The sequence below is a fragment of the Trichosurus vulpecula genome, chromosome 5 (genome assembly GCF_011100635.1).
Source record: "Trichosurus vulpecula isolate mTriVul1 chromosome 5, mTriVul1.pri, whole genome shotgun sequence".
Lineage (NCBI taxonomy): Eukaryota > Metazoa > Chordata > Mammalia > Diprotodontia > Phalangeridae > Trichosurus > Trichosurus vulpecula.
Genome location: NC_050577.1, coordinates 275,604,357 through 275,676,445, shown reverse-complemented (window position 1 = coordinate 275,676,445; position 72,089 = coordinate 275,604,357). Strand labels below are relative to the sequence as shown.

At 40.4% G+C, this 72,089-nt stretch overlaps 2 protein-coding genes across 3 annotated transcripts; one reads left to right on the top strand and one right to left on the bottom strand.

Moving 5' to 3' along the window:
* The first annotated feature begins 7,303 nt into the window (after nt 1–7,303).
* AQP6 (aquaporin 6) lies at nt 7,304–10,769 on the top strand. The gene is made up of 4 exons (XM_036761330.1): nt 7,304–7,666; nt 9,148–9,306; nt 9,736–9,816; nt 10,575–10,769. Exons 1-4 carry the CDS (start codon nt 7,304–7,306, stop codon nt 10,767–10,769), a joined length of 798 nt encoding a protein of 265 aa, XP_036617225.1.
* Nucleotides 10,770–35,968: 25,199 nt separating this feature from the next.
* On the bottom strand, nt 35,969–60,139 carry RACGAP1 (Rac GTPase activating protein 1). Of its 2 annotated transcripts, none has more exons than XM_036761961.1 (16): nt 60,054–60,139; nt 50,092–50,294; nt 49,101–49,237; nt 48,170–48,239; nt 45,855–45,908; nt 45,093–45,173; nt 44,609–44,726; nt 44,101–44,231; nt 43,307–43,471; nt 42,065–42,160; nt 41,787–41,985; nt 41,280–41,385; nt 40,968–41,100; nt 40,557–40,692; nt 39,991–40,096; nt 35,969–37,098 (listed from the first exon to the last, which is right to left on the bottom strand). In XM_036761961.1, exons 1-16 carry the CDS (start codon nt 60,136–60,138, stop codon nt 37,023–37,025), a joined length of 1,896 nt encoding a protein of 631 aa, XP_036617856.1. In that variant the 5' UTR covers nt 60,139; the 3' UTR covers nt 35,969–37,022. The 2 variants fall into 2 exon arrangements, with proteins under 2 accessions (XP_036617856.1, XP_036617857.1); XM_036761962.1 differs by lacking the exon at nt 60,054–60,139 and adding an exon at nt 51,132–51,185.
* Nucleotides 60,140–72,089: the final 11,950 nt, after the last annotated feature.

Here is a 72,089-nt window from a genome sequence, read left to right as displayed (position 1 = left end):
GCCTTGCCACCAGCAGGGGGTGATGATATACCACTCAGAAGATCACATAGTCTCCTAGATAACATAAACACACACAGATGTCCTCCCGAACTCAAATTCGTCTAAACACATACACACACTTTCCCATGCACGTTTATGCATCAGGTAAAGATTATCCTTAAGGGACACAGATTCAGTGATCAGTGGGGTTTATGCTAGGAAACAACAGAATCTATGAAGTACATCAATGTAGGCTGCAAAAATTTGGCACCTGCAGAATACCTCAAAAGATACCACCGGGTGGTTAGAGCCATACAACAAAAGCTTTCTTAAACTAGCAAATGACAAATTTCTGCACTATAAACTCGAGCCTTAAAATATCAGTTCAACCAACAAATATATAAGCATGGAGCATTTTTAACCTCCTTTACTACCAGCAGCTACCGACACTAACTAGCAGTTAAATCTAGGAGCCCTGGGAGTGGGGCACCTTCTCCCCTCTCTCTCCCCACCCCGACTTTCACCCATCTTCCAGCCCGGCCCCCATAGCCATCATCCAGGCAAGCAACTCCTGTGGAGAAGGGCCCATCAACTGTCAACCAACTGCTATACGCAGAAAAGGCAGCAGAGTTCTCTGAAGGAGAGATGGGAGGCAGAAGGCGCCAGCAAATCAAATTCCTCCACCATCGTAACGACCATCTCCCCCCAGAACCAGATGGAGACAGCCCAGGACCCTGAAGCCAAGAACTTTGGAAAAGCAATGCTTCCAGCCTGGTGCCCACAGACATCACCCTGGGAAGCAACCCCTGTGGAGACACAGCCTGGCCACTACTCCTGAAGGTGCTACAGATTACAGCTAGTGAAGATTCAGAAAACAAAGTTTTTGCCACTAAAGTCTTTAACACCGTCAAATAGTTCCACATCAGAAACAGATATGATTTTATCTGTGGGAATAACATAAAAAAGAGGCATTACCATCTGCTTTGCAGCTGTACCCCAAGAACCATGAGACTGGTCCATCTGACTTCCAGCTGAAACCTATCGTATATATTGTCTTCCCTATTAGAATGTGAGTTCCTTGCAATCAGGAGTTGCCTTACCTTCCTTTGTGTATGCTCAGCACTTAGCACAGTGCTTTGTATACAACAAGTGCTTAATAAATGCCCTTTTCATTTATTCATTCATCTTTGGAAAAAAAAATTAAGTGTTATTGACATGTGTTGTTTTTACATTACAAACAGTTCCAGATTATCCCTACTATTCTGTGCAAGATTTCTGGTAACAGAAATAGAACAATTAAATTAAACTAATAATACAATAGGGGCAGCTAGATGGGTAGATAGATAGACAGACAGACAGATAGATAGATGGACTGGGTCTGGAGCCAGGAAGACTCATCTTTGTGAATTCAAATTCAGCCTCAGATGCTTACTAGCTGTGTGACCCTGTACAAGTCACTTAATCCTGTTTGCCTCAGTTTCCTCATTTGTAAAATGAGCTGGAGAAGGAAATGGCAAACCCCTCCAGTATCTTTGCAATAAAACCCCCAATGGAGTCACAAAGAGTTGTACATGACTGAAACAGCTAAATAACAACAATACGGTGACCTTATCTGAACGCGTATGCAACATTCCGCATCTGTAGCACCTGCCCCTTACTTCTCTGCTTTAGGGTGTTATTTTTTAATTAGCAGAAATCTACTTTTTCTCCCTCCTATCACCCACCCTATTTTAAAAAAGAGAGAGAGAAAGAGAGAAACAAATTTCCTGTAACAAATAGGCATAATCAAGCAAAACAAATTCTCTCTTTGGCTGAATATAAAAATAGAAATATCTCAATCACCTGTCAGGAGGTGGTCATACTCAGTCCTTTAGGATCATTGTATTTTCACAGGTTTAAAAGTTGATTGTCTTTACAATGTTTTATTGTCATATAAATTATTCTCCCGATCTACTCGGTTTTTCCTCATCATTTTATAAGTCTTCAAACTTGTTCAAACTGAAACATTATCACAGACTGAACTTTGGCCTACAATTACCCAGACACAGTATTGATCCATAAAAATTAAGAATAATAACAATAACATTTATTTTTTAAAGCTATTTATTTAGTATTTTATTTTTTCTCAATCACATGTAAAAGCATTTTATAATATTCATTTTTAAAAATTTTGAATTTTAAATTCTCTCCCTTCCCCTGCCCCCACAATGAGAAGGCAAGCAATTTGATATGGTTTATACACTCGTAGTCATGCAAAACATATTTTCATATCAGTCATGTTGTGAAAGAAAACACAGACCAAAAAAAAAAAAACCGAGAAAAATAAAGTAGTCTCCAGACTGACGATGCCCTCACTCCTCATTATATCCTGAAGTATGCACAGACATATATGAAAGAAATACAAGGTCGTTTTAGGAAGGAGGGTAAAGCAACTGAAGGGATGAGGGAAGGCTTAGTGCAGAAGAGGAAGGGGACAAACATTTACTAAGAATCATCATGTGCTAAGGGCTCATCTCATCCTCCCAACAAACCTAGGAGGCAGGCGCTATTATCATCTCCATTCTACAGTTGAGGAAACTGAGGCAAACAGCAGTTAAGTGACTTCCCCAGGATCACACAACTAGTACGGGTTGGAGGTCATATTCGAACTCAGATCTTCCTGACTCCAGGCTTAGCATTCTATCCACTTTGCTACCAGCTGCCTCCTAGGTGATTAGGGGAAGCATTCCAGGCATGGGAAATAGCCAATGTAAAGGCAAGACGATGGGATGTATGGTTGGACCATAGGGTTTGGGGAGGAGAGTAATGAGTATGAAGGGGTCAGGCTGTAGCAACCAGACTTCTTTATAGTTGGTCCCAGATGTAATAGGGAGTCACTAGAATTTATTGAATGTGAGAGAGAAAATGATGGGGTGAGATAGACCTGAACTTTAGGAAAATCAATGTGGGGGTGGGGGACGGCTAGGTGGCACAGTAGGTAGAGCACCGGCCCTGGAGTCAGGAGGATTTGAGTTCAAATCTAGCCTCAGATATTTACTAGCTGTGTAACCCTGGGCAAGTCACTTAACCCCAATTGCCTCCCAAAAAGAAAAAAAAAAGATATCCCTGGCAGCTGGTGATCTAGCTTGGCCAGAAGACCTTTGTGGAGCGGAAATTTACCAACTCTAGAGGCAAGGCATTGCATTCAGGGACAGTTTTAGTTGCCAGGGAGTTTTTCTTGACATCAAGCTTAAATTCACTTCTCTGTTCCTAATTCTATGTGTTGCTCCTAATTTTGTCCCCTCCTCTACATCACAACTCTTCAAATACTTTAACACAGTTGTCATGTCCCATCGGAATCTTCTTTTGTCCAAGCTAGACATGCCTAGGTCTTTCAACTGATTCTCAAGTCATGAACACAAGGCCCTTCACCAACAGTGTGACTCTTAAATCGTTCCTTTTTTTTTTTTGAGGCAATGGGGGTTAAGTGACTTGCCCAGGGTCACACAGCTATTGTCAAGTGTCTAAAGCTGGATTTGAACTCAGGTCGTCCTGACTCCAGGGTCGGTGCTCTATCCGCTGCACCTAGCTGCCTCCTTTAAATCTTTCTTAAACCATGGTGGCTCGAACTGAACATAATATATCAGATGAGGTCAGACAATAACGGAACACAGTGAGATTATTCCCTCCATGTTCCTGGAAGTTATACCCTTCCTAACACAGTCCAAGATTACATAAACTTTTTTGGCTGCCCCATTACGCAGTTGTCTACCGTTGAGCTCTTGCAGTCCTCCGAGATCCTCAGATCCTTTTCAGAACAACTGCTGCCTATCCATGCTGCCTCCATCTTATATTTGTGGAGTGTTTTTTTTTTTGTACCTAAGAGCAAGATTTTACATTTATCCCCATTGATTTTCATCTTAATAGCTCAGAGATAATCACTGAAACCACAGGAACTGTTCATATCCCCCTGTGAGAAAATAGAGAGAAAAGAGAAAGGGGCTCAGAACAGAGGCTTAGAATATACTCATATTTGATGGGTCAATGAATGAATTTTTAAAAGCATTTATTAAGCACTTACTATGCATTAAGCGCTCCTTCCAAGTACCGTTCTAACAATAGAAGATGACATAGATAGGGAAGGGCATTTTGGTCTTGAAAATCGAAAGGATGGTGAATAAGGAGGGTCGATTCAGGAATCTCTTCTAGAAACAATGGCTGAGTTGAATGGAAGATGTTTCCATAACTGGAGAGCAGAGGAGGCTAACAGATGGATAAGAAGGCTGAGGCAGAAGAGAAGAAGGCCTAGAAGTAGAGAGTTAAAAGTAAAGCATGTCTGGGTCAGCCTGAAATAGTGGGTTAGGTGGACAGTCATCAGTCAGAACAGCAGGACCCTAAGGCATGATACAGATGATGAAAAGGATCCATCAAACAGGAAGAGAAGAACCTGGAAAGAGCAGTGTCCCAAAAACCCAGAGGGAAGAGTGTGCAGGAGAGGGGGTTCAACGGTGTCAGATGCTGCAGAGGTCAAGAAGGCTGACGATTTTGATCAAGACTATGATCCAAGACAATTCCAAAGGACCCATGATGAAAAACGCTCTCCCCAGACAGAGAACAGATGAACTCTGAGTGAAGATTGAAGCATACTTTTTTTAACTTTCTTTTTCATGTGCGTGTATGTTTCTTCTGCGACATGGCTAATATGAAAATATGTTTTGCATGCCTTCACATGTATAATTGATCATCATGTTGCTTGCCTTCTCAATAAAGGGAAGGACAGGAGGGAGGGAGAGAATTTGAAACTCAAAATTTGGAAAAAAAATGAACCTTAAATTTTTAAATGTAATTTGGAAATGTTCAACTATATGTATATACATATATATATGTATATACATATGTGTGTGTGTATTTTAAAGAAGGCTAAGGACTGAGAAAAGGCCATTAGATTTAACAATTAAGAAATCATTGGTAACTTTGCAGAAATCAGTCTCCATTGAATGATGAAGTCAGAAGCCAAATTACAGAGAGTGAGAGGAGAGAAAACAGAGACTATAAGAATAGACAGCTTTTTCAAGGAATTTGGCTAGGAAAGCAGAGAGGATAACAGCTAATGGGGAAGTTAGGATCCAGTGAAGAGTTTTTAAAGAGAGGGGAAAAGTCAGAGTGTGCATGTAGGTGCTAAGTGGATATGAAGACTGAAGACTAGATAGAGAGAGATGATGATAGGGGGGGGCAATCTACTGGAGAAGACAGGAGGGGATGAAATCAATACACACACAATTCACAAATATAAGCTTAGACCCATACCAACAGGGCTGCATGCACTCACACAAGCACATATGGGCACACACTCTTTCTCAGAAATTATCAGCACTTATACTAAACAGGTATAAATCATGCTTGCATATTCACTTGTCATGCACACAAATGTGATTAAATATGTTCATATACACACAAGTATGGCTCCATGCAGTTATAAATGCACACAGATTCAGAGATACAAGGACACATGAACCACACACTGTGCATGGCTACCAACAGTCATACATATGCACAAATGACCGGATATATGCCTAAGTGACTCAGGCTCACTCAGGTGCCGCTTGAACATGCATGGCCACACACTTATGCTTCTGTGTGCCCACACACATGTTCTCTCTCTCCCTCCCTTTCTCTCTGTCTCTCTCTCTGCCTGTCTCTCCATATCTCTCTCTTTCCATCTCTCTCTCTCTCTCTCTCTCTCTCTCTCTCTCTCTCACTTTCCCCAGTATTTGGTCTCCACTTTCCTAGGAAGATCTACATGTGAAGGTCAAGAATGAGATCCTCAATTTGCCCTCCTATTATTTCTTCTCTGTCTCCCACTTTTCTGAGCTCTTCTGCTTCAAACTTAATCAGAGAGCTCTTCCATGGGGTAGCTTTCTAGCCATACTGTTTCGTTGTCTTCTCCCAATTCCAAACATAAGCTCAATTCCTCAACCAATCAGGAGAGGAGTCAGGAAATACATCTCTGTGTAGACTCAACAATTGTACAACTAACCAGTCTGGCCAGGGAGAAAGTTAAGCGTGGGCAACAAATAGTGGCATCTTAGCTACCATCCCATGGGTGACAAGTAGGCTCTGGACCTTGCAGAGAGTGCTGGGGCTGGTTAAATACTAGAGGTAATATGAATGGGGACAACTGAGGTGGGATAAAGAGCAGTCAACTGCCCACCTGACCTTTGCAGGAATAGGGCCCCGTCCCATTGCCAGCGGGATAAAACTCCACAATAATCCTGTTTGGACATTGCTGGATGCCAAGAGGAAGAGAGGTTAGGCAGAGCAATGTACTTAATTTGAAATACTCATGACCTTCAATGTCCCCTCCAAACCTCAGTCAGTCAACATAACATTTAATAATCACCTACAATGTGCCAGGCACTCTATTTTAGCTGTGATTTGAAGCAACCCAGGGAAGCCAAGAGTCAGAGATAAGGAACTCCTCTCTCCTCTGTATGTATTCGTAGCACTGTCCCTGGGTAAGTAAATTGACTTCTTCTAAATTTCTCCTTCTATCCAGGCACATTCTTGGGTGAGGCAGGAAAGAAGAATCGAAGAAGGAGAGAGGTGGCTTCAAGGCCTTTCTGGGGCAGCCTCCTGAATCAAATGTCTCTACAACAGCTAAGTGTCTCTACCAACAGTTTTTTACATATAATCCTAGATGCTATCTTCCTGTTCACTCCTACTCCAGTCCTTCACTTCTTCAAGGTTGGCTCAGAAAACATAGTGTTGATTTGCATAATAATTTGCATAGACATTGCATGCTCAGAATTTACTATACTCTTCTACCCATGCCAGGCCTCCACATCTTACCCCTCTCTAGGGGGTAGGACTTTCCTTCCCTGCAGGACCCCAAACCCAGCTGAGTTCAATGAAGTCAAATCTAAGAAAAACTTGAGCTGAGTTTGGTGTCAGTGTTCTGGACCTGACCCGTAATTCTGACAGGCCTCAAGATCAGGAGAGCCTACTGGGGAGTGGCAGTTATACGAATACCACTCTTGACTTCCCACACTTAAAAAGACCAGTCACCCAGATCCCAGCCAGTCTGACCAGAACATTCCACCAAAGGGAGACAGACAGTGAGACACAAAGAACAAGGAAGACAGAAACTAAATCAGAAGCCAAACAGGACAGAGACACAGGAGGAGGAAGAACTAGAGAAACACTGGATGAAGGCAGGAGAGACTTAGAGATACAGTGAAGAGAGTGAGAGATAGGGAGATAAAGAATAGTGTGAGGAGCCTGAGAAAGTGAGACAGAGGTGGGAAAAGGCAAGGGAAGGGGCAGAGACCACCTGTTCAGGGTGAGGATGTTGGTCTGTCGGCTCTGGGCGGCAATTAGCCGGGCCCTGTTTGCTGAGTTTCTGGCAACAGGGCTCTATGTATTCTTTGGTGTGGGCTCAGTCTTGCGCTGGCCCTCAGCAATGCCCTCTGTGCTCCAAGCGGCTATCACTTTCAATCTGGCTACAGCCATGGCCGTACAAGTCACCTGGAAGGTGAGTGGGGCCCATGTCAACCCAGCTGTGACCCTGGCTTTCCTGGTGGGCTCCAATATTTCCCTACCAAGAGCCATAGCCTATGTGGTAGCCCAGCTTGCCGGGGCCATTGCAGGAGCTGCTCTGCTTTATGGAGTCACCCCAGGGGACATTCGAGAAAGCCTCGGAGTGAATGTGGTAGGTACCTCATCAAGGGGATGAGGGGATAAGGAAGAGGGCTATACAAGAGTAAGGGAGCTGAGCAGAAGGAGGCCTAGGGGTGGGGGTGGGTGGGAAAGGAACAGTCCAGGAAGCTTAATGGGGATAAGGGAAGGGGACAAAGATGTGATCATCATTGCCAATCATATAATCATAAGATAAAAGAATTTAAGTTATGGAAGAGATCTTAGAAGTCATCTAACACAAATCCCTCATTTTACAGATAATGAAACTTGAGGCCTAGAGAGGTAAATATTTGTTGAGTGGAATGTTTGTATAAGATCCTAGGCTAAGTGGGCCTTGTGGGAGATATATTGAAGATATGGGGTTAGAGGGTAGGAAAGGAGAGGACTGGAGGTTGGGAGAATTTCTATTAAAGAGAAACACAGAGGAGAATATAAGGGAAGATAAAGGGGACAAAACGACCAGGGATATGGGAGAAAGATTGGGGAGTGTTGGAGACCCTCCCCCATTGTACCAATCAGTCTTGTGCTTTCCCATTCTTCAGATCTTTCCCTCCTGAATCTTTCTCTCCCCTTTCCTCCCTATTTTCCCAGTTCTTGCTAGCACCTGTCTGCCCCAATGTCCCTCACAGTACAAACCTCCCTCCTTTCTTTTCTCCAACCTTCCCAATCTACCTATTGCCCCAAACTCCTTTCTTTTGTTAATTCCCTTTAAGGACCTCTCCAGACTCAAGTCCCCAACTTATCTGGAACCCATTTTCCTTCCTAGACCTGCTCCTTCAAACCCAAACTGGGACCTTTTGGGCCCAGAATAGCCCGTGGTGGCTCAGAGTATATTGGGAGTGGAGTGAATGAAACTTCATACCCACCAGTTTATTAGATCCTCAAAACAAGCCTGTGAGGCAAGCAGAGTCCAGTTCCAAAAAGAATCAACTGTGTAACTTTGAGCAAATCACTCCTTCTCTCTGGTTCTCAGTTACCTTCTCTGTAATGTCACAGTTCCTGGTGGACAGATTAGGGGTGAGGGGAAGTGGTAAACACTAGGGAAGATGGGAAGATGTATCCTGGTGGGTGACTATATTCCACCTTCCCTTGGAAGGACTAAGTCCCATTCAGCTTTAGACCTGCTTTAAGGGTATTATCTCCATTTTAGAGCTGTGGAAACCGAGGCTGAGAGAGAAATTATCTGACTTGTCTAATGTTACATAATGGAATCAGGAACAGAGCTAGGACTAAGCCCTCGGCCTCCTGTCTCCTGTGTCTTTATTTATTCTACTACATCACAGTGCGAAGTGATATATGACTCCTATTTCCTCCCCATACTTGGGTCTCTTGCTTCCCTGAACCCTCAGAGCAACACACGAGATAGTAAGTAATGACAGAAGATAGTAATATCTCATTTGATCCACATATGTACAATGTATACAAATATGGGCATTGACACACAGCTGGGGGAATATGTGTGTGTGCAAGCACCCTGGGCCCCCTGTCCCTCAGGTCCGGGGCAGTGTTTCCTCAGGCCAGGCTGTCGCCGTGGAGTTGGTGCTGACCCTACAGCTGGTGCTCTGTGTCCTGGCTTCCACCGACAGCCGCCAGACCCCAGGCTCTCCTGCTGCCATAATTGGGATCTCTGTGGCTTTGGGCCACCTAATTGGGGTAAGATGATTCACCACTGAAGGGGACAGGGAATGAGGAAGTGGAGAGAGAGAAAGACCCTTCTACCTTGTCTTATACTAGCTTTCCTCAGCTGGGGTTGGGGGTGGGGGGTGAAGATCAGAGAGACAGAGAGCTGGAGAGATCCAGGAAAATCCCATTTAAGCCTTAGGAATAACCCCTTCCACCTCATGCTTATCTCCTGCATTTAGAGTTTCAATAGCTACAATCCCCTCTGCTGCCAAGGAATAGATGATTTGAGTAATGGGATGAGGTCAATAGCATCCATACCATGACTCAGTTGCCCTTTGAAGGAAGGAGGAGAGGGTGTGGGGTGGTGACAAATTTTCCTCAGTCTGGCCTCCTGTGAATGTTATCTTCTCACCCTACCACCCCTCCACTGCCCTCCCCACCACCCTTGTCTTCTTTCAGATCTACTTCACTGGTTGTTCCATGAACCCAGCTCGCTCCTTTGGCCCAGCTGTCATCGTTGGCAAGTTCTCTGTTCATTGGGTGAGGTCCTGGGGCTGGGAGGCAAATGACCCAGAGAGGGCAAGTGGAAGAGGAGCGAGTTCAGCTAGCCCAGGGGTTTAAGAGGAAACTGAAAATGGAAAGGGAGAAACAAAGCACATGAAGGATTTGTCTCACTTCCTTGGTCCTAGAAGGAGAAAGCCAAAGGTTTCCCAACTGAGGCATGCTTTCCTGGTTGGCCAACCCCCAGGCCTTTGGCCTCTGACCTGGGCTGGGCCTGCTAGGAAGTAGACAAGATGAGCCTGTTTTTGTCTCTGATTTATAGCTTCAAACACTTAGCTGTTTCCTTATCCAGCTTCTCCAGCCAGACTGGTTTCTAAACTTAAAGAGGAAGAGCCAGAGACAAATAACCAGATACAGAAACATAGAATAATTCAACTTCTTGGTTGTAGAGTTGGAGTGAGGGATGGAAGAATTAATAGGGAAAATGGCACCTCCAAATTCAACCACTTATTCTTGTGCTCTCTGCCCCTTCCATTCTAAAACTTGAGGGAAGACTCTTCCATCCATATGTTGAAGCTTGGAGAAAGTTCACTAGATTAGGAACTGGGGCACTTGAGTTTTCTACTCTGCGTCTTGGACTCAACAGGGATGTCTCTCCTGTCTGCAGCTATAGGGTTGCTTTAAGATTTCTGGGAACTTAGGAGCAGGTCATCAATAGAGAAGAAGGGAGCTCAGAGCCACCCCCATTCCCTGGATGGCTCACAGGCTCATGGATCCATTTTTCTCTGTGCCCGCAGATCTTCTGGGTAGGACCATTGACAGGAGCTATCCTGGCATCTCTGATCTACAACTTCATCTTGTTCCCAGACACCAAGACTCTGGCTCAGAGGCTAGCCATTTTAACAGGCACCATGGGAGCTGAGGAGGCGGTGCCTCGAAAGAATGACCCAGAGCCCATTTCAGGGGGCACTGAGATACCCAACGTGGTATAGAGGTCTTAAGACCCAGTCTGTACCCTGCAGTGGTGGGTGGAACAGGAGTATGAAGTGTCAGTCAAGAGTGTTTAGGGCCAATGGCAGCATGTCAAATGCAGTGAGCACCTGCCCAAGGAAATCTGGGGCACCTTGGTCGGGGAAAGGGCTTGTGTCCTGCCTTGATGTGGAAGTGAGTTTCAAGGGGGGTTGAGGGAAGAGAGGGAAAAGAAGAGACAAGTTGTCACTAACCCTCCTAGAAAATTCTAGCCAGAATAAAGCTCCATTGTGGGCCTTGGATCGCCTTCATCTCTTAGCTGCTGGGAGAAGCAAGGGAGCCTTGACCACTTACCACTACCACTTGACCTAGAACCCAGGGGGAAGTCCAGACCTTTGAATTAATTCAATATAACAAATTCATGTTAAGCCTTTGCTGTGTACAAGATATATGCTAGTCAGTGGGGAAGTTATAAAGATATATATAAAGATATATAAAATATAGTTCCTACTCTCGAAAAAGTTTAGTAGAAGTGGCACAGTGGATAGAGCACCAGCCCTGAAGTCAGAAGGACCTGAGTTCAAATTTGGCCTCAGACACTTGGCACTTACTAGCTGTTATGCCAGGCAAGTCACTTAATCCTGACTGCCTTGCCCCCCCCCCCCCCCATAGAGGTAACCATCATACGGAATAGAGCAAGACCAAAGTATAGGAAAGGTATTAGGGCTATGTGAGATTCAAGGATAGATCACTTCCCACTTTTGGAAAGGGATCAAGGAAACATTTATGGAAAAGACAGTATTTGAACTGGAGCTCAGAGGACGGGTAGAAATTCAATAGAAATGGCATTTCAGGAATAACATACAAACCACAAAGTTTGGCTGTATAAAAGCCTGGGACCATGTCTGTCTATGGAATAGCAAGTAGTCTAGTTTATCTGGAGCATAGAATATATGTTGTGGCGAATAGTATAAAATCAGGCTAAAAAAGTTGGGTGGCATGAGACTAAGGAGGGCCTTGGATAGCAGAGGAATACTTTGAGCAAAGATGTGGCAAGATTCCTGGGGCAACTATGAATGAATGAAAGAAAAAGAATTTATTAAGGCTTACTTCCTGCTTGGGACAGTGCCTTAGCATTCCTGAAGGGTATAGACACAAAAGCAAGACAATTCTTTGCCCTCAAAGAGCTTATATTCTAAAAGAGGAAAATTATATATAAAGGGAAGGAGTGGCCAGGGAGGGGGTAATTTGGTTTGGGAAAGTAGAGAGATGGTAAGTGTAGTTATAGGGCCATTGTTTGAGTTATTTCCAGGAATGACAATGTTGATTTGATTACTGTTTTCAGAATTGTAGGTGGAAGAGGGGCAGGAAGACTATGGGGGTTTGTTTGGCATGATTGGAGCAATGTGGTGGGGCTGGGGCAAGCCACATATAACAAACTGTACCCAATTAGAAGCCCAGGGCCCCAGGGCCAGAGCTAGAGTGCTAGTCTGAAGCCAGAGGGGATTGGGGGTGGCAGAAAGATAGCAAGAGAGCTATGTACAAAATGGACTGGAAAAGAGAGAGAATGGAGGCCATGGGGAGCAGTTAGGAAGATATTGCCATGATCTAGGCAGTGGCAATCAGAATAGAAACTCATGTTAGATATTTTGGACATAGAATCGACAGGATCTGGTAATGATTAGTTCAGTATATGAGGTAAGAGAAGAAAGTTTCAAAGATGGCCTTGAGGCCAGTGGCAGTATGTCAAAAGCATGAGCCCATGGCCAAGAGAATCTGGGGGAACCCTTGTTCAGGGAGAATGCTTCTATTCTGCCCCAATGTGGAAATGGATTTCAAGGTGGGGGGAGGGAATTTGAGGGAGGGTAGGAAGAAGAGAAGATAGCCTGTCACTGACCTCCCCTAGAAGATTCTAGCCAGAATAAATCTCTTGGGTGATGGGGTACATTGATGAAGGAAGTCAGAAGTAGGTCTGGGTGGGGGCCAGGAAGACAAACTATTTGTGGCACCTTGGGAAAGGTTGTAAAATAGTAGTCCCTCAAGCTTTCACTTGTAATGTGGCTTTATTTGTCACAAAACAAATACTATATGCCATAAAGTAAAATTTGCTGCCGTCAAAAAAATGGCCATTTATAAATATTAAAAAATGTCCTTTCTTGTGCCTACATTGTGTTGTGCTCTTGGTGTCTGCTATATTATCTATCCTTCATTCTAAATCTGTCTCTAACATATTTAGCTTCAGGTCCTTACAGGAGATGTCCAAATAAGCAATTGCAAATCCCAGTCTGGAACTTGGGAGGGAGATCAAGACTGATTGCATAGATCTCTACCCCCTAACACAGACATACCCCTCCCCACTGCCACACACACACATTGAACAGATCTACAAATGTTGGGGAGGAAAGGAAGATCATGAATTGAGAACTGAATATAGAAACATCACTCAGAAGACTGGAAGTAGTAGGTACTTCTGAAAACCCTGATGGAATCACTTTTCCTCCTCTCAGTAGAGATGGAAGACTATGGATTGAGAATGAAACATAGTCAATCCACCAATTTGTTTTGCTTAGCTATATTTGTTATAAGAGTTCTTTTGCAAAGTGGGGAGGACTTGCTGAGAAATGACAAGCAAGAGAAAAAAATTTAACTGCGAGCAAAATAACTTCACTGAATATGGTTATTATTGGGTGTGAATGCAATCATAGTTGGTAATAGGAGCAGAAGGGAGATAGGACTTCTTAATGCAAAGGGTGGGGGTGGGGAGAGAAGATTCCTTCTCTCCCAGCAAGTGGTGGTCTTGACTTCCCTAGGTTCCTGCTCCTTTCTTCACTCCTGACCTTGAGAGGTCCCTGAGAAAGGATTAGTAGACAAATCCATAAACTGTTCTCTAAGGCTCACATCTCATCATTTCTATGGTGCCCATCACCATGGCACCCTGCAACTGGAACACTGGTAGCCAAATCCTCCACTTGGAAAGGGGTGGGGGGGAAATGAGTTACAAAAGGAGTCAAAGGACAGTAATGATGACATAACCACCTAAGTGCCCAGGCACCTAGTACATATTTAAAATTGTAATCCTTATCATTACCAGCAGATAGCTCACAGGCTTTTAAGTGTAAATTTGTACATATCCAGAAATTGCAGTGAAGTAAACAGTAACCTACCTTTCTTTTAGCAGTTAACAAATTGCTAATTTTCACAGGATTCAAGATTAGAAAAGACCAAACGGATGGGTGATTTAACCAAGCTCATTCTCTTCCATTTTTACAGCTCCCAACCCCCAATAGGCCAGAGTTTCCCCTTCCCTTTTACATGGGGAGTGCAGGAGGGAGACACAGTGTGTGAACAACTTCAAAAAAGTCACATATTTTCAGTGGTAGAGTTCCAGTACCCCTTGTTCCTAGCTCAGAATTTTCCTAAGTGGAGCTCCTAGGGGTTGGACCAGAAGAAAAGGGAGGAGGAAGAGGATAGGAAATATGGAAGAGAGAAAAGGGCATGAGGATTAAGTTCAACTTTGTAGAAGAATCCGGAAGGTAAATCAGGCATACAAAAACATCTTCTTAAAATTTTTTTTAAATAAAATTTTATTTAAAGTTTTGAGTTCCAAATTCTATCCCTCCCTTCTCCCCTCCCTGAGATGGTAAGCAACCAGAGATAGGTTGTATATGTGCAATTATGTAAAACATTTCCATATTAGTCATTTTATATGAGAAGATTCGAACAAAAGAAAAAAAATGAAAGTGAAAAATAGCATGCTTCAGTCCATATTCAGATAATATCAGTTCTTTCTCTGGCGGTGAATAATATGCTTCAACATTAGACCTTTGGAATTGTCTTGGATCATTGTGTTGCTGAGAATAGCTAAGTCATTCACAATTCTTCATCAATGTTGCTGTTACTGTGTACGACATTCTCCTGGTTCTGTTAATTTCATTATGCATCAGCTCATGTAAGTCTTTCCAGGTTTTTCCGAAATCATCCTGCTTGTCATTTCTTATAGCACAATAATATTCCATTACAATCATATACCACAGCTTAACACAAAAAAAATCTTAAAGGTAATTGGGGGACTTAATTAATTAATTAATGTGGTAATTAATTCACATGAGGTCAAAAAGATAGCTGTGAATTCCATACTAGAGTTTGGAAGAGTGTGGGAGGTAACAGTAGACATCATGCACTTTTCTCCAGTTCCCAATGGGATCATAGTAATTTTTCCAGTGTTTTTTTTTCTTCAAAGTTTTCTAATTCCACTAAAGAAAGACAAAAGGCAACAGACAAACTACAACAGCATTTAGGCTAGACTCACCCATCCATTCCACCTGCTATAGCTTTTAAGGAAGGATCTGTCGGTGGGATAGGTTATACAGTCTTCCCTGAAGACCAAACTGTCTGCTTGAGCTGTTGGGAGAAATATAGGTCTTTAGGAAGCAGGGGACTGGATGAGACAACTCAAGGTCCCTTCTCATCTTAATAATCCATAACCACTGTTGAAGGAAAAGGACTGATTTAACAAGCATTCCTAGAAGGGTGGTGCCAGGCTCAGAGGACTAAGCTCCGCAGATGTACAGTTCCTTTGTGTGCACTCCCTCCTTTCATCAGGGGAAGTTTTTAATTAATGGTGTGTAATCTGATATGCCCCCTCTCCCTGCTGAGTGTTGCCTTCAATCAGCAGAGCCATCTGCAATTACAATTCATAACTCAACTGGTGAGGGGGAGGGAAAGGGATTGGATTTGGAACGGGTGCCATGCTGATGATTTCTGTAGTACAGGCAAACGACTACAGATTCAGGGCTGAAAGGGATCTCCGAGATCATCTTGCCCAACTCCGTTATTTTACGTATGGGAGCAAACTAAGATCCAGAAAAAAGAAGCAGTTTGGTCCAGATATGGTTCCAGGACCCAATTTTTTCAAGATTGCCAGGCATAAATCCAACTTTAGCCTTCTCTCTCTGGGTATAAAGTGACCATGACTATAGCACAGAGGACATTACAAAGGGAAAAATAGTAGATGTAGCCAAGGCCATGGTGCTCTTGAAATGAGGGGCCTCACCAGAGTCGAGTGAATGAAGAATCAAAGCAACGGTGACTTTACTTACTTTTTTATGGTTTTATTTAGTATTTTATTTTTCCCCAGTTACACATAAAAACAATTTTTAACATTTGTTTTTAAAAACTTTGAGCTGCAAATTTTCTCCCTTCCTTCCTCCCTAGCCTGCTCATTGAGAAGGAAAGCAATTCAATATGGGTTATACATGTGTTTGCATGATTACATGTAAAACATTTCCATAATAGTCATGTTGTGAAAGAAAACAAAGACAAAAGAACTCAAGAAAAATAAAGTAAAAAAAAAAGCACGCTTCAATCTGTTTTCAGATACCATCAGTTCTTTGTCTGGGTGTGGATAACATTCTTCATCGTAAGTCCTTCAGAATTGTCTTGGATCATTGTATTGCTGAGAATAGCCAAGTCATTCACAGTTGATTATCTTACAATATTGCTGTTACTTTGTACACAGTACATTTCACTTTGTATCGGCTCAAGTAAGTCTTTCCAGGTTTTTCTGAGAGCATCCTGCTCATCATTTCTTATACCACAGTAGTATTCCATCATATTCACATATCACAATTTGTTCAACCATTCCCCAGTTGATGGGCATCACCTCAATTCCTAATTTTTTTTTCAATTCCTAATTCTTTACCCCCAGAAAAGAGCTGTTATAAATATTTTTGTACATATGGGTCCTTCTCCTTTTTATCTCTTTTGGGACATGGAACTAGTGGTGGTATTGCTAGGTCAAAGGGTATGTATGATCTTATAGCCCTTTGGGTTTAGTTTCAAACAGCTCTACAGAATGGCTGAATAAGTTCACAACTCCACCAACAATGCATTAATGTCTCATTTTTCCCTCATCCCCTCTAATGTTGGTCATTCATCTTTGCTCTCCTATTAGCCAATCTAATAGGTATGAGGCAGTACCTCAGAATTGTTTTAATTTGCATTTCTCCAATCAATAGTGAGTTAGAATATTTTTTTCCATATTGCTATAGATAGCTTTGATTCCTTCATCTGAAAACTGATCATATCTTTTGATTATTTATCAATTGAGGAATGGCTCTTATTTTTATAAATTCGACTCGGTTCCATATACGTTTGAGAAATGAGGGCTTTATCAGAAAAACTTGCTTCAAAATTTTTTTTTCAGTTCTATTGCTAACTGTATTTCCCTTCATCCTCTCTCTTCCCCCATTTATTCTATTCTCTCTCTCTTTCACCCTGTCCCTTCTCAAAAGTATTTTGCTTCTGACTACCTCCTCCCCCAACCTGCCCTCCCTTCTAACACTGCCCCCCTTATTTTATACCCTTCTCTTCCTAGTTTCCTGTAGGGTAAGATAGATTTCTATACCAGATTGAGTGTATATTATTCTCTCTTTGAGACAATTCTGATGAGAGTAAGGTTCATGTACTCCCCCTCACCTCCCCCTTCTTCCCCTCTATTGTAAAAACTTTTTCTTGCCTCCTTTATGTGAAATAATTTACCCATTCTACCTCTCCCTTTCTCTTTCTCCCAGTACATTCCTCTCTCACCTTTAATTTTATTTTTTAGATATAATCTCTTCATATTCAACCCACACCTATGCCTTTTGTCTATATATACTCCTTCTAATTACCCTAATAATGAGGGAGTTCTTATGAGTTACAAGTATCATCTTACCATGTAGGAATACAAACAGTTTAACCTTATTAAGTCCCTTATGATTTCCCTTTCCTGTTTACCTTTTTATGTTGCTCTTGAGTCTTGCATTCAAAAGTCAAATTTTCTATTCAGCTCTGGTCTTTTCATTAAGAATGCTGAAAAGTCCTTGATCTCATTGAATATCTATTTTTTCCCCTGAAAGAATTGCTGGGTAGGTGATTCTTGGTTGTAATCCTAGCTTCTTTGCTCTCTGGAATTTCATATCCTAAGCCCTCCTGATCCTTTAATGTAGAAGCTGCTAAATCTTGTGTTATCCTGACTGTGGCTCCACAATAATTGAATTGTTTCTTTCTGGATGCTTATGATATTTTCTCCTTGACCTGGGAACTCTGGAATTTGGCTATATTATTTCTGGCAGTTTTCATTTTGGGATTTCTTTCAGGAGGTGATGGGTAGATTCTTTCAATTTCTATTTTACCTTCTGGTTCTAGAATATCAGGGCAATTTTCCTTGATAATTTCTTGAAAGATGATGTCTAGGCTCTTTTTTTTGATTATGGCTTTCAGGTAGTCCAATAATTTTTACATTATCTCTCCTGGATCTAGTTTCCTGGTCTATTATTTTTCCAATGACATATTTCACATTGTCTTCTATTTCTTCATTCTTTTGTTTTTATTGTTTTATTGTTTCTTGATTTCTCATAGAGTCATTAGCTTCCACTTGCTCCATTCTAATTTTTAAGGAATCATTTTCTTCAGTGAAGCTTTTGGGCCTTCTTTTCCATTTGGCCAATTTTGCTTTTTAAGGCATTCTTCTCCTTATGGGCTTTTTGGACCTCTTTTATCATTTGGCCCAGGCTGGTTTTTTTTATTATTAAATTTTATTTTATTTTACCAGAACGCAAATACAAAATAGAGAAAAGAAACAAAAACACATCATAAACTTAAATATTGAAAATTAAATATAAAGTAAGAAAGAAAAAGAGCATGTCGTGTGCATAGCAGAACATAGGAAAGGATTCAAAATATGTAACAATAAATTTTCGTTTCAAGAAAAGCCTGTGTGGTAAATAATACACCTTATGTTGAGAATTGTCCACCTTTTCTTTGCTTCCTTGTGTTTTCTTTTGTTCTCTGCTGTGCACTTTTTTGGGGGGCGGGGGGGAGGCGATAAATGTTTATTTTTTTAAAATTTTTTAATTTTTAAAAATTTTTTTTAAATTTTGCTGTACACTTTTTAACTTTGTTCAAGGTTGTTTTTTAAGGTGTTATTTTCTTCAGTATTCCTTCACCAAGCTGCTAATTTGATTGTCATGATTTTCTCACATCACTCTCATTTCTCTTCCTAATTTTTCCTCTACCTCTGTTACTTGATTTTCAGAATCCTTTTTGAGCTCTTCCCTGGCCTGAGACCAATTCATATTTTTTCTTGGAAGCTTTGGATGTAAGAGCTTTGACTTTGTTGTCTTCTGAGTGTTTTGATCTTCCTTGTCATCATTAGTAACTTTCTATAGTCAGAATGTTTTTTTCTGTAGTTTGCTCATTTCCCCAGCCTATTACTTGACTTTTAACTGTTTGTTAGAGTAGGGCTCTGCTTCTAAGGTGGAGTGCTGTCCCAAGCTTCAAGGGTTTTGTGCAACCGGTTTTAGAGATACTTGTAGGGATCTGTAACTTTTCAGTTCCTCCAAGCTGGTATGATCTAAGAAGAGGTGTTTACTACTCTCCTGGCCTGTGCTCTGGTCTGTGAGTGACCATAAGCACTCTTTTCTCCCCTTTCCACTGTGTCTGCAGGCTCTGCTGTGCTAATGCTCCTCCTCGCCCTGGGACTGCCACTCAAGACTGTGACCCAGATCCAGGTATGGGCAAAGCAACAGAGTCCTGACTCAGTGCCAGCAAAAAGACTCCTGTAATCTCCTTCTGACCAGTTGTTCAGCCGCCTCACTGTCTATGGGCTGAGAGTTCCCAAAGTAGCCACTCCTGCTCCTGATTCAGTGTCTCCCACTGCCTGGTCCTGGTTTGCTGTAGCCGGAGCTGTGCTGGCGTGGCGTGCCAGACCCTTCCTGCTGACCTTCCAAGTTGTCTTGGGCTGGAAATTAATTTCATTCCATCTTTTTGTGGATTCTGCTGCTCTAGAATTTGTTTAGAGTCATTTTTAAAAGGTATTTGGAGGGGTTTGGGGGAGAACTCAGGTGAGTCCCTGCCTTTACTCCATCATCTTGGTTCTGTCTCCAGACAGCTTTATTTTCAAAAGAGAATTGGGATCCAGAATGGCAGTGACAAAAAAGGAGCTATGGTTTCCTGGAGGAGGTAAACCTAAAGGCAGGGATATCCACAGTCTCGCTGCTAGTGAGTAAGCTATAATTCCTTATGATGGTAATACAAAAGAGGTGGGTCAGTTATCATTACCTTTTCTTATTATCCTCAATCTGCTTCAGGGCAGAGGAAGGGACAAGACACTCAAGACATACCCAAATGAGTGCATATTAGTGCAGGGATGATGTAACCACAGCAAGATAGGGTTTGGGAGAATTTCATTGAAGAGGAGACTGTCAGCAGAATTATGGAGAGAAAGAATGGAGTTGAGTTAGAGGTTAGACAAATCACAGTGAGGCCTGGGGCCAAAAGAGCTTGATAAAGCCAAAGACCAGGCTGGGAAAAGCAAAAAAAAATTAAAAAAAAACCCAACTCCCCCAAAATCCCAAGAGTAGAATGCAGATTTGAAAAACTGCAATTTCATAATTGATAACATGCTTTAAAATATAATGTTATCTATGTTTTATTGTTTTTATTTATTTTGTCAAATGTTTTCCAATTACATTTTAATCTGGTTCAAGCTGTACTCAGGAGTATTTGAGACTGCATATTAGCTACTTCTGTTCTAGAGGACCTTCCATCACTTATATGGTTTTAGGGCTGTCAATAGACAAACCTAATTTTAGGAATACCTGGCCTGCCATAGGCAGCACTGGAAAAGAAAAATTAAAACATAGATTACCACTCCCACCCCACCCCCTCATCCCCAATCAAGCTCTGTGGAATGAGAGAATATTGAGTGGACCTAAGACAATGAATTCTAGGCTTTAAACCTTCTACCCTATCCCACAAACCCCTATCAGGAGGGATTCCAGGTCCATGTGGTAGGTGATGCCAATTCTGATGTTCACAATGGGCCTCTGGATGTAAGTCAGTGACTGAGAAAAAGCAAAATCAGGAATAGCAGAGGTATAACCTGGATGACATTTCCAGCAGTCAGTGATCCTCATCACGGGTCAGGGTCATCTGTAGTAAGGTGATGATGTCATTACCCTCTTGGTTTCAGCCTGTTCCATTGCCAGACTGAGAATTGCCCCATGCCTCCACTAACACAAATATTACTCAGCTCACCAGCTAGAGGTCCTATGGGAGTGGGGGCACAGAAGAGGGTAGAATACCAAATCTTTTCCGCTTTGGAAACCTACGCTGAAGGACTGCAATCCCCACCCCTTTCTTTTTTTTTCTTTAGATTAATTTATTTAATTTTAGTTTTCAACATTCACTTCCATAAGCTTTTGAATTTTAAATTTTCTTTGCCTCCCTCCCCTCTCCCCTCCCCAAGATGGCAAGCAATCTGATAAAGGCTCCGCATACACATTTTTATTAAACATATTTTCACATTAGTCGTGTTGTAAAGAAGAATTAGAATGAACAGGAGAAACCATGAGAAAGAAAAAACAAAACAAAAAAAGACAGAGCAAAGTCTACATTCAGACTCCATAGTTCTTTCTCTGGATGTGGATAGCATTTTCCATCATGAGTCTTTTGGAGTTGCATTGCTGAGAAAAGCCAAGTCTATCAAAGTTAGTCATTGCACAATGTGGCTGTTAGTGTACACAGTGTTCTCTTGTTTCTGCTCATTTCACTCAGCATCAGTTCACATAAGTCTTTCCAGATTTTTCTGTAGTCCACCTGCTCATCATTTCTCATAGCACAATAGTATTCCATTTTATTCATATACCACAACTTGTTCAGCCATTCCCCAATTGATGGGCATCCCTCAATTTCCAGTTCTCGGCCACTACAAAAAGAGCTGCTATAAATATTTTTGTACATGCCCCACCCCTTTCTTCTGAACGAGCTGGGTAAACAATTTCATTTTCTGTCTCATGTCAGAAAGCAAGCCACCTCCAAACAATGCAGCACCTTTTGGTCCTCTAACTACTCCCTAGGAAGTTGCCTAATGACCACTGGCAGCAAGGTGGAGGGACTCCATGAGCTCCAAATTATATTAAACAAAAGGTTCCACTGGGCCTACTTTTACCCATCCAAGTGCCCTTTCTGCTGGGTCTCTAATGTATACTCTGCTGGGGCCTGAGCACGCCTCTTCTTCCCCACAGCTGGGTCAATCACTGCCACTACTGAGGGACTGGATATAGTCATCCTGGGCTGCTGAGGGCTAACCTGGCTCCTTGGCATTTCTGACTCTTTGTACCTAAGCCACCACAAGGGCCTGAGCCACAGTCCTCTGAGTCAATTAAGCCTAGAAGGCTGTTTCAATAACTTTTAAGGAAAAATTAACATCGACAGATATTGCTCCTGTCACAAGTCCCTTTCAGATCTAACAGTCTGACAGACCAAAACAAACAAAAAAAAAAGCTCACGCTGGAACTATTTGACTGAACTATAAAAATTAACTGGGCTGACTGGTCAAAGCTGTAAGCAGTAAGAGAGATGCTAGAAGAGGTGGGGAGTTGGGAGGACATGTTCTAGTCCCTCAGATTCCAAAGCTAGAGCAACTCTAGAGAGCCTAGGGAGACCAGGCCAAGTGAGTTGACTTCACTGAGCAGAAAGATGAGCTTAAGCTATAGTTTAGTTCGAGCTCTTAGTAATGAGAAGGAAAAAGCCAGGGGCTAATCAAGATGAAGCAGTGGCTCAAGTCATGCTTGCCTTGGGCTGCAGGGGGTCAGCACAGTAGAGGCTTATAATCACTTCTCAGCAAGAGGCATCTGTGTTGAGGTGCAGTCACAGGCATTTATCAAAAGAACTGGGGGGAGGGGAAAGAATGAGGACTGGTGAGAGTGGGGAGTCCAGCAGCTTTAATTAACAGGCTGTAGTTAACAAGCAGAATAGGAAGGGAATGAAAAATGATGTTTTAGAGCTCCAACTGAATCAGGCGATGGGGAGAGAGACACTGGACTGGGAAAGGAGGACAAGAAGCTCAAATCAATAAGCCCATGTCCTTAGTAAGAGGTGGGGGGGCAGGAAGACTGACCACCTAAGTGGACTTACAGACCTGTGACCTAAGGGAAAAATCCTCTCTTCACTTGTCCATGTCTTCTGAGTAGAACAGGTCAAAGAGCTGAACAGATGTTGACACCAGGCTAGACAGAAAATGCCCCTGCTTTCCTATAGCAGCAGTTGAGATTGCCATTGAGGCTATGAGTTTTCTCTTTTCTCCACAGCTTGAGGAAGGGTCTCTTGCCTGGAGCCTTCTAATCAACAAAGGCCCTTGGACACAACCAAATACAGGACAATAATTTCTTTCAGAAGAGAATAATGGTGGTGATGGTTCATAATAAATAGGCAGTAGGTGAGGCTACAGCCAAAGCAGCAAGTGGGATAGGATAGTGCCCTGATGGCCAGAGCTCCTCCAAAGAGAAGAAACTGAAATTGAGAAAGGCACCCTGATTGAATAGGTTTGAGCATCATAGCTATGACACTGTGGAAGTACCACCCTTAATCTATCTTCTCCTCCTCAGGTTATTACATGGGGGGGTCAAACAATGATTCACTCAGCCTAGTACTGCCTAATAGTATGGCAGAATGTGGATGGAGGGCATGACAATCCATGACACATTGATCTTTATTGCTCCTCATTACATTTTTTATCTTTCTTCTTCTAGATCCAATGTTTATTCTCTCAGAATTCCAGTTTTTGATTTGCTATTCAAAAAAGTACTTCCATTTACATGCTTTAAAGAGTAGCCTCTCATTCTAAAAGTGACAAGTTTGAAATTCTAATTTGAAGTTCTAATTCATACTACCCATATCCTCCACTGTTTCACACATTAGGAGTTGACAACCTATGGCAAAAGCAATTCAGGAGGGGATTTGCCACAATACAAAGTCTATCGCAAAATTGCAAAGCAAATGAAGTTTAGGTGGAGAGACGGTTCTAAACTAGGGGAAGTTTTCCCTGGGACTCCTCTCCCTTTCCCCTGATTCCAATCAATGACAGAAAAAGGGTAAACAGATTGGTTCTCCACTCCTGAAAGCCTGTTATATTCTAAGTCTGCAAAGCAGGTGGTAATCTGCATTGATAAAGGAAGCTTCTTCACTTGAATTTCCCTCTACAAAGAAAATGAAAAGTCTGGTCCAAAAAACTCCAGAGGGGTTAAAAAAAATCAACTGTACAAGTACAGGATGTCAGAAGTATTTTAACAGCAGGTCATTTGAAAAAGACCTTGGGGTTTCAATTGACTACAAACTAGTTCAGTATGTCAACACTGATGTTGAAAAAGGCTAACAATCTTAGGTTTAATATAATGTTCAAAATAAGAAAGGTAGGAGGTGAGATAGTCCCATTGTACTCTGCATTAATCAGATCATCCTTGGAACTTACCATAAATTCGTGCTCAGGTCTTGTGTAAAATGAGGAACCAGGGGCAGAGGAGGCCAATGAAAACCAATGTTTACATGAAGACTCAGGAAAGAAATTAGGAATGCCTAGTCTAGAAAAGGTTTCTTTTTGGATGGAAGAGAAACATGACTACTATCTAAAAGCATCTAAAAGACTGTCAAATGGAAAAAGGACAGAATTTGCTGTCTCACCTCCAAGGGAAAAACCAGAATCAAAAGGGAGAAGCCACAGTCTTAGATTTAAGCTCAATATAGGGAAGAATTTTCTAATTAAAGCTGTCTAAAAATGGAATGAGCTGCTTTGTCATTTTAGTGAGTTTCCCCAACAATGGAGCTTCTTCTAATCAGAATAGACAACCACTTGTCTGGGCTGAAGGTGGAAAAACGATAGAGGGCAGGACAAATTATTAAACTTTAACATAGTTCACTTGAGGTTAGGCCATAGATCAAGCCCAAATGGAGGGTCTCTGGGCTCCAGCCTTATTTCTTCTCTAAGGAAATGAACGGAGGGTGCCAGTGTCCCCCAGCCAGGCACCTCAGCTGTCAGAGTTTCCAATTACCTGGGCCATATCTTACTTTGGACAGCTTTCTTTTTCAGCCTTTAGCTGCTGGCTCAGCACACTCTCTTTCCTGATGTGGAATCCATCTGCTGCAGTGCTCTGCTCAGAAGAGACAGCAGATAACCCTGCTTTCCAGGACAAAAGTAAGAAAACCAGCCAAGATAGGGACCACAATTCTCAGGTTCTGGGAAAGCTTCCTCTTTGTGAGAGGGTAAAGGCCTGCCTCTATCCACCCCCTAAGTCATCTTCCAGAGGACCTTCAGCACCGTTGTCAGAAGATGAAAAGATTAGTTATTTCCTCCTAATCGGGTTTAGACAGCTCCGTTAAGCTGCTGGCTGCAGGCAGTGCCTGTTAAAGCAAGCAGCTGGAAAAGGCTTAGCCCTTTAATGCCAGCAGCTGTATTACTACAGTGTGGATGCTCTGCTGAGAGGCTGGACTCTGTCCAGCAGCATCAGGCATTTAGCCCCAGTCAACGTGTATTAACCTGGGAGGAGAGAGCAGCCAGCCCTTTCGGAGAATGGAGAATTTTCATTTACGTCACCTCCACCCCTAGGCTTTGCTTTGGAGCGAGAAAAAATAATCCTAGCTCTTTTTTCCCCCTCTCTCATCCTTAAATGAGGAAAACTGAGCAAACATCATCTACATAGAGGCAGAGCTCTCTATGGTAGGAGCTGTTTTATCTTAAAAATCTGTCTCAGTTTTTTTTCTGTTGTCTATTGACAGAGTGGTTTGTTAGAAGCTTACACAGCAAACATAGACCTTTCACCCACTAACCTAACCTCCTCTATTCACTCTCCCTTCCCTAAGGCTGGCTTCTTCCTTTCCCTTGGTCCCCCAGCATTCTTCTAATGACTAAAATATTCCTCTGATTGTCAGAAGCTGGAGAAGGGGAGGGGGATGGGAGGAGAAGACACAGAACAGAAATAAAAACAGGCTTCCCTGACCCCTTCACTTTCTCCTTAATTCAGAATCCCTCTCTTTAGATAGCTCCAATCTCTTAGGCTGATGGAGACAGCTCAACAGTCCTCCGAAAGCCCTGGCACAGAGTAAGCCACTGAAGAGAGATCACTCAAAGACTTCTTACTCAAAGCCAGATGGTGAGTATGAGACAGGGTAAGAGCTAATGCTACTCAGGGGGAAAGCCAATAAGCTAATCTGCTGACACATTCTAGAAGCAGCCTGATGGCTTTGGCTTAGAGGCTCATCTGCACTTGGCTCTAGCCTGTGTGGCATACAGGGTACACAGAAGTGACCATAGAATCCTACTGCCAAGAAGGGACCATAAACACTCATCTAGCCCATCTCCCTGTCTTCATAAAGGGCCATACCTAAACCACCCTAGACAGGAACATCATTTGTTATTGCTATTTGTTTGTTTAAAGGTGACTACAGTTTCCCTTGGTTCTCAATCCTAATGCCAAATAACCCTCACTTGTCAGAAAAATTTTAACTGCTCTATGAAATGAGCCCAGCCTCTACCTAGAAAACACAAGTAGTCAAAGGACCTAAACAGTTTTCACAGAAAACTGACAACATAATCAGAAAAATTTCATTAAAATTAAATTTTTAAAAATTAAAATTTTAAATTAAAAAAAATTAAATTTAGCCACAGGAATGGCTAAACGAATTGTAGTGCATGAATGTAATGGAGTATCACTGTGCTACTAGAAACAATGAATATGATGACATATAAACAGATGCAAAGTAAAGTAAGCGAAGCCAAGAAAACAATATGACTACAATATAAAGGGAAAGGATAACAACCACAAAACCACAGAAAACGAATGCTGCAAATTATAAAGAATAAACATGGCTGGAAGAGATAGAAGATGCTCCCATCCCACCTCTTGCAGACATGTTGTACAAGTGTTGCACATCACACTTATTTTCAGATTTTTTTGAGGTATTGATTGGCTATGATGATTTTCTCCTCCTTTTTCTTAAAAAAAAAATGCCATTATATGAAGTGGCTCTTTGAAAGCAAGAGATATAATGGGGAAAACTGTGGTGATATAAAAAGAAAAAACAAACAAACCCCACAAACATTTCTAAAATTAATCAATTAAAAAAAGAAAAAGAATTAAAATTGAGAAAAAACCGAATGCTGCAAATTAAGGACCAAGCTTGGTCCCCAAGGAGATTTGAGAGGATACCTTCACCTCCTCCTCTGCAGAGGTGAGGGACCTTGAGTATGGAACAATGCACATAATATCAGATGTGTTGATTGGTTTTGTTGAATTTTTTCCTCTTCTTTTTATTAATTCTTTGTTATATGGGATGTATATCTTGGGCGCTTGGAGAGGAAGACAGGGAGGGATAAAGGGTAGTATTACAGGTAGTATAAAGACAAAAGATGTCAATAAAAATTTATTTTTAAAAGAAAAAAAATCAAACACTTCACACCTTTCTAAGCAAAGATGCTAAAAGCCAGAAAAACTCATTCATGTAAGGGCTGTGGGGCTATTTGCTGTTAGTGGAGTTGAGAATTGGTTCAGCCATTTTGGAAAACAATTTGAAATTATACAGTAGTGGTCACTAAAAATGACTTTAGCTATTCCCAGCAATACAAAGATCCAAGACAATTGCAAAGGACTTATGTTGAAAAAAGGCTATCCATCTTCAGAGGAATAATTGATGGAGTCTGAATGCAGATAGAAACATATTTTTTACTTTCTTCATTTTTTTCATGTTTTGTTTTTTGATCTGTGTTTTCTTTCACAACATGACTAATGTGGAAATATGTTTTGCATGACCATACATACATAATCTATATTGAATTGCTTGCCTTCTCGATGGGAGGAGGGGGAGAAGAGAAGGGAGAATGTGAGAAAATTTAGAATTCTAAAAGAAGAATGATAAAAATTGTTTTTACAGGTAATTGGAAAAATATTTTTAAAAATAGTCACTAAATTGCTAATATCATTTGACATACTAATCGATGTATATCCTAATGAGGTCAATTGACAGCAAGAAAAGATCCACATGTACAAAATTAAAATCTGGAAACAAATTCTCAACAGGGAATGAACCATGGCCTATTAACATAACAATATTACTGAACCATAAGAAAAGACAAATAAGAATTAAGAGAAATGTGAGAAGACTTTTATGAAACTATACAAAATGGAGAAAGTATAGTGCTTCTGGTGGTGATTACAGCAATGTAAATAAATCCAAGAATGAGGCCAACAAGACTCTGGTCAAATACAATTGATGATGTTAGCATATCACCAAAATTAAAAGGGACACTTCTGCAAGAGCTATGCCACCAAAGCTCAGCTGCTGTTTCACTCTAGAACTTCCTTCAGTGACAGACTCTGGTGCCCTACAAAATCCCTCTGCCATGCTGGTTCTTTTCTCCCCATTTGTTCCTTTTGAAAGATGTGCCTAGCTTGGCTATGCTTCATTCCCCTCTGGGCTGTGCTTCTGAGGACTTTGCCACCATGCCCTCTGTGAGGGTGTGTAATGTTATTGCGGAGGGAGGGTGTAAGATCTTCCCCCACCCATTAATAGGCCTCATGTGGAGCCCATTAAGGGAAGCTTGCTTATAGGAAGGCTTGTACACCTTTTGTTAATTTCTAATTAGGCACTGGCCTAAAGAGTAGATATTGTGAGAAGTGAGCTTTTGCTTTGGGGGATCACTTATGAGAAAGATGTTGTGATTCCCTGGTAGAGACTCTGGGTGGCTGTATGTTCAGAGCTCCCCAACTCTTCAGAGGTAGAGGCTCTCTCGATTCAATGGTGGATATAAAGCTTTGATTCAGGCAGTAGAACCCTGTCTGTTGGTCTTTATTTCTCTTTGTATTTTTTTTCCCATGTAATTAAGGAAGATCATTGACCCCTTTTAAGCTGCAGATCTAAGAACCTGCACTAGCAGCCATCCTGGGTATGCCAATGTGGTTGCTGTTACATATGGCATAGTCAGCAGGATCTGCAAATTAAAAGGAAAGCATGGGGCCTGGGATACTTGTTCACTGTTTCCCAGTTTTGGTGACTATGGTTCTGTGGAGCCCCAGGAGCAACAGCGGCCTGAGGGGAAACATGCAAGTAGCAGTGATAGGGCAAGTTTCCCCAGGTGCCCAGAGCAGGGCCCCTGAGAGATAACTTCTCCTTCCCCCTCCCTACCCTGTTAGCACTCCTGAGTAGAGAGGTAACAGCTCTGAGAGAGAGCAACAGCTGTGGGAGTAAAACTAGCCTGTAGGCAGTGGGGATGGCCAGAACCAGGGCTCCAGTCGATTAGTCCAGCTCCTGACTATGCTGGAGGGGTGTATACCCTTAAAGGGTATTGTATTCAAAACCCAGACCAGAGCTGAGGGAGCCCAGTAGCAGGAACGGAGAACTGCCTGCGAACCAACCCAGCAGGAGAGGTTGGTGAGGTGAGAGAAAAAGCAGGGAAGGCTGCAAGTACCAACGCAGTGGGAATGGAGAGCTGCCTGCAATGGGACTCAGGTAGAAGCCAGGAGTGGTAGGCTCCTGCTGAAGCAGGAAGAACCCTGGAACTGGGAATTCAGCCCTGGAGCAAGATAAAAACTTTGCAGCAAGGTGCTGAGTGTGCTTTTTTGCTGTTCCCCTGGGATGGTTGTTTGGGACCCAGAGGGGTGGTGGAGTTGTCTATGGTGGGTGAGGGGAAGTGCCACAGACCCCCAAGGATCCCACCCTGTTGGCTTTGTTGCACAGCCACCCCTCAGGACTTGGAAGTGGGGGCTGGAGCAGTGTGGGGAAGACATACCCCAAGAGAACTTTATTTTTGAGTTTTTTGTATTGGGGCTTTGCTCATTAAAGCATGCCTACACCTGCGAGTGCCAGGAGGAACCCTGCAATGGCAAAGGGACACACCCCTAAGAGAACTTTTAATTGGACATTTATATTTTGGATTGAGGAAGAGCTGGTTGCTCACTTCCCAAAGAATGTATAAAATGATGTTATGTTTCATATTTTGCATTTAAGGCTGTGTGGCCACTCTGATAATCAGTTGTTATATCATGTATTTTGCAAATATGATGTGTTCATTTTGTGGGAGTTAAGTTGTATTCACTTAAGAGATGCCTATCCAGATACAAGTTGCCTACGTAATGGATATGAAAGATCTTGAGGCTGAATTTATTGTTAATAGTGGGCAGGGGGTGTAAGATCTTCCTCGACTATTAATAGGCCTCATGTGGAGCCCATTAAGGGAAGCTTGCTAATGGAAGGCTTGTACACCTTTTGTTAATAAGCTAATTAGGCAATGAGTCAGGTTGTGATGTCTTCTGGCTCTGAGCCTATTAGCTGAGAGTATATATTGTAAGAGGTGAGCTTTTGCTTTTGGGGGGAGCAGGGACTCATTCATTGGAAGAGTGTTCATGTGATTTGGTCAGATGAGACTCTGGGTAGCCGTTAAGAAGCTGCCACCCCCCACCCCTGCTTTGAAAACCCAGATGTTGGTGCTTCTCTCTCTGGTAACTATGCATGCATTGCTATGGTCAGACAGTTAGGAGCCTGTTGATTTGTGTTATATTCTCTGTTTCTAATTTGTATTTGCTCTAAGTTCAGAGGCTAACTTTTTCCCCTGAAATAAGTGAATGATATATGATATATTTATGCTTAATTAAAGTGAGATTGTAAACTCCTTAAAGTTGCTTTCCTTTAGAAAAGCAGATCATTGTCACAGGGTGCCCCTCAGTGACCTCTCTCCTTTTTTATGGGTAGTCTTCCCCTATAAGGATTAAGCCCCCAAGAGCAGGGACTACACACACACACACACACACACACACACACACACACACACACACACTATTTTATCCCTAGTGCTTATTGGTGTCTGGAACATAGTAAGCACTTAATAAATGCTTGTTACCTACCTGTCATATGGTAGACATTTAATATTGCTCAATAACTCCCTTTAACAAAACTATAAACTTCTCAGGAATGCTGTTTTATAGGTGGACTTCTTGGGCAATAGGATAAAATCTGCCACATCATTACTATGTTGTTTTGCCCTTTAACACCAGGTAAAGCTCCATACAGTCTATAGCCCTTTACAATCTAGATCCACTTTAGCTTTATTTCACATTAATTCTGCTTCAAGTAGTTTGTTTGGCTGACACACAGCTATTCCCTAAACTTGGTATTCCATCTCTTAGTGTCCCATGCCCTGAGAGTACTCCCTCTTCATCTCCTTCTCCAAGAATCCTAATAACCATTCCTCCTTCCCCAAAGCTGACTTCTGACTAAAATATTTCTGATTGTTAGGAGGGGTGTGTGTGTGTAGACTTTGTATAAAAACTTTTGTAGACTTTGGATAAAAACTAAACCAGGGCCTTTACTAACCAATTTCACCTCCTCAATCCTTTCAAGGTTGTGGTTTGGTGCCAGCTCACCTCCCTAATCCCCACCCCTCCCCAAGTTGTTAATGCTCTTTCCCTCTTTAAATTTCTTTGTATTTTTAAGGATACATATCTGATTCCTCCTCCTCTCCCCATCTCCTCATAGAAAATAAGCTACAAAAGTCGGTCTCACGTTTATCTTTGTACTCCTATGGAGCAGATCCACAGGACATATATCTTGCATAGCTACTATAGCTGGACAATGAGCCAGGACCAAGACTGAACAGGAGAGAGGAGAGCTGTATTGTCTCTAGGAAATAGCACTACCTTTTAATAATCCCAGGCTTCTCCCTGAAACAGGAGGTCCTTGAAGCACGCACACTCACCTCACCAAACCCATCTCTCAGGAATGCTATATGATTGGGAACTCTTGAATACTACAGATTTAATATTTAGGGTCACTCCAAAGGGCAATGGAGAGATCCACGGTGGGTGAATGTGCTGCAACACTCAAAGAATTGTGTAAGAGAATCAGTATCAAAGACATCATAGCTTATGCCCAGAAAAGGGATACAACAGTCATGAGGGTGAACCACATACACCTGATGAACGGATGTGCATAATGTCAAGAGATAGAAAGAAAAGCACTCAGCACATTGGATTTATGGGAGGACAAGTACAAAAAAGATACAGAATAAGAAGGCGTGGCTATGCTGGGATCTGCACTGTTGGAGGGTATACCTTTATCAGTGAGATCACAGATCCAATGAAATATCCTTCTCTGCCCAGGAACTGAAATCTAAATACCTGTTCAATCGAAGTTTGAAAGTTAATCTTTGGAGAACTGAGTGGGAAAATGAATTACATGCCTTCCCCCTGAAACCCCCCCCCCCAACTTGTGAATCAAGAGGAAACAGCTGCATTGCCTTTTCATTTGTATAAGGAGATCAGATGAGGTCTAAGGTTCCTGACTTATCCAACACCCGTGTAATTATGGGTTACCAGACCGTAAATAAGTCCCTCCTCCCTGGATGGGACCATTTCTAACTTACACTATTGCCTGGAAGACTAGGGAGACCACTACTTTATACCGTCTTTTTGTATTGACCCCAACCACAGCACAAAACACCTAACTACACAAGTTTTGAATGAATGGGAGGGATGACAGGTTACTCCATTTGGCTAGCAGTGAAAATGTAATAATACCAGACCTTAACTAACTCTCCTTTTCTTTGACATGTGCTAACCTACTAATCAAAGAAAGCACAGCTGGCTTTCTCTGCTCCCTCCCACCCCCTCTGACCAAGGCCTCTAAGTTAGTGCTCTATGGGGTGGAGTGTGTCCCTAAGAAGGGATGAAAAGCCACAAGGGCTATATTGTGACAAAAATAACAACCAGGTTTCTATTTCCTAATACTTTTGGCTCATTTAAATAGTTGATCCTTTTATTTCTGCAAAATTATAAACATCTATGTGGAAAACGGGTAGCTCTGGCTATAACATCTACCACTACATGAGTACTCACTGTATGTATAACACACTATTACCCCTTAATTCGTTGAAGCAACTTCAAAGGTTTTGGGCACAACTGTTTCCTAAAAATGCCATTAAATTCACTGACCCAGATACAGACAAGGGTGTATAGTTTTTACTTGGTGGTAAAAAACCAAAACATATCACAATAATTTTTAGAAGTGTAACAATTATCTGTCTGTATTTATAAATTATGTTTATTATTATTTTATTTATTATTATTAATTTTATTATTATCTTATTTATTATTTAATTTTATTTATTATTAAATATTATAAATTATTATTTACCTGTGGGAGGTAAGGAAGAAGTAATGAGGGGTGGTGAAAAATGTAGAAAAGAAAAAATTCTTGAAGTCCCTGAAAAGCCTCCCAGCTAAAGGACAATATGGAAATATGGAAAGGACAAAACTCTCAGACTACAAGGTTACTTTAACATCAAGCTTGTATTCTGCTTAAATGAATAGAAACCACCAACAAACACAGCAAGAAGGTATGAGCATCTAATAAATTACACAAACTGAGCTATTCCCATTTATTTCCAAAACACATCAGCAAGAAGGAACAATTTTTTTAAACCTCTACCCCACCCCAACCAATGACCAAGTTCTTAAGTGGCTTTTCTACTTGCCCTATTTATACTAAAAACATAATGAATAATGTCCCCAAACTTTGGTGGCTTAAAAGCTTCTTGTTCCAGTGGCTAGAGCCTGAGTCATCATACCATTATCATAAAAATCACATTTATCAAGGACCTACTATGTGCACAGTTCTAATATGGGCATTAAATTTTTACCAGCCTAATTTCTCAAACCTGGACTGTTACATTTGGAACAGTCATGCTCAGACTCTAAAGGCAGATTTGAGAAAGCCCTCTCTCTATTGCAATTATAGCAATGGGTCTCCCAAAATGCCTCTCCAACAGGAAGAAGCACATAAAGGTTGAGAATGGTTCTGCACTCATGAAAAGAAATACAGCAAGTCCTCCATCTGCTCGTTGTACTCACTCTGCAATGTGAGTTAACTATGCAGCTTGCTTCACATCCTAACAATTAAAGGACAAAGCTCTACAATAACAAAGACTCTTCCCCAGAAGCCTGGAGTTTAGCCTTTGGCCAAAACTGACCTAATCCATGGCAGATTAACCAAACACCAAATAGTTCTGTTTGACATCATTGGCTCTAAAACTCAGACCTTTGCCCAGGAGAACAAAATGCCACAGCAATTTCCAGAAGTCTTTTTCCATCTCTTTTTAGCAAGGGGCTTTGCGGACTCTCCTATAAATAACAGGCCCCAGTGAGTCTAGTTTCTCTAAGAAGCAAAGTAAACAACAACAAATAAGGAAAGCAAGGCCCACTCAGGTAAGTGAACATCAAACTCAGTTGCTTTAAAAGACTGCTACCGGAGTACAGAGGTAACAGACAGCAATGCTTTCAAGATTCTATTTACAAGATAGGACAGAAAAGCAAACCTGCAATAAAGTTATGGTAAAAAGGAGGCATCAATAGGGTATTGATATTAAAGGTAACTAAAAAGAAAACACTGAACACTTCCTTCGTAATGATCTCATAGTAAGAATGCATAATTCAGTCAAGCAAGCCCTTAAAAGCCTATCAGTTCCACATTATGTAAAATTTTTTTTATATTTTTATTACCTATACATTACATTCATTTTCAAATATATCCCTTTCCCTACCACTTTCAATGAACCGCTCCTTATCACAAAGATTAAAAAGGCAGTTCAGCAAAACTAAACAATACATCAACTAAGTCTGACAGTATAGACAATATTCCATACCCATTGTCATCTCACCTCCGCAATGAGGGGAAGGAGGTACATTTTCCCAACTCTTTTCCAGGGCCAGGACAAATATCTCTACTTCTAACTCTTTGCTGATATGCTAGGAAAAAAAATATTTTCATAGCTAAAGCTGCTGCCTAACCCAAAAGTTGAGCAACTGGCTGCCAACATTTGACACACAGGTCCATTTCCCTTTTGGTTAATGGGCCATCAGTTTCTAGATCGGGTAGTCTTGCCTTCACTAACATTACACAATCCATTTACTCCTTCTACATTAGTGACTTAAAATGCACCTTGGGGAGATAGCACAGAACAGCAACCATGGACCCTGGCCAAATCTTTGCTAGCTAAGACAAAAGGAAAAAAAAAAAGAGTACTTAGGACAAGATGGGGGAGGGGAACAACTAGTGGAGGTACAAGGGGGAACAGGGGCACGCCTGTTATCAATTCACCAAGGCAGATGCCTCTCATGCTGTGAGAGTTACCACCTCCTGGGAAAAGAGTCAGAAGGCTGCTTCTTTTCTCCACAGTTACATATTAAGTCTGAAACTGTTTACGTTCAATCTCAGATACATTCTGTTCACTGGTCCAGAGTTCCAAGTGCAGGTGCCCTCAGTTAATCATCCCAGCTTACTCCGGAGTCGCTTCTAGCAGGAAAGATGTTCCCAGGCAGCAAGTGTGGACTTTTTTTGATCTGTACCATTCCAGCCCCTAAAGATTTGCTCAAAGGTTTTTGTTCTTTTTAAAATGAAAGGTATTCCTCCAAAGAGCAAGACAAAGCTGAGTTCAAGCATGGAACAAATCTAGGGCTCAAATTTGAATAACTGTGGCCAAATAGTGAAGTAAATAAGAAAAACCTAAATGGTGCAGACGGGAGAGGGGATAGAGGAATGAAATTGGATTTTATTAACAGATTCAGAACAATATATAAAGAGACCTTTTGTAGAAAAAGGTTTTTAGAAAAAAAAAAAGATAACACACATACCAGAAATCAGAGCGGCACTCTTTATGGGGTCAAAGAATTGGAATGAAAGTAGGTACCCAATTAGAGAATGATTAAACGAGCTGTAGTACACAAATGTAATATCTCTGCACTCTAAAAAACAATGAATATGAAGAATTCAGAGAAGCATGGGGAGACTGATAGAATCGATGAATTATTGCGGAAATAGAAACAAAATGATCACCACTTTTTTTTCTTGAGGGGTGAAGGCAGGGCAATTGGGGTTAAGTGACTTGTCCAAGGTCGCACACAGTAAGTGTGTCAAGCGTCTGAGGCCAGATTTGAGCTCAGGTCCTCCTGACTCCAGGCCAACGCTCTACTCACTGTGCCATGACTACAGCAATTTAAGAAAGAATTGATTAATTATTGAGTAAATAGAAACACAACGACCACCACAACTTAAGCAGGGAAAAACAACACATCAAGAAAAAACATAAAATGAATGCTGTGTAACTATGAACAGCTGGCCCTAAAAAGTATGGAATACTGTGAACACTGTAAGACATGGCTGATAGTTAATGGTGCTGAACAACTTTTTAATCTTTGTTACAAGGAGCGACTCATTGGTGAAGGAGGGGAAAGAGGAAGGAATATATTTGGAAATGAACGTGATATAAAATATGAAGCTATTAATAAAAATAAGATTAAAATTGTTAATTGAAAAAAATAGGCTTCGAAGATATTCACCAGGAAAATAAACAAACTCCCAATTCATAATGAAAAAGCAGTTTACTTTTTTCAAAGTTATCATTCCAAATATCTGAGTTTGACAGACAAAGGTCAGTACAGTTTCTGAGATAGGGATACAAAAGAAACCATTTTTACAAATATTGGGATGGGTCTTTTGAAGAAAAACCCTGGGCATATATACATGTTACAGGGCAAATCCCAGCATCCAAAGTGCAAAGAAAAAAATGACCAGTGCTTACTCTGTCACATAAAGCTGTGATAATACTCACTTTAAATTCTACTCTCTTGACTATTATGTAGGACACCCCAAAAAAAGTTTATCAACCTCCAGAGGTCCCAAAATTCATTTTTAAAAACAGACTGGCTTTGACCCCAACTAATGGAAACTTCCAGTCATGTACACGACACAAATATAAGCTTTAGTATTGTATTTTACAAGGTTGTGCCCACTTAATATCATCAAGAGCTAATCAATTCATGTTAAGCCAAGCATACCATATATTTCTAACTGGCACAGCAAACTATTATGTTCAGAATGGAGTCAGGTATAGCGGTAAAGGAAATTTTAATGTTTGCTGAAGCTGACATGCTGTAAGTCCTTTCTCCCTCCTCTCCCCACCCCCCTGCTTTCATTTTACTCTAAGACAAACCAATCTTGCCAAAGAGATTGTATTCTTGCCACTACCACAAGGAAATACCTCTTAAAAAATCTTTGGGACAGTTGGGTCATTTCATGGGCAGCATTTAAACTTCAAGCCAAAAGAAACTTTAAAAAGAAAAAAAACAACCTAGTATTTTCTAAAGAATCCATCCAACTCCCACTCCTGCACAGATCTCTCACTTAAAAGTTAACAAAAACTACCAATATTAGGTGTTACTACTTCAATTGAAGATATCTATGTGTGTATGTATATATAATGTTTTAATAAAAATTCCATGCACAATTAAATTTAATAAAAAGCCTAGAGAATGATAAAGTAGTAGCGAGTACAGGAAGTCACAAAACAAAGTCTACAGTTTGTGGGCTTTCTTGCAGAGTTCAAATGCCAGGGAAGAGACAAAGCCAGAGTGATTTCAGTTGAGCATTGGAGAGGCAAAAAAGTTGCCTTGACGTCCTAGGGTGGTAGCAGACTTGCTTTTGCTTCCAAACCTAAAATAAAATGAAATTGCATGAGAGAATACACAGAGATAGGTAAAAGGACCTTAATTATAAGTACTCACTTCTTGTTTTTCATTGATGTTTTAAAAAAACCCTGAAAACATCAATAATGCCATACCGCAATGAGCTCCATTCACCCCCACCACAGCCCTGCCATAGAATCTTCCCTCACAACAAAAGAAAACAATTAAAAGCAAAAAGACCTAATGGCCCTCAAAAGACCTATAAACCGAGTCTAACAGTTTGTGCAACATTCTATACCTATATACCATACCCCACTTGCTTCTTTGGGCATCTTCTCCTCCCTCCCCCCATTCCACTGCTTCTTAGTGCTGTTTTCTTTTACAGAATTAGTCACTGTGTATTCTGTTGGGTCCAAACAAATACTCCTGTAGTTCTCTCAAATTCTTCCTGTTTCTTATGATGCCTTGCACATAGTAAGTGCTTAATAAATGCCTTTTCATTCATGCAAATATGATATAACATTTTACCATGTTCATATATCACAATTTGCTCAGCCATTACTCAGTTACCAGGTACTTACTTTGTTTCCAGTTTTACTACCACAAAACATGCTACTACAGAACCAGAACAATTACAAGATGACTACAACACAAATAAAGCACTAAGAAACATCAAAATTCAAATTACACTCAAATGAACCTGTGATTGCACCAATTCAAATTCAAATGTTTCAGATTCCAAGTCCAATGTTCTATTGTGTTTCTCTGGAAGGTGCTGCAGCATTCTGGGGCATGACAAAACCAAACAGAAGCAGGTAGAGGGACTCACCATCTTTAGAGAGCCCCTCTATAATTTGGACTCTCCACCAAACCTCTCCTCCATGACACTATAGGCAAAGACCTACAGCAAGCACACATCTCTCTGGTTTTATGCCTTGTCTGATATTAATAATCAAAGGACCAAACAAGTTTCTGGAAGATCTTTCAAGAAATCTTATAACTACGATCTGTGCATGGGCAACACCAAATTTTAAGAGAACCTTTAAGGCACTGTTGTTTTTTCTCCTATCAAATAAAAAACTTTTTTTTTTAAATACAGTGGGATCCTTGGTGGTCGCTACATCTTTTAATCAACTGCATGATGGTAAGTATGTGGTCTTTTCACTTGTGAAAGACTTTTTTTGGGGGGGCAAAGGCTGAGTATACTTTTTAAATCAAGATCATCAAAAATATCCTAAATTCATGTATATTATTCTAATAATTGTATATAAAGACGGACATATAAATGAGTAGTTGCTGGTGCCAGAGAACTGGTATGGATTTTTAGATGGACTGCTATACATGTTTTGCTTTACTATTTTTCTATCATTAGTGATTTGGAACATTTTTCCACGTGGTTATAGTTTCCATTTCTGATTTTGAAAATTGCTTCCCCCAAAACTCAACTCAAACACTACCTCCTGCATAAGGCCTTTCCTTATCTCCTCAGGTATTAGTGCTTCCTCCCCCAAATTACCTTGTTTATACTATAGAGGGTGTTCAAAAAATCTTAGTGTGGTTTTAAGCTTAAACAGCTACAACTGCATTAAGATTTTTGAAACTACCTGTATATCAAGGTAGAAACTTGACAGAATGAATCTAAGTTCCTTGAGGGTGCGTGCTTAATTCTTGTCTGTATGCTAAGAGGTCTAAGACTGTGCAGGTGTTAAGTAAATACTCATTGGCTGACTGGTTCATCAAGCCACTTTGGAAAACAACTTGGAACTGTGCCAAGAAAATGACTAAAAGGTCTATATTCTTTGACCCAGAGATTCTACAGCTAGGCATATACCCCAAACAGGTCAAAGGTTAAGATCTCATATATTCCAAAATATTCATAGCAGCATTTCTTGTGGCAGCAAAGAATTGCAAAGAACAGATGCCCATCAATTAAAGAATGGCTAAACAAACTGTATGTGAATATGATGGAATACTACCATATTATAAGAAATGATGAATATGAAGAACTCAAGGAAATATGAAAGACAGACAAAAGGATGGCTGGTGAAGTAAGCTGATCCAGGAAAACAATATACACAATGTTTATAACAATGTAAATATAAAGCATAATAATTATCCCTACCCCCCCCCCAAAAAAAACCCCTGAAAGTCGAGCAATTATAATGACCAGCTTGATACTGGAGCAGAGTTCAAAAAATGCACTTCTCGCTTCATTGCAAAAGTGGGAAACCATGTTTTACATACTGCTCATACGGTCTCTCAGACATGGTCAATGTGGTAGTTGGTGTTGTTTGGCTTTTCCCCCCCCTTCTTTTAAAATCTCTGTTACAAAGAATAGCTGGCTAGTGTAGGAAAGATAAAGGGATACATTTAGGAATAAATGTGTCAGCACAACAAAAGGCATCAACAAGAATTTTACAAATAAAAACCGTTTAAGTCCATTGACCATTTATCTAACGGAGAAATTTTTCTAAATTTTGAGAGGCAGCCTCAAGGTCAGACGGAGCTAAGTTCAAGGACTGCCTATGACATATACTGCTATGTATAATGCTGGCTGAGTCACTTAATTTCTCAATGTTCTAGGCAACTAAGACCAAGAGTAGGTGACAACCTGCACTTTGGTAAAGGGAGTTTCCTCACCTGGGAGTTCTCTATGTTTATCTCGCACATCAGACTTACTACATGTTAGAAGCAAAGTTTTTTTTCTTTTATTTCACATCTTTATGCTGATTTTGTTTGTGCAAAGTCTTGAATTTTATATAATCAAAATTGCCTTTTGTCATCATCTAGATATGTCTGAAAAGTTATCTTCCTTCTGGTTTTTATTTCTATTCTTACTTCAAAAATCTTGTTTTAATTAGGAATTAGTCAACAGAAGAAAAGCCATTTAAACAACCCTGAGAAGTCAAAGCCTACTTACTTAGGAGTACTTTTACTAATAGTAGAGCGAACTCTCTGGGATAGTGAGCTAGATGAAGGAGTCTTGAGTTGGTGCTCAGGAGTAGTCAGAGGCCCCAACAGGCTCACTGCAACAACAAAAAAATTGACATGTGAAAAGAGGCATTCTAGAGAAGAGTTAAAATTCATCTATGTTCATTTTCAGTTTAAAATATCTCATGGGGGATACTATCTAAAGAGCTAAACTCAAAAGCCCAGTCACTTCCTAGACAACACTTCCACACTACAATCTTAGAAAATGTATATAAATCCTATACATAAATATATATAGGCTTCTGATAACATAATGAATGGCTCACCATCACTAGTAACCTTAAAATACCATAGATGTATATCAGAATTATCTATCTTTCCCATGTTTATTTAAAGGATCTATTGCCCCCTAAAATGTACTGGCAGTTAAAAAACAGCTTTAGGGAAAATGGGGGAAAGTATACTACCCAAAGCTAATGATGGGCCTTAGTCCAGTAAGATATACTTCTTCAAGAATAACCCTTTCATTCAACAAAGATCCCCCCAGAGCCTTACCTTTAACATCAGACATCTGTGGTGTAGAACAGCCCTTAGAGTTTTCAGTGCCATGCACTGGGTCAATATTCTCCTGCTCTACCATCATGAACCGGCTCCAGTATTCCACTGGCAGAGATAGCAAGCGCTCTATCACCTAAAAACCCAACAACAACATTATCACACCCAGAGTTCATCTATCATCTCCTAAACACTTCAAGTGACTTTTTAAAGTCATATATGGCACAGTATTATTATCTGTGATGAGGAATCACAGCACTCTGTTGGAGTCAAGACATTTGAACATATGATTGTGAATATTCTTATAATTTGTGGCATATCCTTTGAGAACTACTATCTTAAAGGCAAAAGCTGCCCATAGCTGGTTTGTTATATGATACAGATTTTTATGAACATCATGTCTCCGACTACCTTGGGCTGACGTTTGGTATCCTGTAGTATTGTCATAGGGTCAGGATTGGGTACCGCATGAGCGACTATTGTAGGACCAAAGACTTTGGCCAGATTAGCAACATTCATTTTAGTGCTGGAACTCTCAGCAACTCTAGACAAAAGAGAATGTTAAGTCAGAAAGTATGCTATTTCTCTCATAGGAACATCAAAATACAGATCCCAACTGAAAGTAAACCATAACTCTCCACATCAGCCAAGTCCAGATCTTTCCCATTGGTAAATTCTGTAACCTTCAAAAACAGATGTTACCAAAGACACATTTGAACTGACCTCTGCAAGTGTATCATGAGGAAAGCTAATGTGTCCCTGTTGGCCTGGGGGAGTTCACCAATAGCCTGGTACATGGCAGCTCTGCTGTTGTCCTCATCTGTGATTTCTATAAATGAAAAGAAAGCACTCAGAAACCTAGAGGCTCCTTTCCCCAGACAGCAGGCATCTGGGTTATTGACTACAAAGACTCATCTATACAGTACAGTTTTGATTAGGTTCATGGCTACATCAGCCTCAAGTTCCATTAACAAACAGGATACTGACCAACAGCTCAATATTAGAAGTCAGAACTTCAAAAAAAAAAAATCAGCTCTTCTGTTGTTAAAGTACTTAGCTCATGTTCTAAAACCACACATGTGATGTCAATTACATAGAAGGTACTCAAAAAAACTTTTAAGAATTAACACTTGCAGATTCTTGTTTTCTATTGGTATTAAAGTTGACACATTAAACATCTTAGAAGAGAAACCATCACAAGGAACATATTTTTCTGAGATCCGTCCTTACCTGCTGCTTCTATAAAGGTCTTATTTAACCGAAAGGTAAGAAGTGGTTCCCTGAGGTTCCGAAGAAAGTCTTTAAGGAGGCCACATATAGCATGGATGTCATCTACTTTGCTGAGAAGGGGAACAGTTTTTGATCGAAGGAACTTCTCTTTCAACTCTTTTACTGTCCGGTCACAACCTGAGATCCTATAGAGACCTGCCTATAATCAGAAGACCCTTGATTCAAAAAAGTTCTATTTGCAGAATACAATCACAATCCCAACGATCTTTAAATCTTACCTCATTCAACCCTCGTTGTTCAATCTCATTTACACAATGGACAATAATGGAGGGGATCATTGGTGAAGTCAGGGACACAAAGTCTGCCAGAGTGCCCTTAAAAAAAAAAACCACCAGGAAACTTACAATTATGCTTCACAACATTCAGACCAGCAGGTGTAGCCTGAAAACTTTGCATACTAAGTCATCTCTAGAAGACACTGACTTAGGCTGGATTATTGCGTTATATCCCCAAAGTATGTATTACCAGGTAAGTATACATGTGACTATGTACATGCATGTACACTGATGCATTTGCATGCTGTGCGTTGCATGTATGTGTGTAAGTGCGTGTGTGTATGTGCGTATGTGTGTATGTATGTATGTATGTGTGTATGTCTCCCAAAGAGACCTACCCCATATCCTTCCAGTGCCATTTACTGGCCAAGAACAGGTAAATGTTTTGTTAACAGTCAAGAGAAAAACAGTGCTGAAAAGCGTCAATGCAAAGGAAGAAAGAGTATTCTAGCAAAGAAGGTACAATTCAACCAAGCATTCCTGACTAGGGAGTTTCTATATAACAATTAAAACTAATTAAGTTAATACAATTGCAAAGAACTAATCAACACCAAGGAGCTAAGAAATCTAGTGAGTCTAAACGAGAAGCTCTGACAGATGCACATTTGCTAAGCATCTCAAGAGAAACCCATAGAATCAACAGTTTCAACCCCCAACATGAGCCTTTTTTTTAAATTTTAAAGAATGACAGTCTTCAAGAGTTAAAAGGGACCTCTGAGGTCATCTAGTCAAATCTTTACCTATATAGAATATTCTTTATAATATCCCCATCAAGTAGTCTTCCAGTCTTCACTTGAAGACCTATAATGAGGGGTAACCTACTACTTTCTGTGATAATCCATTTTGCTTCTAGATAGCTCTAATTATCAGGAAATCATTCTTTATATCCAACCTGCTCTACTCCCAGAGTTTCTGAGTAAAGAAACCCTACAAAATGCAAAGGGGTCTCAAAACCAAGAGACACAGCTTCTGAAAGGCTCCCTTCTTCCCTAATTTTTTAAATACTAAAGACCAGACAGGATTTTGCTAGAAGTCTTAGGGTCCTAATTCATGTATTCAGAAGACAAATCATATAATTTTATACATAATCGTCTAATTCTGTATGATTCTGTGAAGTCTGCCATTAACACCTTCAAAGAGTATGCAGGGTCTATAGTCAGTGAAAGTTCCCAAAGCAAGTTGTACCTCTCCAATTCTGACAGGTGTGCCTATCAATGTTGGAATGCAAGGAAGAGGACAGTGATCCCGGCACTCTGGATGAGCCACCACTCGACAGTCTCGGCACTTTAGGGACGATTTTCCAAACTTTATCCTCTTTCCACAAGGAACACATGACTCTGGTTTAATAACCTAGGGAGAGAGCAGGCATAGCAGGAAGATAATGAAAACTGGAAAACAAAAAACAAAAAAAAAAAAACAGGGAGGGCAATACACAAAGTAAGGAAAGGAAGAGATTCAGAAAAACCTGGGAAGACTTGCATGAACTGATCAAGAGTAAAGTGAGAACAGCCAGAAGAATAATTTAAATAACAATGACACCATTGTTAAAAAGCAAACCAACTATATATAAAAGACTCAATAACTAAGATCGACACAATGACCAATTTCTCCACTTCAAATCGGAGGTGGAATACCACAAAAGCAGAATGAGACATACATTTTCAAACATGACCAACATGTTCATTTCTTTTGTTTGACTATACTCGTTACAAGAGATGACAGAAAAAATGCGGTGCAGACTCCAAGAAAGAACATCAATGAAATATTTTAAAGAGCAAAAAATCCTGGGCTCCCATCCAAGCTACTCCACTTACTAAGTAAGCCACGTGATACTGGGACTTAATCTCTCTGGCCCTCATTGTATAAAATGGGTTAGCTGTGGTGAAGATTAAATAAGGAGATATATGAAAACACCACACAAATATAAAGTAAAAATCATGTAAGTACACAATTGTTCTTGTAAAATGTCTTAGACATACCGTCTTAGAAACGAATTCATGCAAACGCATGCCTCCGTTATTTTGTGGAGTACTGGAACTGTCAGTCTCTGGCATGGACTCCACTGGCATGCCAGCCAGTGCAGAGTCGCTGTTCCAAGGCTGTAAAGTGCCTAAAATACACCAAAATAAGCAACTCAGATTCATGATTTTTAGTCCATTATTCACATGGACCTAAGAAGCATGAAAACTAAGCAAAGTTTTAATTTAATGTAGTAATCTAATTTGCAAACTACAACTAATAAAAGGTCCCACTTCAAGGTAAGAACTGATGTAAGTCAAAGATATGAAGCCAATAATAAATGTCACAGCTAGCGAGCTAAAGCTGAATAATCAGTATTATGCTTTATCAATTTAAAAGTTTTTTATTTTTCTTCATGAATCAGCAAGAAACTTCAACACATCCTGGAGAGTTTATTCTAAGAACATGACTCTCCCAAATTTTATCATTTTTCTTACAAAGGCACTGAGCGCTGCAAACCAAAATCACCTGTTTTCCTTTGGCTCCTTGTCCAACAGGGCACAGTTTCAATAGTGGATATTGCTTCAATAGGGCCACCATCATTGGGAACAGTGACCGTAGTTTTTGCAACTATGGACTCATTCCCCTGAAAGAAAGGGAGCAATGAGAGAGGGCAAATATGCTGCAAGAGACAAACAGCAGAGAGAATGAAATTTCTCCCAGATATACCTTCTGGCTCATGACAAACCCTTAGTTCTTATCAGGGTTTAGGGTACCAGTTTACAATCTCATACTTTAAAATGGAAAGTTTGGTCATAGTAGCACACACCCAAGCTACTTAGAATCAAATATAAGGCTAAAACTGCCCAAATCAATTTTAAAACGTGGAGTAGTCTCTTTCATCATGGAAGTGACAGGTTATGTTGTATAGAAAAATTTTGCTTCATCGACTAGATCTCAAAGGATAACACTGCATTACTGACCCTAGGAACCTCAGCTATGCTGCTCTCACCTGGTCTACTGTAGAAGCAATGGAACGAGTTTTCTTCGTTGCTCCTGGTGGACCTTCCATAAACCGCCGGCTGTTAGAACGCTAGAGATGGGACAAAGAGTGACAATGTTAGGGTGGAGCAGTAGACTTTGGAAGCATAAGAGATAAGTGGCTAAACTGGCCAACCTTTATGCAAGTAACTAGGGACTAAAAGCTGAGAGTGAGGAGAAAAGTGGGAGACAAAGGGGGAGGAAGCAAAATATACCCTTCACATCTTACATATTCATTTCTGTGTGAAACTTAAAGATATATCATATAAAATGGCCTTAAGGTCCTGAAATGTGAGAATAAGCTTTGAGAATTTAAATGACAACCCTAGTAAAAAGATCTGTAATCCTATCTAAGGACACACATACTTTGGAACAACATCAATTGCCCCAAAAGGAACACACACACTCTCACTCTCTCTCTCTCTTTCCTTGAAGCTTCTCCCGGGGCAGCAAAATGTCTCATATAAAAGTTAACACGACAACTGAAGGCAGACATAAATTACATTCTATTTTCTTCTAAGAATGGAGGCTGATAAAATCCAAGTCAGGAAATGGGGCAGCAACCTGGTCACCCACTGACAAAACAAGCCACAATATACTGATGTTGTATTTCATACTCCTCTTAGCCCCTTAAGACAACTACAGGACCAGTGCGTTAGACATCTGGCATTGTAGTTGAATTTCATGTAGCAAACTCTTTTACTTCCTTTGGTTAGCAAAGAACCCTACATACCCTCTTTTCTCTCTTCTTCAGCCTTAAGGTCTTCACCACAGAAGAATCCCAGTCCTGTTGGAAATAACATTATCTTATTAATTTCTTTGTTTGGTTAGACCTGCACTGAACCACATCCAAGTTTCCAGGAAACTTTTTTGTTTTTGCTTACAAATTCAATAGGGAACAAACTCCAAATTTAACTCTATAGCTGAAACACACTACATCTTTTGTTTTGTTACTTGTTTTGTTGTTGAGCCGTGTCTGACTCTGTAACCCCCACACGGAGCATACTGTCCATGTTGGGGTCGTTTGCCATTTCCTTTTTGACATCTACTAAAAAATCAGATTTGAACTCAGGTCTTCCTAACTCTGGGCCAAACACTCTATTCACTAAGCCACCTAGTTGCCTCTATAGCACCTTTATACTATTTCTTAATAACTAAAGCTATGTTTGAGTATATATACATGAATTATATATGTAATAATGGTTTCAAACACAGACCAAAAAGGCTACCAAATCAACCTTCCTTTTACTTTTGAGTTTTGGTCTTTAATTCTAATTAATAATTCTTTTTGCCAAGAGTCTAAGAATCTATGGAAGCTTGTACACTTCATTAATCTAACCATGAGAGAGACCATTCCCATCCTTAAAAGGCATTTTTTTTTGATCATTTTGCCAATGCTGCTACTTAAGAACTGTCTAGTCTAAGTTACAGGTTACTGAATTAGGTCTCTTCTTTACACCTAATAATGGTAATTATTAAAGGATGATTTGTATTCAGAATCCAAACCTTTCATTCTTAACAAAAATTTCCACTCAGCAGTTACCTTGTTTTCATATCTATATTAATTTGGGGCCTTATAAAGACAAGTAATTTGTTTTAAGCTACCCTATTACTACTACTAAGATCATTCCTAAGAATAAAATTTTTCAGTCACAGGAAATTTATACAACAGATAATCATGTGGTCTAATAAAATTAAAATTCTACAGCTCATAGTCAGGAAAATTTGGCCACTGGTTGCTTGATTCAGTTTAAGTTACTGTTAATATTGATTACAATAAATCGTAGGTCAGCCTATAGCTTTACAGTTTGTAATACCTGAAATTTTGACACTCTAGGTTTAGTTAATTTTTCTCATTTCAGGAAGGTGATATCCAATTTTTGTACCTGAAAATGCTAACTTTTCCTCAGTGAAGTATACTGTATTTGAAGTAGCTCTCCCAATTAATATCACATTTGGAAGTATTTTAGCATTTTGGTACCTTAGAAAAACTGACTGAAGAAACCTCTCAATATTACTCAATTTATCTTGATAACCTTCTTGATAACCAATGGAATTGTCAGTCTTCTTTTGATCATAAAACATTTTCCACAAATGCATCATATGGTAGTTGCCAATCCTCATCACATTTTAGAACTATTTTCAGTATATTACTAGTTTCCTTCTAATTGGGATGTATATAAGCCACTTTCTCCTCAAAGTCTACACTTGAAAAATAAGGCATCCAAAACTATTCATCCAAAAACACATCTGGGACAGACAGCAAGAAGACCCCTCACCAGGGGCATCCTCTCTCTATCCGCAACCCAACACATGCAAACTGCTTAACTGCTTACTTGGCTTGGATTAGATGATTCACCAATTTTATTCCTTCTGCTAAGGTGGACTACCAGGTCTTACCACTGGATCTACAGACCTCTCCCTTTCTCTCCCCACATTCCTGGCAGTCTTCGGACCTACAGATATAATCTAAGGACCCCTGGGGCCCTGCCATCTGCCCCAAATGGAGATTCCTCCATTCACCCCAAAGCTGATCTTTCTTTTATTGTCTCCCCCAGTTAAGAGGATAATCTCCATGAGAATACGGACTACCTAACCTTTTCTATTTACATATTAAGTGCTTAGCATAGGGCTTGGGACTTAGTAAAAGCTTAATAAACATTCATTCATTCAACAAGGAAGCAGACCATGTTTGGAAAATTTGGGGTTTTGTTTCTTTTTAAATTTGCTAGTTGAGGCCTTGGTCAGTCAGGACATTATCAATTTCAACGCTGAATTCTGAATTGTGCACTTTTTTTTTTCCAGAAAGAAAGCCTCTTAACGTAAATAGGTGTTTATGAGAGTGAAAGTGGGAGGCAATAGGAAGACATGTTTTTAATTGCTCTGTCAGAACTGATAGTACACTAACCAATGAAACACCAAGAGAGCAAAGAAAGGGTGTGTGTGTGTGACAGAGAGAGAGAGAGAGAGAGAGAGAGAGAGAGAGAGAGAATGAATAAGGGGAGAAGAGAAATAGACTATCCAGAAGCTTTATCAAAGCTTCATTACCAGGGATTCATCAGTCTTGTCAAAGCTGATATCTGATAAAATGGAGCCCGACTCATCAATGGTTGACAGTCTAAAAGAGTGAAACAACAGGGTATTAGTCACAGAAGGCAGTAGAAGGTAAATTCTAACACTCAGTGAGTTGCACTGGTCAGGTCACACCATACACAGAGCAGTCTGTTTCATATGGGAACAGCTACAAGGGCAAACCCTGGCTGTGATTTTTTCTTCAAAGGGCTTACAAAGCTAGCTCCGAGTTGCAGACGAGAGTAAGATGCTCCACCTCCCAATCTGGGTTTCTATACCACAGGCAACTCAAAATCTGTGGCAAGTGGAAGGATGAAATTTAATTTGATCTAAAATGAAGCTGCGTTCACATAACACAGATTTACCCTAGCACTAGTTTTCTAAGAAATTAAGCTCATATGTATTTTTAATAATAACCATTGCTCTGCAAGACAACTGGGCCCTGAAGTACCTAAAGCTCTGACCTTTGCCCATTAATTTTTCTGGGATGTTAAATTAAAGCCTGGTTGAGACTATTTAAATAGTGAATAAGCTGAACTAGAATTGCCTGGCCTTGGCTCAGAGACGGCTTTCTAAACCAGAAGAGCTACAATGACTCTTTGGAGAATAAACACAAAGGATTCCTGAACTGCCACTTCCACTATAGGCTTCCTAACAATGCTCAGAATTACTTATTGATGTGCAATTTAGTCCCAACATCAAAATTTTACCAGTGACAAGACAAAGTCATACAAAGAGATATAAGGTTGGCCCCCAAGCCTTCTCTTCCCCCACCTTCCTCTCCTTGGACAGCTTTCCTGCTTTATGCAGCACAGTCCAGAAGCAGGATATTCACAAGTTCAGAGAATAAGAACTTCGGACAGCTGTGCTGCTCCTGATCAAACAACAACAGATGCTGTTCCCCCACCTTTTGTTCCCAGCATTGCTGCTGGACTGTTGGCCCCTGTTGAGGAAAGCCAGAGCTGATTTTTGTTCCTCGCTTAGTTGAATACTGCCAGATGCATCACACATGAGCAGCTCCCGAATCAGCTGAATCTGTCGTTCCTACAACCACAGCAGAGTAAAACATCGTAACTAGCCAGGGGAGAAAGCTTCACCTCAGATTTATGGGACAGGCAGAGCAGAAGACATTAAAATACAGCATTATGCAAATAGGCCTTCGGGAAGGCTACTACACCAACAGCATATTAATTCACATCAAGCCTAGATTGTCTCCAGTTCCTGAGTGGTAAAACAAACTCCATTTAGAATAGTAGGGTTTCTGCTGCAAGATTTCTGGATTACGCTGCTAATCTAAAAGAAGCATAATTTAAAACAAGGGCCCCAAAATAGATTTGTCATAGCAAACATTTTAGCAGCATCTCATAGGAAAATTATTGGCTTTTTCGACAGGTCAAAGCAGCCATCTATCCACCTTTCTAAATGGTGGATACGAAGCTGTAACATAGTGGAACCACACAATCTGAATTTACCCAGGCAACTTACCAAGATGGATTAGTGCCTCCCACCAGAGACCTGACACTGCACCATTGTGCCAGGACCCATCCTGATACATTAAAAATGCTAGGGCCCTGTCAGTCACACTGTTCAACTGGCTAAATACTCCTAACCCTCTGTTCTGGAGCAGAGAATAGTGACGCTTATAGTACACTCTCCTCTACTGCAGTGACCAAGTAACTACAGAGATAGATATAACCCTAGGAGGCATTTACAACATTTGGAGCATATAAGGGAGAGCCAACACCCCATGCCAGAGTATATAAATTGGAAACGTCGTTTACAGAAAGCTTGGAGACCTCCTATGCAAAAGGTGACATTTGCAGCCCACCACAAAATGCACCGGAAAGAATCCTGTCTTGGTTGCTATTAAGAGTTATAGCTCAAGGAACAATACACACCAGCTTTTCACATTCAGCTTCTGCTCGTTGTCTCCGTTTGATCTCCACATCTACCTGATTTCGTGCATGTTTCAGTTTCACATCTAGAGCACTACGTTCTGTCTCTGCTTTCATCAAAAGATCCTTGTATTGTCCTAATTCGTGCTCTGTCCTTTGCCATTTCTTGCGAAAATGTTCAAAATTCTTTGCCAACTGAATAAATTCTGAGGAAAGGAGAAAACATCAATAATTCAGAGAGAATAAACTCTAATAAACAAGTCCAGTGGTTAGATTTATTCTAAATGAATCATTAAAAGACCAGCTGAACCATGAGCAAATCCAGCTGAAAACAACCTGGTTCCAGCTACAGATTTTGGATTGATGCTCTCTGCTCCATACTCTCCCATATTTGAGGGCCTTACATATTTCATAGGGAGAGGTTCCTGTTTTGATAGGCCACTTACTTTCGCTGTGGCCAGTGGCATCTGTTATAGAATAAGCTACTCATTAGTCACCTGGGTCCAGATGTGACACTAAAGCTCCTGAACAGAATGCAATCAAAAGGAAACACCTTTGGGGCATCTGTCATATACCAGGCCAGTTACAGCTACAAAACAAAAACAGACTTTTACAGTCATGTATTGCTATACCAGGGAGACACTAAACAGCAAATTCAAATCTAACTGCTGTAACATGCTCTGGTAAATATAGATTAATATTGTATACGTCCGGACTTGCAATCCCACTTAGCTAGATAATTATACAAATATTGATTCTAAAGTAAAGAGCCAATTTGCTTTAGCTGTTTAACACTGCCCTGAAGGGCATGTAAATGTTCAACTGCAAAGTTACAGAAGAAGATTCTACCTGTTTTTGTCAAATCATGGATGGAAGGACTTGGAGTCCACCTGAAAGCAAGAAGGGGCTGCCTCAATTTAAGAGATAGGAAGAACCTGTGTGGCCAAAAAACTAATACATTACTTCCTGGTTACTTTACAGCTAAGAATTATTCAGATATACTTCACCTCAAATATTTGCCTTACAGTTAGCCTCAAACCTACCTTTAGACACTACTCCTTGATGAAAACTCAAACATGCAATTCTGGCCTGGTCAACTCGCCAATGGGGAGTTTTATGGCAGAAATTAAGCCAAACTCACTGACTAAATCAGCATGTTCACAGAAACACTTTAAACTGAACTGAACTTAGAAGCATGGAGCTCTATGTAGTAGGAAAAACGTGAAGACAGTGGTTACTCATTAACTGGGCAATGGCTGAGCAAACTGTGGTACATAAATACAATGGACTGTCACAGCATAACAAATGGCAAAAAAATTAAGAAACCAAAGAAGCTTGGGAAGACTTGTATGAGCTAATGAGATCATGGTAAACAAAATAACCACAATAAAATGAAGGAAAACAACGGTAAAGGGCATCAGAATTCTAATCAATGTATTAACCAATCTTCAGAGGACAGAAGGCAAAACATATTTCCCCCCTCTTAGCAAAGAGATGGTAGACTATAGGTGTAGAATGAAACCTATTATTATCAGGCATGGTCAATGTGTTTGGCCTAGGTTAATTATATATTTCACTATTATAAAGATTTTAGGAGAACAGTATTGAGTAAATACCTAGGAAGTGACAGAAATGGGAAAACAGGATTAATAAAACATTTTTTTAAACTTTAGAAGCATAAGGAAATGTTAATAGCCACTTTCTTTAAGTATATTCACTTGAAAATATTTCACAAAATGTCAAACTTAAAAAAATGGCAAACTAGGTCACAAATTTTCCAGAACCCAAAACTTCAAACTGCAAGGAATTATCAAGCCAGCATGGCATAGTGGATGTAGAGCTGACCTTAAAGTCAGAAAGGTTGGTCAGTGAGTCAATAAGCATTTGTTAAGCATTTACTGGCTGCTGGGTGGCACAGTGGATAGAGCACTGGACCTGGAGTCAGGAAGACTTGAGCTCAAATCTGGTCTCAGACACTTACTAGCTGTGTGACCCTGGGCAGGTTACTTAACCCTGTTTGCCTCAGTTTCTCATCTGTAAAACGTGCTGGAGAAGGAAACAGCAAACAGTTCCAATATCTCTGCCAAGAAAACCCCAAACGGAGGCACAAGGAGTCAGGAACGACAGAAACAAACAGCAGCGACAACAACCACAGCAAGTATTTACTATGTGCCAAACACCGTGTAAAATAAGTACCGGGGGTGAAAAATCAAAAAGTCTTTGTCCTCGAGGAGCTTACATTCAAATAGAGAAGACAAGATGTAACCAACTAGTTACACACAAAATATATAAATAACACCAAAGAAGCAGGGAAAGAGTTCAAGTCCTACCTCTGACACATGGCTGAATGACCCTGACACCAAATCCATTTTATCTCAGCACGTTAGGCAATTCTCTAAGACTAAGAACATGTCAACCTGCGTGCATAAATGGAGAATCCTCACCCCAGAACTCCCTCTACCAATCAAATCCTAGGTTCAGTCCCTAACTCTGTCCAAGCAATAAAGGCAGCAATTAATGGGGGAGTGTTATTCTCACTTAGAGAGCAAATTCCAGACATCTGATTGGAATTAAATACTAATGCAGATAATTTTTCATGTTCTAGTAAGTTTGGTTTTTTTATTTCAAGAGTTGGTAACTTAGATACGGGTAATGCCACCCGCTACTGCAGATTAAAACATCTCAGGTGGCTATTCCCCTGCCTTTACTCCGTTTCTGGATGTGTCCAGAGGGTGAAGATCACAGTTCGCCCACAGCACAGCTTGCATGAACTAAACTGGTGAAAGGGAAAGGATTTCTTTTCCCTCGCTCCCTTTCCCTCTTTTATTTCCTTGTTCCAAGGTTTCTGTTTCTGTTCTGTGTCACTTATACTTTTCAGTTTTACATGCCAGAGATGATCCACACTGGACTGAGAGACCATGGTGACCTTGGAGCCAGAATAAAACTAAGCTCCTTCTCCAGAGATTGAGGTGGTATAAGGGGAGGAGTAGGTGAATGGATTATGCATCCTACATGTTGGGAGAATAAGAATGTATATTTGTGATTGCAGCTTCTAAAATAAATATTCCTTTATAAAAGTTTTTTTTTCTTAAAAAGCATCATGGTACCCTAAAATTTCACTCTGCTACAGCAAACCTGATGAGGAATATTACCTATGGTAGTCCTGACAAATACATATGGTGCCATCACTAGGCCTGTATTCTATTGCTTTTTCAATTTAGGAGGCACTGTCAGAAATGGAGCTCTACTGGCATAGCATTCAAGAACCCAGAATATTGTCCATGCCACAACGAAGTACAAGGAGAGCATTTTAGTGGAAGAGATTTTTGTTTGCTTTAAAGGAAAAATTTTGAAAACTGATAACCAGGCTCTTGCCACCATCTATTAAAAAGATTATTTGAATAATAAATTGTTTAATTTTAGTATTCTAGGGGCAGGCAGGTGGTGTTAAATTACACCTATGATTTCCTTAGTATAGGGAACTCTCAGTGAAGGCTGGTATATGTTGAGCAAAGGAATTCTTTGCTCAACTGGGAGTCCACAAATTCCCAAAGAGTCAGTGGATAGCTTTCAGGGAGTCCTGTAAACTTGGATGAGGGGGAAAAAATATTTTCACTAAACTATAAATGAAATTCAGCATTTCTTTCAATTATGAATTTTAAAAAAGTCAGAAGAGTCCATAGGTTTCACCAGACTGCCATTGGTCCACGAAAGTTTGAGATAACTCAGAGTTATTTGGGGGCAATGACAAGGGTAAGTAACTTGCCTAGTTACACAGCTGTCAGAGGTAGAACTTGAACTTCCTAACTCCAGAGCCAGTTCTTTATCAATTATACTATAGCTGCTTGTCTTGAATACTGTTATAAATGTTCTATTTTAGGGAAAAAATTACACCAAAACACTTGAATTAAAAAACAATAACATTTTCAGTTAAGATAACGAGATGAAAAGTCAGAGAGAAACCCATCTCTTCTATATAAATTCTATCAAATATCTGCAAAGGGACAGAGAAAGATGAATGAAAAAGGAATGGGGCGGGCGGTGGCAGAAATTCCTCCATCCAGTCCAAAATGTCACAAAAAGATATCTGAAGTAGATGCAAATAAAGGGTGTCTCACCAGGGAAGCCAGGAAGAGCACAGGTAAACAAGTTCTCACAGGCAGTGACAAGAGCACAGTTAGGGAAGCTATCTACAAAAGAAACCTGAAGCCAGCCTGTGCTCTGAGCTGGAGTAAGGCAAACCAATGCCAGCTCCAAGGAACTGATAGAGCTTGATGCCAGTTCTTGGCCCTGGCCTGTCAGAACAAAAACCAGGAATAGAATGCTGCACAAGGAGAAATGGTCGGCTTGCACCCCTCAGTGAACTTGGAGACAGAGCAGGAGACAGAGCCAATTCAGAACCTGTGCCCTAGCAGTGGGAGAACTGCGCAAGGAAGCCTGAGACCAGTGAAAATTCCAAACATCCAAAAAGAAGGGCTGTTATGGCTACAGCAGAGAACAGAGCCAACAAATAACTAAGGCTCATGCAAAAAGAAAAATAAAGAGTAGTCAAGGACAAAATCTGTGGGACTGGGACAGAAATTAGCAACTGAGGCAGAGTGTGGAGTCTAATTCCAGAAAACTCGTCCAGGGTACCTAGGGCACAGGACCAAACAAGGCCTACTTGAGCCCATTTCAAAGAGGTCTAGAGGGGCCTGACTGGCTTGAACACAAAACTGCAAATCAAGAGAAAAAAACTGAAAAGAGAAGAAGTCAACCACAATTTTAAAATGCCAAGGGTTGAGAGCAGATTAAGAGGAAATCCAGAAGAAAGCAAACACACAATTAAATTCAATAAACATTTGTTAAGCTCCTACTAAGTGCTAGGTAAAGGGCTAAACCCCGGGGATACGAAAAAGGACAAAAGACAGTCCTTGACCTTACAATCCAAAGAGACAGACAATATGCAATGAGCTGAAAAGAAAATCTGACTTTCAAATACAAGAATCAAGAGAAGCATGAAAAGGTAAAGAAAGAGAAATCATAAGGCACTTACTAAAATTGAACTGTTTTGTTTACATTCCTACATGGAAAGATGATGTGTGTGACCTTTCTCAGTATTAGGGCAGTTGAAGGGAATATACATATATCTATATAGACAGAGGGCAGAGGGTGAGTTGAATATGAAGGGATGATATCTAAAAAATAAAAAAATTAAGGGGTGAGAGGAATAGAGAGGGAGAAAGGGAGAGACAATGGGGTAAATTATCTCACATAAAAGTGGCAAGAAAAAGCAGTTCTGTTGGAAGGGAAGAGGGGGCAGGTGAGGGGGAATAAATCTTGCTCTCATCGGATTTGACTTGAGGAGGGAATAACATACACACTCAACTGGGTATCTTACCCCACAGGAAAGTAGGAGGAAGGGGATAGGAGAGGGGGGATGACAGAAGGGAGGGCAGATTGGGGAAGGAGGTGATCAAAAGCAAACACTTTTGAAAAGGGACAGGGTCAAGGGAGAAAATAGAATTAAGGTGGACAGGATAGGATGGAGGGAAATATAGTTAGTCTTTCACGACATGATTATTGTGGAAGTGTTTTGCATAATGATACATCCTATGTTGAATTGCTTGCCTTCTTAGGGAGGGGAGAGAATTTGGAACTGTTTTAAAAGCAGATGCTCAAAAAAAAAAGTTGTTTTTGCATGCAACTGGGAAATAAGATATACAGGGAATGGGGCATAGAAATCTATCTTGCCCTACAAGACCGGGGAAGGGGATGGGCTTGGGGAGTGGGGTGACAGAAGAGAGGACTGACTGGGGAATGGGGCAATCAGAATATATGTCATCTTGGAGTGGGGGGAGGGTAGAAATGGGGAGAAAATTTCTAACTCAAAATCTTGTGGAAATCAATGTTGAAAACGTACGAAAGCTGGTGTCTGCGGCAGGGTGGGAACCATGATCTCCCTGAATTCAAGTCTCTAGCCACTACATAATGTTTCAAGACAGAATTTATATGCTTTACAAAAATTCCATTTTACAGCCAATTTTGTTTTATGTAATACAACCAATGCCTCTGAAGACAAAAAAACTACTTTGCATTTATTTCCAAAGTGTTTTTAAAACTAGAACCTTAGAAAAGTAAATAATAGGCCTTTTTGTATTGATTTTACAGACTGGAAAATTGAGAAACAGAAAAGATAGAAAATACACAAGTTAGTATCAACCAAAACTTACCATACAGGCCATTCTTCACTTTTATTTCTCCCCTCATCTGCTATATCTAGTAACCAAATCCTATTTTTAAAATAAAATATTGATTTCTTTTGTTTTTATATTGTCTAAATTTCTCCCTATGTCCCTTCCCCTCCCACGAAGCCATCCCATTCAAAAAAAAGAGTATTTTTAAAAAGAAAAAGGAGGCAGAAAAATCAGTAAAAACAATAAAATACATCCAAAAAAAATCTGAAAACATATACAATGTATTACACTTGTAGACCTCTCACTTCCAGAAAAAGAAAAGCAGAAGTGTCTTTTTCTTTTTTTATCTCTTCTTTGAGGCCATGGTTGTTCTTTGCAATTCTACAACATGTACTTTCAATTGTTTTGTGGTGGTGGTTCTTTGCATTTGTTGCAGTCATTTTGCATATTGTTTTTCTTTGCTATGCTTACTTCATTCTGAATCAGTTCACATAAATATTGCCACTCATCTCCATATTCATCATATTTGCTGTTTCTTATAGGAAAACTCCATTACATTCTCCAATCAATGGGCATCTACTTTATTTCCAGTCTTTGCTACCACAAAAATGCTGCTAAATATTTTGGTGTAGTGTGTTTCTCTTTATTATATGATCTCCTCACTAAGTCCCTATACCAAAGGTATATACCTCTGAAATCTCTCACTTACATTCATTCCTTTCCATTTCTACCACCACATCATCTTGGTTCATTTAGGGCCTCTTGACCTCTTGTTTAGAAGCAATAACTCTCAAGTGGCCTACCTGATTTTCTCCCTCCTTCAATCTATCCAAAACACCATTGGCAGAACTATAGATAGGATCATGTTAGGTCTCCTGCTCAAAAGTCTTCAAATACTTCCTTAACAATCCCTAACTATTGTGAGAGAAGTGACACAAGAGAGTACAGTGCAAGGACCCAGCAGCCTAGAGGTGATAACCGCAAGGCCCACTCCCACAGGAAGTAGCAGAAAGGTATAACATTTGGGTTTGGACACCTGCAAATGTGGATAAAGTGGGTTGGAATAAATGAGAGCTAGAATGACACAATATGCCTCATACCATAGTCAGGTCAAAAAGGACATGCAACTGGAGTATTAAAGGTCACACCTTAAAAAAGTCAACTAGATCAAATCGAATACTTCTAACTGCTATGGCCAGAGAAGAATTTTTTTTAAAAAAAACAAAAGATAAAATAGATCATTTGAACTATACAAAAGTAAAAAGCTTTGGCTTAACCAAATCAACCAGAATAATGGAATCAACTGGAAGAAAAAAATAAATCTTTGCATCAAATATCGATGACATGGGTTTGATATCCAAGATACATAGGTAATTCAAACAAATATATAAGATCGAGAGCCATTTCCTAACATAAAAGTGATTAAAGGAACAGTTCTTATAAGAAGAACTGGAAACATTTAGCAGCTGTATGAAAGACTGCCCCACATCACTAATAAGAGAAAAATGTAAATCCCATTAAGACAACTTGCAGTAGTGGATGTCAGGCATGACCTCTGACACATTGGTTGTGGAAATCTGAACATGTCATATAATCTCTCAGGGCTTTTTTTTAAGTATATGATGAAGCTTGTATGGCTTTACCATAATACTAAAATTACTATTATTTTTACAAATTTTAGAAGTAGAAAGATAAAGTCTACTTCTGTGTCCTGCATCTGTGATCCCACTTGTACTGATTCTCTTGCCATTGCAGAACAACTCCTTCTTGGCTTCCCGTTTGTACACTTCTCCTGGTTCGTTATCTTGAGGGTAACCATGTAGCCTCCAGGCTTTTCCTCTATCTTTGCTTCTTTCTTATCACACATGTTCTTACTGACTTTTATGCCATTTTTCAGATATTTCATTAGAAATGTACTATAGCATGCTTATATTCATCTTGTGTCTTTCCATTAAAATCTGGGTAATCTGTGACTTCGGTTCTTCTGAGATCTTGGCATTACATGATTCATAATCAGCAGGAAAACACAAGTTGAAGAGAAGGTGTCAATCTGCACTGATATAAGGAGTTTTCTCACCTGGGATTCCCTCGCATTAATGAAATTAAAGGTCTAGACCACTGCATATACCTATGAAGTGTCACTTCATACCCAGCAAAGATGATGAAAGATGGGAACAGTCAACGCTGGAAGGGCTGTTAGAAAGACAGGCACACCAATACATCACTGGTGGAGTTGTGAAGGAGCCTACCATTCTGGAATGCAATTTGAAATCATGCTAAGACAATCACTAAAATATCCTTTTAACCCAGAGATCATATTGCTAACTAAGTATATATCCCAAGGAGGTCAAATATAAAAAGGCCTCACATAGAGCTAAATATTTACAGTAGCACATTTCGTAGTTAAAAAATGGAAACAAAGTAGATGCTTACTGATAGGGAATAGTTTAACAAATTATGTAACATGATGGACTATTACTGTGTTATAAGGGACAATGAATATGAAAAAATCAGGGAAGCATGTAAAAAGTAATGTAAATTGATAAAAAGCAAGGTAAGCAGCAGTACCAGAAAAATATACAAAATAACTACAATTTAAATGGAAACAACAATAAAACCCTAAATATACATTTATAATGACCAAGCTTGATTCTGATGAAGAAATGAAAAAATGCACCTCTACCCCCTTTTCTTTGCAGAAGGTTTGGAGAGGGAAGACTATAGGTACAAACACTGCATAAATGTCAGATTTTGTTGCTTAACTGTTTCTCCTCCTTTTTTATTCTTTGTAATAAGGGATGGCTTGCTGGGTAGGAAAAGGAAGAGGTCTATTAGGAAATAAAGACAATGTTTTGAAAAAATTGAAAATTTCAATTGAAAAATTCTACCCTTTTCTTGGTTGAACTAAGGGAAAAAAAGAGATTTATCTGTGCTTAGACCAGAAAACATGGATTCAGAGATACCTCCAGGCCAGGTATGGTTGTTTTCAAAAGCCTGGAAAAGAAGTTAGAGATGGAACATTTAAAAGTGGAAGCTGAGTACACTGCCTTTACACTTGCATGTTGTATTAAACAAAACTGTGGGGTACTTGTGTATGTGCCTTTAAAGTACCACTTACAAAACTGGGTACTGTTAGAATAATAGGGGAATGGGGAGGTAAGATAGGGAATAGTAAAACAGAAAAGATACTAAAAGTATATGGTTTATTTAGGGTGACTTCCTTATATTATATTAATGCTACTAGGTCTTTATTGCTTTCTTACTAATCTATGTTCTCTCACCTTTTCTCTTAGCACCTCATCTTCTCGTGTCTCCCTAATGACATCCCTAGTCCCTCTATCCAACTTGAAACAAAGGAAATAAGCATCCTTTCTCTCAAGGGCAGAGAAATCCTATCACATTATCTTTTGGAGTAGAAGTATCGCATGGATGAAACATTAGAGACACACTACTCTAAACTCTAAGCAGCTAGCACCCTTCCTAGAAATTCTATAGGTCTTCTGCAGTCCTAATCGTGAATACAGAACTAGCAACTTAAATCAAAGTCCTTGGCAGAACTGAACTACCATAAGAAAACCCATTTGAAAGCAAGGGCTACGAAGAATGTGAAGCTCAGAATAAGCACATTCATGTTAAGCTTTAAACATGCAGCAAAGGAAAAAAAATCTAGTTCTTTTAGGCTACTCTATTAAAAACTGTTCTAAGACTGGAACACACTTTAGCTCTGTCAAAAAACCAATTCTAAAAATCTGTTTTCCTCTTTACACAGACCAGCTCAGAATGACTTACGGAGTTCATTTCCTTCATTGAGAATCTCCGTCTGGCGTACAATCTGCTCAAACAGATTCCGCAGATTCAGCATCATAGTCTCCATCTTTCTGCCAAGAAACAAAAAATATGTTAGAGGTCTTGCCTCATTCTCAGACATGAGATTCAGTAGTACCCCTGGACAGCCTCAAGTGACTCAAACATCTAGATGTACCTTGTGAAACCAATACCACAAAATCCAAGGAACACAACTGGCACATTATGTGATCCTTAATACATAAGAACAAAACTAGAGGTACTGACAGCAAAGAAGGCAAATGTGTCAAAAATCAGAAACTCAACTCTCCCTATATAAACTACAAAGATCTAAAAAAGATACTAGGTTGAATGACGATCCGTAATTTCCAAAAAGAAACAATGAAAAGCACCTTCTTCCAGCCTAAGACTGCAAAAAAGTGTCAACCACAAATCTACTTTCAAGTATTCAGAGAGGGATCCTGCCAGACAAGCACAATAGGTCTTCCCTCTAACCAAAAAAACTCTAAGAATGACTGCTGAGCTAAGGGGCTAAGCAAGGAGAGAAGCCCAGAAGCTAGTAGCCCTCTGATCAGAGGATATACGAAAGGAGGTCCTGAAACTGTGGTGTTCTAACCCAGGAAATGGGAGGACGGCTAAAAGATGCCAGCACCAAAAACCTGGAAACTGAGGTTAAAACCGAAAAGGGCCTGACCATCCCATTTGAGAGAAGGGTAGGGGTGAGGAGCCTGGGAAAACCCGGCCCCAGAAAAAAGCCCTAAATCAGGAACTGAGGTTAGAGAAATGGGTTAAACAGGAGATACCAAACACACTGAATAAATACTACAGGTCAAAAGTAAGTCAGCATTTAAGGGCTCATTAAATGAAAGGCACTGTATTAAGTAAGAAGGCACTCTTGCAGATAGTGGACTTTGAGCTGGGTCTTCAAGAAAGTCAGGGAACTGAGAGGCAGAGGTGAGGGAGCAGAATATTCTAGGTATGGGGGGGTGAGGATTACTCAGAATAAAAGCGCTCTTCTTCACCCCATATATATAATACATTCAGTATTACCAATTCAGTATTACCTTTATAACTTCTCCCTATTACTTCCCCTTCCCTCTATTCACACAGCCACCACCCTATTATAGACCCTCATCATCTCTTACCTAGGTTACTGCAATAGTCTTTCAACTGTTCTCCACCATGTTTCTTGCCCACTTTACTCTGGCACTCAAATGCCAAAGCAATTTTCCTAAAGAGTAGGTAGGTCTGCTGTTACCCCACCCCCTACTCAAAAACCTCCAGAATCAAATATAAAGCATTTAAAGCTCTTCATAAATTGGCCCCTTCCTACCCTTCCAGTCTTAATACTCTATTCCCACCACTCACACTACAATCAAGCCACACTGGCCTACTAGTTGTTGTTCCTTGAATGTAACACTCAAATCTCCTAACTTCCCACCTTTGCACTGTCTGAACTCCTTGTATGGAACCCTCTCCCTGGCTTCCTATAAGGCTCAGCTCATAGCACAAATATTGCAGGAGGGCCCCTTGCTTGTCTGCTAGTACCTTCCCTTCTGAGATTATCTTCCATCTATTCTGTATATATTTTATATGCAGTCATTTTCATTTTTTGTCTCCCCTATTTGAATGTGAGGTCCTTGAACTCAGCAACTATTCCAGTCTTTGTCTCCCCAGCACGTAGCATAGTGTCTAGCATTTGCAAGCACTTAATAAATGTTTATTGTCTGAATGAGACATTTACCACAAAGGGGTCAACAAAAGAGGGAAAGGACCCATGGATGTGTAAAAATATTCAAAGCAGCACTTTCTGTTGAAGCAAAGAACTGAAAACTAATCAGGTGCCCATTATTTGTTTAATGGCTGAACATCATTCTTAAATCCTTACTACTACCCTCACCCCCACATCCAATCAGTTGCCAAGTCCTATCATTTCTACCTTCATAACATCTCTCATAAATGTCCCCTTCTCTTCTCTGACACTGCTACCACCCTGGTGATGACGGCTCGCAACACTTCTTGCCATAACTATTACATTATTGGTCTGGTTGGTCACCCTGTCTCAAGGCTCTCCTCACTACAGTCCAAACTCCAATGAGCTGTCAAATTGATCTTCGTTAAGTGCAGGTCTGACCATATCACCCTCCTATTAGATAAACTCCAGTGGCTCCCTATTGCCTTTACGAGAAATATTCTATTTGGCTTTTAAAGTCCACCTTGATCCTTTATAACTTTTCAGGCTTCTTATTCCCCTTCCAAGTATTCTACAACTCAGTGACACTAGCCTCCTATTTCTCCCACAAAACACTCCCTTCTCCTATCACTGGCTATTCCTCATGTCTAGAATTCTCTCATTCCTCATCTCTGCTTCCTTCAAGTCTCAGCTAAAATCCCACCTTCTGCAAGTTCTTTCTTTTCCCCAATAACGCTTTGCCTTCCCTCTGAGATTATCTCTAATTTATCCTATATGTAGCTTGTTTGTACTTGGTTGTTAACATTAGACTATGAACTCTTTAAAAACAGGCACTGTTTTTGCCTTCTTTGTTGGCACATTCCTAGCACGTAGTAGATGATTAAAAAATGCTTGAGTGAACCTATAAAAATGTAATTGAATATTATTGTAATGTAAGAAGAGATGAAAAGGATATAAAATCAAGAAAAACTGAGAAAATTTTCATGAACTGATACATAATAAGATGAACAAAACCATGAGAATTGTTTATATAAGGGCTTCAACACTGTAAAGAAAAACACTGAAAGACCTGACAACTTGATCAATTCAATAACCAACCACCCAACTCCAGAAAAATGATGAAGTTTGTATTCCATCTCTTGGTAGAGAGGAGGAGTAGAGATATGGAAAGAGATATATATATTTCAGATAAGATCAACTGTGTATTTGTTTAACTTTATTTTATTTGTTACAAGAAAAGGTTGAGGTTTCTTGAGGTTAGGGTGGGGACCTGAGATAGAGGAGCTGTACATAGTGATGTAAAAAAAATGCCAATGAAACATTTTAAAAATACGCAGAACACAAAGAAATTCTGAGGGAGACAAATAGGGCAGCTTTGGAACTAATGCATGAATTTTATTATATACTTTCAAGACTGATTTAAAAATTATCAGAAAGCCTTTTGACAAACAATCATACCCAACCTTTCCCCACCAGACCCCTGGAGCTCAGAACACAACTAAAGATACCATACTAGGTGATTAGGTAGCTACAAAATGTGGCTTTTAAAATCAGGTCTAATATTTTTTACCATTTTATCTTTCTAGACTTTGGAGACCTTTAACATTCTCTGAAAGCTTTATATTTCTTTTTAGTTAGTGTCCCTGTAGTAACCAGCTTTTAAAATGCAGGACATGGTCAGCATATTTCCTACCAACAGTGCCAATGACGTCACAGCAGTGATTAAGTGGGAAATCGCCAGCTCAGCAGTGCAAGAATTATTTCTGTAATGCAGGTCTCTCTGCTGGACTGCGTATGGGGACTATGGTTAATAAATTTATACTAAGTATAGGCGAAGGATTATGTTGTACCACATCCCGGCATCAGAGAGACAATACACCACCTTCACAGTGAGAAGGGCAAAGGAAAAATCATTTTCTACTGTGTTCTATATAAAGAATCTCAGGCTTCCTATTTCCCTCAAAGACTTGCTGATACCACATTAAAAACATTGTTCATATAAGTACTTCTGCTTCAAATAAGTCCTAGCCAAGAAGAATTCCACTAAAAAAAAAAGTCTTCATTTAATAGTCAAGCAACAAAGATCTCAAACTGGCTACTGTAGAAATTGTCAAACAGCAGAAACAATAAACTGAAGCCCCATTTTTAACAAATGTACTTACAAGGAACATAAAAGGAAAACAACAATATATAGTCACTCTTACAGACTTTCTTAAAGTAATGAAAGTTTTGTGATTTGATAGCTCTTTCCAAGATCTTGGTAAGGACAGAGCAGGAAAAGACTGCCAACGGGAATAAGAGGCAACTCCACTAAAGAACAGATATGGTCCAGTAAATGCAATAAAATTATTCACTTGTACTTGCACAATGATTATTCTAGTACTGAAGAAGTATCTAATTTAAATGTATACTCAGTAATCTACGCAATTCAGGGTCAGCAACTGAGATTTTCCAAATGGAAAACTACCCATTCCATGCTGCATATTCACAGCAAGCTGCTAAGCAACCAAACCAACAGATTATAAAGATATTCATTGTAAAGAACAAAACTAAAAGCAGAATAAATAGCACTACAAGTGGTAGTTTTGTTAAATCAATAAGCAATTCTACAATCCCCAATATGACAAGACAGAGCAAGATAATAATAATTTAAAATGTAGCATAAGCATAGGCATAAAGCTCAGCAGCAAATTCAAATTACAAGATTTCTTTTGGGTCCCAGTAGAAATGGAAGTCTTTGCTCAGTAGCTTTTTGCTGCGAGATATCAAAGTCAATATAACATCTTGAGTACTAAGGAGAGAAGGCAGTGAGAACCCAATTTGCAAAAAAAACAGGAAATTTTATATGAGAGACAACAGTACTGATTTAGCATGCCATTTTTAGTGGGAGAAGCAATTTCCCAATTGTTTAATCAGATACCAATACTTCTTTCTGAGGATGAATTTAATTCACAACAAAATTACTGGATTCTTCATCATTTTAAGAATGTCCCTCTTGGCTGCAGGAAGACAGGCATATTAGCACACTTGGTGGCGTTGCGAATTGGTCCAACCATTCTGGAATACAACTTGGAATGATGCTAAAGATACCTAAAAATTCCATATTCTTTGACCCAGAGATCATTCTTGCTAGGCATATATATCTCAAGAAGGTCAAACACAAAGGTCCAATATATACCTATGTCAGAATATTCACTCCAGCACTCTTTGAGGAAGTAAAGGATTAGAAACAAAAGTAATTGCCTACTGATTGGGAAAATGATTAAACAAGTTGTGGTACATGAACAGAACCAGGGGAAAAAATATAGACAATGACTACAAAATGTAAACGGAATTAACAAACAAAAAGATATTGAATGCTGCATAATTATACTAAGCTTGCCCTGGAGAAGAGTTGAAAAAAAAATGCACCTCCCTTCACTGCAGAGGTAAAGAACGATGGTACCCCATATGGGCCATACCCTGCCAGAGGTGGGGTGGTATTATTCTACATTATGGATATGGAATATTGTATATGGTATCATGTGAGGCCAATAAGCATTTAAGTGCTTACTATGTGCCAGAAGTGTTGATTTTGCTGAACAGCATTTTCCTCTCTTTTAAAATCTTTAATCCAAAGAATGGTTCACTAGGTAGGGGAGTGGTACCAAGAAAGGTATCAATAAAAATAAAATTTTAAATTCGCCTTCTACCCCATTGTTCCTTCTTCCTTTCATATTTTCTTGATGTATATCCCTCTCTTTAGGGCATCTTCTCATCCACAAAATAAAAGAGACCAAACTACTCAGCCAAAACCGTCCATATTTCTTCTATTATCTAGTGCTACCAACTCATATGTCCATGATGCTCTTTCAAAAGAGGACAAAGATGGAACCCCCAGCTTTGTTAAGCCATGATACTCAAATCATTTTTGAAAGTAGAGAGTACATAATGTTCTTTCTTCCTGTTCATACTCCCCAACATCAAATGTTCTCAAAGGTCTGATGCACAAACCTCTGGTTTGAACTCTGGATGTGGTAGTCAAGAATTGGGTTCAAAACCCCATCTTAAATATTTCTGGTGTGTGTCTGGGGAAATTATGTAATCTCTGAACCTCAGTTTCCTAAACTCTAAAATGAGGGAAAGTTTCTACCTTTGAGTAAGTCCAATGAGATAACTATTTGCAAAGCACTCTCTAAACCGACACAGATGTGAGCTATAATTATTCTCTCTACTACCTCTACCCCCTTAATGAACTCATTCACTCTTACGTTCAGCTGTCACTTCTTTGCAGATAACTCCAAAATCTTTATCTCCAGCTCTAGTCTGTTCCCCAAGTTCCAATTCCTGAAGGCCCACCAAGTATCTCCATTTGATGCTCAGCTGTCATCTCCCAGTCAATCTTAGTCCAGTTTGAAGCACTCCTTCCTTGTTCCAAAAAAAGCACTCTCTTCTCACTGCTCTATTTCTAAGCAGTTCCCCTACTGACTTCTCCACTTCTAATCAGAATCACAGAATCAGACTAGAAGTCAGAAGGAATCTTAGATCATCTAGGTGGTGCAGTAGATGGAGGAACTTAAGACTCCCAAAGTCTTGGTATCAAATGCTGCCTCAGACACTTAATAGCCATGTGATCCTAAGTGAACTGCTTACTTCCTAAGCCTCAGTTACCTCATGTGTAAAAATGGCACTTGCCTCACAGGGTTGCTGTGAGGATCAAATTTTGCATTGCAAACCTTAAAGCATCATATAAATGCTAGCTCTTAATCAATGGAACCACAAGTATTCTAGGTTCAAAACAGTGGTTATTTTTTATTCTTCCAAGTCTTGTCGATTTTTTTCAAATATCTTTCGTTACCTGTCTATTTCTGCTATGTAGCCAAAACCATCCCACCTGGAGTCTCTGCCTCTTCTAATCCATTCCGTACACATATCAGACTAGTTTTCCTAAAATATCAGTCATTTGGTTTTGTGTTATTTACTTTTCTCATTATTGTTAACATTTTTCTTAGGGAGATCTTATCTCTCTAGCAATATATCTTTAGCTTCTCAAGAAGCTCATAAACTTCATGTTTTCTGCCAAAGCAGACACATAAAAATATATGTTTGCATGTTACCACTGCCAACAGTTTCTAATTTGGCGGTATATCATTTATGGGTATGAACTAATGTATTAGTGGTAAGTGTTGGCAACCTTACAAACATTACTTAGATTTTAAACAATGACTCTCAGTCCTGCTTTGCCACCTTTTGAGAATATGCCAAGTTACCAAAAAGGATATCACAAAATCCTCAAAAATTTCTAAATAAAATTTTAGCTCACTTTAAAAAAGTACTACATACTAATTAAAATGACCAAGCCTGGCCCTGGAGAAGAAGTGAGAAAAATGTACCACCATCATTTGTTTATAGAGGTGGGGGACCGTACAGTACATACTATATGTACTGGTTGATGCTGGCTGGTTTTTATTGAACTATTCCTTACACATTTTCCAAAATCTTTGTTAAAATGGATATAGCTTCTTGGGGGATGGTGTGTGTTTGTAGGGGAGGGAGGGTTATGAATATATTCACAAATGAAGGTATGTAAAAACAAAAGATTAACATTTTATTGAGGGCTTTTGTTTTAATATCACCTTTATTTCTGGATATATCCTACCCCCAACTCAGTAAGCTGCCCCTTGTTAACAATAAAAAAGTTAAGCTAAACCATTTTGTACACCCACTTCTGACAGAAAATGAAACCATTTACACCCAGTCCCACAACTCTCCAAGTAAAAGAGGGCTTCTTCTCAAGGCTAATACTGGTTATGACAATTACAGTGCTGGGCTTCCTTTGGACGTTCCTTTTGCTTGTATTGTTGCAGTCACTGTGTAATATTGTTTTCCTGATTCTGCTTACTTCATTCTGTCCCAGTATATACCAGTCGCTTAATTCCCACAAGGTATTTTTAGAAAGGGAGAAAGAAGACCACATCAAAAACAGAAGCGTGTTACAGACAGGCATTCTAAGACACTACCCTAAAACTACATTGTGTTAGAAGAAAGGAACAGATATTCACATCTGACCTGGCAAGGCTCTCAGACAAGCTGGCAAAGATAAGACTTAAGTCTCTGAGAGGACAGGCATCAGTAAATTTAGCTCTTCATCTCACAAAGGTTTAAAGTAATCCCTAAACCATACTAGTAAAATAATATTCTCTATTTGTTGAGAAACTACCACCTTTAAAATTAAGATTCTACAGAAGTAACTCAGGAATTATTTGTAGATTATTCCACATCAGCATTAACCCCGATATTAAAGCCAAATTCTAACTCAGAAAAACTCAAATTTATCCACCTCCTGAAGTATCAGTTGAAATGGTCTTAATTCTCCTGTTGGTTATTATTTTCACCCCAGTCAATAGTATTTCATTTCTCAGCCATCCCCTCCCTCCCTCAATATACACAATATTACTTCCAGGATGTTTATGTGAAAGGGAACAAAAAATCCATTATAGTGTGATGTTATACGGCTGTAAAGCAAACCATCCCTTTCAGTACAGAGGCGGTGGCTGCCTTTCAGGGTGGATCAGCACTTTACACAAAGCTGTGCTAGAGAATCTCAGCTCTTCTTGATGGGAGTCCTACCAGTACAGAAGTCACTATTTCACAGATTCCCAATCCGTGAGTGTCCCTAAGGGAGCAATTTAGCATCAAGATGCAAGAGTATCAGCTTGCTGTGATTGCTTTGAGGCCTCAATTTAATTTCAATCATCCAGCCAAGAGGCAGACATCCTCCTTCAGAATAACAGACTATTATAGATCTAACTGCAGGGTATACTAGATAACGTTTCTATCCTCCACCTTCCCAATCCCTAACCTCTTCCAGGCCCAACATTATTAAGAGACTCATAAATCAGTTTTTTAAAATATGCATAATGGTGTCATATTACTAGATAGATCAATGTACAGGTTGCTTGTTTGGTTGGTGGGGGAGGGGTAGTTTATAAATGAAAACACTTGTCACAGAAAGATGTATGAAAAATCCCTAGAAAATTTTCTAAAAATCACCAACAGAACTCCTTTGTTGCCAAGGGGGGGCACGGTAGATTCCTAGGACCACCATCTCTAGCCAGAAAAACAATTTCACTACAAAAGTACTGCTCTTGCAAAACTTTCTGCACAAAAGCATTTCAAAATATAATTTCTCCCCACAAAATTCACATTCCTTACTTCATCCCACCATAACAAGGCCACCCAAAATATACCAAAGTTATCAGCTGCCAGAGGAAAATTACTTCCTTTTATTAAAGGATGAAGTGGAAAAAAAAATTAATTACCATTGCTTAGAAAATCTTACTGGTCTTCTACGTGCAAAGCTCCTCCTATTTTCCTATTCCTTAATGTCCCATTCAAGCCTCACCCCCTGCGTAAGGCCTCCTGGACCAGAAAAGTTCACAATGATCCTTCTTCTAAACTCCCACCAGCATAGATTGCCTTGTATTATTTATCTTCTTAAGCTCTCTCTCCCAAAAACTCTAGGCGACCCCCAGGCTCGCAGAGGAAATAAATAAATAAATGGCAGGCTCAGGATTTCAGCTCCTGTCCTCTGGATTCAAATCCAACTTTCTTTCTTCAGAACTAAGCTATTAGTTGGCACTCAAACACTTGACTGATTGAAAACTTGGGAAATCAAAGTTACTCCATCCTGAGCATTCTCCAAGTATCCCTCAGTAATTTAGAGCTTTGATCTCCCTCCAGTTCCGTCCTCTAAAAGCCCTAACAGAACCCTAAACGATACAGTCATCACCTAACCCTCCCTAGCCTCATGAGAATGTTGGGCTAGGGGTCTACTGCACCTACTAAGCACCTAATTCCCAGGGTGGGTTTGAGAATCAGATGAGGCAGCAAACCTCAGAGTGATACAGCTACTACCTCCGACATCCAGTCCACTGCCAAGGTGTAAGAATGCAGCAATGGCCGAACAAAAAGAACCCTGGTCACGGGGGCCGAAAACCTGCTTCCAAGTCCCAGCTCTGACACTCACTGGGCGGTGTACACGCTCATATACGCCTCTGAACCTCTCAGGGCCTCAGTTCTCCCATCTGCGAAATGGGGCCAAGACTACTTGAAAACACAGCAAAGCTCGCCCCGCAGCGCGCCCCCTGCCCACTCTGCTTCACGCATGCGCGTTCACCTCTTAAAGGTAGTAGGTGAGGGGGAGACGTGGGCAGGCAGTGGGGGGGAGACGTGGGCAGGCAGTGGGGGAGATACCACCGTTTCTGACAACTCTGGCGTACCCCAGTCGCCCCAGAACAAACCCCTTACTCCTCACCTCCCCGGTGGCCCGCCGCCCCCCATGTCGCTCCCTCCCCATTCCGCTCCGCGACCCCCTCCTCCCTTACTCGACCTCGTTACCTCCCCCTCCCCCCGCTCCTCAGGCCAGGATCTCCCAGGGGGGCAGCCTTCGTTCCCCCCACCCCTACACACACAACCGCCGTAGCCCCGGAGGGGCCGGAACCCTAAAAACAACCGCCTCTTATCACAAAGCCCACGCAGAGACGCCCTTTCAGCCGACCCCGAAACCTGCCTGAAAGGAAACGGCCGATCAGCGACCGCACGCGGGACCTGCAGTTGGAGCTTTCCTCCCAACGGCGCCTCACCCAGCGACCCCACAACGCCGCGGCGCCCGCTCTGATTTGAAATCCTCCAACGACCAATCAGAGGGCGGCATATTCCTCCCACAACCCAACGACTCTATTGCGCACGTACGTACGCACGCACGCCGCTTGGGGCCTGCGCACACGCTCCGACGAAGCCGGTCAGGCAGCCATTTTGACTGAGGTCTTTCCTTAACAAAGCCATGAAGTGGTGCCATGTTGATGGAAAGCAAGAGCTACCGAACTTGGACCTGCGCACTTCCTCAGATTTTGATAGGATCTTAGACTTAGAGATGGAAGGGGCTTTATTGGCCATATTTCTCGGATCAGGAAACGAAAGCTCAGAGTGATTAAATGATTTACTCAGGGTCACCCAGCTGCCATTTGGAGTAGAATTCGAACCCAACTTAGGCTGCTCCATCTGTAAAATGGGGAAAATACGAGGGTGGTCCAAATGGCTTTCCTTCATAAATAGCACTCCCTGAACTATTTCCCCCACCAAGAACCAAGCTCTGGGATGCTTTGCCTTGATTCAGATGCCTCAGCTTGGACTCCAGCACCACCATGCTGCCTTTCCCTCCCTCCCCTGATATCCCAGTGGTATCCCAGTCTTCCCCAGGACTGCCAATGCACATCTCCCCCAGAGGGCTTTTGCCATCATTTCCACCTTCATCCCTGTCTCCCCTTTCTTGCCAAGGCAAACCCCTCTATGTGCATTCTCCAGCAGATTATCCCTCTTATCGTCCCCACTCTAACTTACCTTCAGTGTCTTCCTGTCTACTATCTACTGGCTGCTTCCCTATTGCCTACAAGCATGACGATGTCTTCCCGTGCTCAAAAAACCCTGACTTGATCATGCCGTCCCGGCTGCCATCCCATCTTTTGTGGCTAAACTCCTTGAGAAGGCTCCCTTTCATCTCCCCCTCTTCCTAACTCTCTACAGTCTGGCTTCTCCTTCATCTGAAACTGTTACTCTCCAAAGTTACTTTATGGTTGAGTCATTTTTCAGTCCAGACAGACTTTTCATGACTGAATTTGATGTTTTCTTGGCAAAGTTACTGGAGCGGTTTGCCACTTCCTTCTCCAGTTCATTTTGACAGATGAGGAAACTGGGACAAAGGAGTTAAGTGGCTTGCCCAAGGTTATACAGCTCTGAGAAGTGTCCCAGGCTGAATTTGAAGTGAGGTCTTACCTGACTCCAAGCCTGGAGTTCTATCCACTGCCACTTAGCTGCCCCCCATAATTACTAATAATCCCTTATTTGCAGCATCTAATGATTTTTTATCAATCCTCCTTCTTTTTGACCTCTCTTCAGCCTTTGACACTCGTGATGACCCTCTTCTGCTTAATATTCTGTTGTCCCTAGATTTTTGAGACATGAGTCTCTCCTGGTTCTCCTCCTATCTAAAAACTTCTCAATCTCCTTTGCTAGGTCTTCATGCAGGTCACTCCCATTAATCATAGGTGTCCCTTAGGGTTCTGTCCTGGACCCTCTTCTCTTCTCTATCTATACCTCATCAGCAGCCATGGATTAAGTTATCATCTCTTTTCAAATGATTCTGAGATCTCTTTGTCTAGTCTTAACCTTTCTCCTGAGCTCCAGTTTCATATCACCAACTGCTTATTGGACATCTCAAACTGGCTTATCCCATAGATATCTTAAATTCAACATGATGAAGACTGAACTCATTATCTTTTTCCTCAAAG

Bases quoted from the DNA above. Each gene is read 5' to 3' on its own strand.
- RACGAP1 (XM_036761961.1), bottom strand. From the start codon at position 60,138: ATGGAGACTATGATGCTGAATCTGCGGAATCTGTTTGAGCAGATTGTA. The intron at 50,295-60,053 runs GTAAGTCATTCT...TCCTTTCCTCAG, and splicing joins CAATGAAGGAAATGAACTCC to AATTTATTCAGTTGGCAAAG. The intron at 41,386-41,786 runs GTAAGGACGGAT...TTTCATTTATAG, and splicing joins GACCTTTATAGAAGCAGCAG to AAATCACAGATGAGGACAAC.
- AQP6 (XM_036761330.1), top strand. From the start codon at position 7,304: ATGTTGGTCTGTCGGCTCTGGGCGGCAATTAGCCGGGCCCTGTTTGCT. The intron at 7,667-9,147 runs GTAGGTACCTCA...CCTGTCCCTCAG, and splicing joins AAAGCCTCGGAGTGAATGTG to GTCCGGGGCAGTGTTTCCTC. The intron at 9,817-10,574 runs GTGAGGTCCTGG...CTGTGCCCGCAG, and splicing joins GCAAGTTCTCTGTTCATTGG to ATCTTCTGGGTAGGACCATT.